Below are 72,089 nucleotides of genomic sequence, written 5' to 3'. Positions count from 1 at the left end.
TATGAAAACATCAATATGGTATTGTGTCATTTATCCTGCACCAATGTTTCAAATATTGCAAGAACGGGATCCAATATAAAGTAATGATTGACACAAAACTATATACAGAGGCAAAATCTTTCTTTGTAGATGCAAGTTGTTATGATGAGTTCACAACAGAAGATAACAAAAAAGAAAAAAAAAGAAACATAATGTCGAAAGGTGATAGGATACCAGTAATATAAAAGGAAGTATTGAAAATGAAATTGAACGAAAAGTGTAATGACTCGAAAAATTTCGTGAAAAGACCCGAGTACTACCTCAAATTCCTTAGAAGCTTTATGTGGGTTAATTAGCGGTAAACTCGATTGCTTGTGTAAATTTACATTAAAAATGGAGATAGGAGATCTAATAAAGAATGTCGTGTGTCATATAATCAATGTAGTAACAACGTATAATCTCCTCCTACGATGACCATGAAAACATCAATATGGTATTGTATCATTTACCCTGCACCAATGTTTCAAATATTGCAAGAACAGGCTCAAATATAATGTAATGATTGACACAAAACTATATACAAAGGCAAAATCATTCTTTGTGGATGCAAGTTATTATGATGAGTTCACAACAGAAGATAAGAAAGAAAAAACATACATATAATGTCGAAAGGTGATAGGATACCAGTAATCGAAAAGTATTGAAAATGAAATTGAACGAAAAGTGTAATGACTCGAAAAATTTCGTGTAAAGACCTGAGTACTACCTCAAATTCCTTAAAAGCTTTATGTGGGTTAATTAGCTCTAAACTCGATTGCTTATGAAAATTTACATTAAAAATATAGATAGGAGATCTAATAAAGAATGTCGTGTGTCATATAATCAATGTAGTAACAACGTATAATATCCTCCTATGATGACCATGAAAACATCAATATGGTATTGTTTCATTTACCCTGCACCATTGTTTCATATATTGCAAGAACGGGCTCCACTATAAAGTAATGATTGACACAAAACTATATACAGAGGCAAAATCTTTCTTTGTAGATGCAAGTTGTTATGATAAGTTCACAACAGAAGATAACAAAGAAGAAAAAAAAAGAAATATAATGTCGAAAGGTGATAGGATACCAGTAATCGAAAAGGAAGTATTGAAAATGAAATTGAACGAAAGGTGTAATGTCCAGAAAAATTTCGTGCAAGGACTTGAGTACTACCTCAAATTCCTTAGAAGCTTTATGTGGGTTAATTAGCGCTAAACTCGATTGCTTCTGTAAATTTACATTAAAAATGGAGATAGGTGATCTAATAAAGAATGTCGTGTGTCATATAATCAATGTTTTATCAACGTATAATCTCCTCCTACGATGACCATGAAAACATCAATATGGTATTGTGTCATTTACCCTGCACCAATGTTTCAAATATTACAAGAACGGGCTCTAATATAAAGTAATGATTGACACAAAACTATATACAGAGGCAAAATCTTTCTTTGTAGATGTAAGTTGTTATGATGAGTTCACTACCGAAGATAACAGAGAAGAAAAAAAAAAGAAACATAATGTCGAAAGGTGATAGGATACCAGTAATCGAAAAGGAAGTATTGAAAATGAAATTGAACGAAAAGTGTAATGACTCAAAAAATTTCGTGCAAAGACCCGAGTACTACCTCAAATTCCTTAGAAGCTTTATGTGGGTTAATTAGCGCTAAACTCGATTGCTTGTGTGAATTTACATTAAAAATGGAGATAGGAGATCAAATAAAGAATGTCGTGTGACATATAATCAATGTAGTAGCAACGTATAATCTCCTCCTACGATGACCATGAAAACATCAATATGGTATTGTGTCATTTACCTTGCACCAATGTTTCAAATATTGCAAGAACGGGCTCCAATATAAAGTAATGATTGACACAAAACTATATATAGAGGCAAAATCTTTCTTTCTAGATGCAAGTTATTATGATGAGTTCATAACAGAAGATAAGAAAGAAATATATATATATATATAATGTCGAAATGTGATAGGATACCAGTAATCGAAAAGGAAGTATTGAAAATGAAATTGAACGAAAAGTGTAATAACCCGAAAAATTTCGTACAAAGACCCGAGTACTACCTCAAATTCCTTAGAAGCTTTATGTGGGTTAATTAGCTCTAAACTCGATTGCTTGTGAAAATTTACATTAAAAATGGAGATAGGATATCTAATAAAGAATGTCGTGTGTCAAATAATCTATGTAGGTACAACGTATAATCTCCTCCTACGATGACCATGAAAACATCAATATGGTATTATGTCATTTACCCTACACCAATGTTTCAAATATTGCAGGAACGGGCTCCAATATAAAGTAATGATTGACACAAAACTATATATAAAGGCAAAATCTTTCTTTGTAGATGCAAGTTATTATGATGAGTTCACAACAGAAGATAAGAAAGAAAAAAATATATATAAAGTTGAAATGTGATAGGATACCAGTAATCGAAAAGGAAGTATTGAAAATGAAAATGTACGAAAAGTGTAATGACCCGAAAAATTTTGTGCAAAGACCCGAGTAATACCTCAAATTCCTTAGAAGCTTTATGTGGGTTAATTAGCTCTAAACTCGATTGCTTGTGAAAATTTACATTAAAAATGGAGATAGGAGATGTAATAAAGAATGTCGTGTGTCATATAATCAATGTAGTAACAACGTATAATCTCCTCCTACGATGACTATGAAAACATCAATATGGTATTGTGTCATTTACCCTACACCAATGTTTCAAATATTGCAAAAACGGGCTCCACTATAAAGTAATGGTTAACACAAAACTATATAGAGAGGCAAAATCTTTCTTTGTAGATGCAAGTTGTTATGATGAGTTCACAACAGAAGATAACAAAGAAGAAAAAAAAGAAACATAATGTCGAAAGGTGATAGGATACCAGTAATCGAAAAGGAAGTATTGAAAATGAAATTGAACGAAAAGTGTAATGACCCGAAAAATTTCGTCCAAAGACCCGAGTACTACCTCAAATTCCTTAGAAGCTTTATGTGGGTTAATTAGCGCTAAACTCGATTGCTTGTGAAAATTTACATTAAAAATGAAGATAGGAGATCTAATAAAGAATGTCGTGTGTCATATAATCAATGTATTAACAACGTATAATCTCCTCCTACGATGACCATAAAAACATCAATATGGTATTGTGTCATTTACCCTGCACCAATGTTTCAAATATTACAAGAACAGGATCTAATATGAAGTTATGATTGACACAAAACTATATACAGAGACAAAATCTTTCTTTGTAGATGCAAGTTGTTATGATGAGTTCACAACAGAAGATAACAAAGAAGAAAAAAGAAAGAAACATAATGTCGAAAGGTGTTGGATACTAGTAATCGAAAAGGAAGTATTGAAAATGAAATTGAACGAAAAGTGTAATGACTCGAAAAATTTCATGCAAAGACCCGAGTACTACCTTAAATTCCTTAGAAGCTTTATGTGGGTTAATTAGCGCTAAACTCGATTGCTTGTGAAAATTTACATTAAAAATGGAGATAGGAGATCTAATAAAGAATGTCGTGTGTCATTTAATCAATGTAATAACAACGTATAATCTCCTCCTACGATGACTATGAAAACATCAATATGGTATTGTGTCATTTACCCTACACCAATGTTTCAAATATTGCAAGAACGGGCTCCAATATAAAGTAATGATTGACACAAAATTATATACAGAGGCAAAATCTTTCTTTGTAGATACAAGTTGTTATGATGAGTTCACAACAGAAGATAACAAAGAAGAAAAAAAAAGAAACATAATGTCGAAAGGTGATAGGATACCAATAATCGAAAAGGAAGTATTGAAAATGAAATTGAACGAAAAGTGTAATGACTCGAAAAATTTCGTGCAAAGACCCGAGTACTACCTCAAATTCCTTAGAAGCTTTATGTGGGTTAATTAGCGCTAAACTCGATTGCTTGCGTAAATTTACATTAAAAATGGAGATAGGAGATCTAATAAAGAATGTCGTGTGTCATATAATCAATGTAGTAACAACATATAATCTCCTCCTACGATGACCATGAAAACATCAATATGGTATTGTATCATTTACCCTGCACCAATGTTTCAAATATTGCAAGAACGGGCTCCAATATAAAGTAATGATTGACACAAAACTATATAGAGAGGTAAAATCTTTCTTTGTAGATGCAAGTTATTATGATGAGTTCACAACAGAAGATAAGAAAGAAAAAACATACATATAATGTCGAAATGTGATAGGATACCAGTAATCGAAAAGGATGTATTGAAAATGAAATTGAACGAAAAGTGTAATGACCTGAAAAATTTCGTGCAAAGACCCGAGTACTACCTCAAATTCCTTAGAAGCTTTATGTGGGTTAATTAGCTCTAAACTTGATTGCTTGTGAAAATTTACATTAAAAATAGAGATAGGAGATCTAATAAAGAATGTCGTGTGTTATATAATCTATGTAGTAACAACGTATAGTCTCCTCCTACGATGACCATGAAAACTTCAATATGGTATTATGTCATTTACCGTGCACCAATGTTTCAAATATTGCAAGAACGGGCTCCAATATAAAGTAATGATTGACACAAAACTATATACAGAGGCAAAATCTTTCTTTGTAGATGCAAGTTGTTATGATGAGTTCACAACAGAAGATAACAAAGAAGAAAAAAAAAAGAAACATAATGTCGAAAGGTGATAGGATACCAGTAATCGAAAATGAAGTATTGAAAATGAAATTGAACGAAAAGTATAATGACCCGAAAAATTTCGTGAAAAGACCCAAGTACTACCTCAAATTCCTTAGAAGCTTTATATAGGTTAATTAGCACTAAACTCGATTGCTTGTGAAAATTTACATTAAAAATGGAGATAAGAGATCTAATAAAGAATGTCGCGTGTCATATAATCAATGTAATAACAATGTATAATCTCCTCCTATGATGACCATGCAAACATCAATATGGTATTGTGTCATTTACCCTGCACCAATGTTTCAAATATTGCAAGAACGGGCTCCAATATAAAGTAATGATTGACACAAAACTATATATAGAGGCAAAATCTTTCTTTGTAGATGGAAGTTGTTATGATGAGTTCACAATAGAAGATAACAAAGAAGAAAAATAAAAAGAAACATAATGTCGAAAGGTGATAGGATACCAGTAATCGAAAAGGAAGTATTGAAAATGAAATTGAACGAAAAGTGTAATAACCCGAAAAATTTCGTGCAAAAACTCGAGTACTACCTCAAATTTCTTAGAAGCTTTATGTGGGTTAATTAGCGCTAAACTCGATTGCTTGTGAAAATTTACATTAAAAATGGAAATAGGAGATCTAATAAAGAATGTCGTGTGTCTTATAATCAATATAGTAACAACGTATAATCTCCTCCTACGATGACCATGAAAACATCAATATGGTATTGTGTCATTTACCCTGCACCAATGTTTCAAATATTGCAAGAACGGGCTCCAATATAAAGTAATGATTGACACAAAACTATATACAGAGGCAAAATCTTTCTTTGTAGATGCAAGTTGTTATGATGAGTTCACAACAGAAGATAACAAAGAAGAAAAAAAAAAGAAACATAATGTCGAAAGGTGATAGGATACCTGTAATCGAAAAGGAAGTATTGAAAATGAAATTGAACGAAAAGTGTAATGACCTAAAAAATTTCGTGCAAAGACCCGAGTACTACCTCAAATTCCTTAGAAACTTTATGTGGATTAATTAGCGCTAATCACAATTACTTGTGAAAATTTACATTAGAAATGGAGATAGGAGATCTAATAAAGAATGTCATGTGTCATATAATCAATGTAGTAACAACATATAATCTCCTCCTTCGATGCCCATGAAAACATCAATATGGTATTGTGTTATTTACCCTGTACCAATGTTTCAAATATTGCAAGAACGGGCTCCAATATAAAGTAATGATTGGCACAAAACTATATACAGAGGCAAAATCTTTCTTTGTAGATGCAAGTTGTTATGATGAGTTCACAACAGAAGATAACAAAGAAGAAAAAAAGAAACATAATGTCGAAAGGTGATAGGATACCAGTAACCGAAAAGGAAGTATTTAAAATGAAATTGAACGAAAAGTGTAATGACCCGAAAAATTTCGTCCAAAGACCTGAGTACTACCTCAAATTCCTTAGAAGCTTTATGTGGGTTAATTAGCACTAAACTCGATTGCTTGTGAAAATTTACATTAAAAATAGAGATAGGAGATCTAATAAAGATTGTCGTGTGTCATATAATAAATGTAGCAACAACATATAATCTCCTCCTACGATGATCATGAAAACATCAATATGGTATTGTGTCATTTACCCTGCACCAATGTTTCAAATATTGCAAGTACGGGCTCCAATATAAAGTAATGGTTGACCCAAAACTCTATACAGAGGCAAAATCTTTCTTTGTAGATGCAAGTTGTTATGATGAGTTCACAACAGAAGATAACAAAGAAGAAAAAAGAAAGAAACATAATGTCGAAAGGTGAAAGGATACCAGTAATTGAAAAGGAAGTATTGAAAATGAAATTGAATGAAAAGTGTAATGACCCGAAAAATTTCTTGCAAAGACCCGAGTACTACATCAAATTCCTTAGAAGCTTTATGTGGGTTAATTAGCGCTAAACTCGATTGCTTGTGAAATTAGCATCAATCACTTTAAATTTGATTTGCATGACTCAAAATCTGTAGAATCGTTAGCACTATGTTGCCCTGAAATCTAGGATTCAACGTTAAATCCAGTTGCTCTCGGGAGTACTTGGAAACTTTGTATCGGACCTGGACCACGCGTCGAAAGTCGGATAGCGATGATCTTAGACATTTATGATCACCTGGTTGGGCTTGACCATCACCTCAAAAATCAAGTCCAGATGATGTCCTGGGTCGATTTGCTTGAGTCCGGAGTAAAGAGTGTGAGAAAGCTGAGAAATTAAATATGATTTTTTGAAATCTGAGTCGTGTCGCTTGCGTGCCGATTCTAAGCTTTCTGACCATTGGATTTTAACCCAATTTCACCCTCGGATCAGGGAAGCTGGCCCGGGCATGTCGTAGTGCTTGTGGACCTGATCGAGTTTCGATGACTGTTGAATTGAGATTGGTCCGCCACGGCTAATCTGTAAATCCAATCGGTACGAAAACTCAGTCTGACCTAGATCCATGGTCAGTGAGCTTAAGTCCGACCGCACGTGGAAAAAGGACTACCAGAAGTGCTCCGTTGGATCGAAATAGACCCGATTTGGTTATAACCTAAGTATACCTTAGCCCTAGGGCTATTTTCATCAATGTTAGGCCTATATAAAGACCTTAAAACCCTCACTCTCTATTCCATACGAATTTTCTAACCCTAGCTAAGAAAGAGAGAGAAAGTGAGAGAGAAGTTGGTGAATCATCTTGAGATTCTTCCTTGTTACTCTGCATCCCTAAACCATCACTTCTGAATCATTATTCCAGTGATTCTAAGTTCATTTTTAGGTAAGTCAATCAAACCCTAACCTATTTTAGAGTTTAGAATAGTCTGTGTTGATGTAGCTTATTTCTATTCATGCCTTAGGTTATCTAGTCGTCGTTGACGAAGACTTATCGTCTGAATCAGATCTGTGTGTATTTTTCTGGTTTAAGGTGCGGGCTATATTCGTATAGGTTATGGTTTTCAAGGCTTTCAATGTCGGTTAATGGTTTATTATTGTTGTGGGTATAATTTCACATGCCAAATGCGATGTTTATATTGCGTTCCTGATATATATGAGATATATTGAGATTTGTGTATTCCTTGTGTATGTAGAAAGTATCGTATACGTCTAAAATATGAACATGTGTTTGCCATGATTAATTGTCGTGTATTTGTGCTAGTTGTATGTGTGTCAATTCCTTGGCGAAAGGAATTGTCCAAATGTGTGTTATCACCAACATATGTCATGTATGTTGGAATATGTAGTCTAAGTGTTTGTAGAAATGTCTGAATGATCTAATGTGTAATATATTATTCTGTTTACGGGCGTTGAGAAGAGATTCACAACTCTCTTATTGGTGTGTATGATTTCCTACATGCAATTTACATTCTTTGTTGTTTAACTTCAAGTACTACTTATGTGTAAATCCACGTTAAGTTGATATTCATCAAATGCTTCCATATTGTATGATTAGAATTGTTGTTCCATTATTATTTTAAATTGTTACTATGAATCTCTGTTACAAGTGAATGTGTTTGGGACTATGAAATAGTCCAGGAAATCGATAACAAACTATGAGTTCGTGGCCGAGGTTGTTTTTGCCACGTAGGACGTGTTTGACGAACCCGAGTCGTATTAGGGTTGTCGGCAATGGTTTGGCCACACGGAGTGTTTACGCACTCTATGTCGTTCAACTCAATGTGCGCTCGTGCTAGTCGAGTTTGTCAAGTAACCCGATTGTCCCGATGGATGTATACCATGTATGTACGCTATTGTTTGAATCTAGGGTACCAAACTTACCAATGCAATCCCGTTAACCATTGTACCTTGATCCACTAAGACTCATGAGCCAGGCATGGTGGTATGGGACACCGTGGTCGAGCTGTCGGCCTATGCTGGGGTGACGAGCCTCCCCGCAGTGACCAGTGAGTACACCAGACTTGTGAGCCGATTATGGTGGTATGGGACATTATATTCGCGCTGTCGGCCTACATTGATTGGTGATGAGCCCTTTGTAGTGACCTCGAACATACCTTAATACTGCATTAAGGCGACGAGTCTTAGGGTAGTAACTAAGGTATGATAGGCATGCAGTGATTGGTGACGAGCCCTTTGCAGCGACCTAGAACTATATGATCGTATGAGATTGTCTAGGACTGACGACCCTAGAATGGATTACTGTTTGGGAATTGATATGAGAAAGGTACCTTAGCTTCTCAATCGTGCTGTATGAAAAGGACTAATAACAACTTGGTAATCATGTTCATGCACCGCATTGCATGTGCGTTGGCGTCGTTGGCACTGCAGGAGGTTGTCATGCGTACCGTAAGATGAAGACGCTGAGGGAGTGCAGGTGAGGGCATGCATCATTTCTACATACATCCTTGCATTAACAAGAGTAATTAGGACGTGTCTGATTGTATTGCCTTATCACTACTGCTTGATTGATTTGATAACATGTTAACTTTTACTGTATAGTTCCACTGAGTTGATCACTCACTCCCACATTCTGGGACGGTGTTTCAACACCAACCAGACTTTGTCTTAGATTCAGATGATGACGCAACCCCTAAGGCAGAGCAGGAGTATGAGGATGATGAAGACGCGTTTTCTTTTATGCAGTTCTCAGGCGGGTTCATGTGAGCCGTGTCTTGATTTACGGAGATTCTGGGTTTTCTTTTGTAATGGATAATTTCATTTTGATACTTATATTTTGGTAGCACCACTTGTAATTATGACCTGGTAGAGTATACATATTACACGGACTTGCACATGTACACCTATATTTCTTTAAGTCTTCCGCTTGCGTCTTTCACTTATCCTTGGACTATGTTTACAGTTTGGCTTAATCTATTCCATTTTTTATGCACTCATACAGACGACATACATCCATTATTGAATATATTGCATAAGTGATGTTTTGGAACTCGGGAGCTGAGTTATGCTTGACCCCCGAATTTCAAGGCATTACAAAAAGAGAGATAAAAAGAAGAAACTTTATTTTGTGCCGAAACATCTAAAGCAACCTGGACAAACCCCTCTAACATTGTTGTCACCGAAATAGGTGGAAACATTACAGTCAAATTTTATGGTACCAATACTGCGAGTTGAGAGAAGTAAACCATTCCCCACTATGCCAAAAAGACTCTATGTATAACCTAACTCAAGCAATTTAGAGCCAATTAAATTTTACACTTTGTCAAAGGAAGAAACAGAAGAAAGGATGAATAAAATAATGACTTATGATAGACTCTCATCAGAAGATCTAAAAAAATACAATGCAATTAAGAGAAAAATTATGCAAAATATGAGGTTCAACTAGGATGAACAGACAGTGCTAGGTAATGGTAGAGGCATTCAAGTCCTAATTGGTAAAAATGAAAGAAAATGGGAAAAGTTTTGTAGACTAGGGGCATCTCCCATAATGAAAGAACATGAAATGAGCAATCATGTCCTTCAACGAGATTACACTAGATATGATTAGAAACCTATTATGGTTATCCACAGAACCAGGGGCAGTTCTAATTCCAAAAGAGGCGGACTATATATCATAATAGAGATTTTCTATAAAGGGGCCTATTGGATTACAAATCAAAACAGGCAACGCGTCAAAATACCTGTCGATGCTTGATTTATCAAAAATATCATCCTTGAAAGATGAGTAAATTTTGATTGTGGAAGATTATCAAGAGAATTTATCCCAATCAAATGAGGGTAGGACCCATGATTGCAAGAAGCTTCTCTATAAAGTACATGTATTTTCCATATATTGCTCCAAATAAAAAACAAATTCACTAACATATTATTACTCTCGATGCTTCACAAGGGCCTTTTGAGTCAATAATTGACGACAAAATGACAATCGAAGAATCTGTGATAATAACGACGATATGAATATTAACAGTTAGCAGACGACTTACAAACTGCCAAATAATTACCACCTCATTTTCATTACAAAGCATCATTGATTATCGATAATATCATTGGTTATTGTCATTACACCAATTATCATTGATTATGGAACATCATTACAAAGCATTGTTGATCACTAAGACATCATCGATTACAGAATATTATTATAAATCATCACTAATATTGCCACCAAACTGATATTATTGCCTCGATAAGTCAACATTATCATTGAACTATATTATTGTTAACTACTGAACTAATATTATCGTCGACTATCGCCAAAATAATATTATCATTGACTACCACCAAATTGACATCATTGTTGATTATCACCATATTAATATTAACACTGCATTGATGATATCGCCCATCGACTACTGCCAGGCTGATATCATCGTCAGTTATCGCCATGTTGATATTATCACTGCATTAATGATATCACGAATTATTGGTCATCGTTGACTGCATTGAATTGATTATATTATTAATTTATCATGCAAGGTAGCGGTGAGGCCCATGAAGGCCGACCACGCATGAGCCCTATGTTATCAACGATGGCGATTTATCATTTACGATAACGGTGAGTGCTCATGTAGGCCAACCACACATAAGCCCTATGTTATCAGCGATGGCGATTAATCATTTAAGGGAGCAGTGAACGCCCACGAAGGCCAACCACGCATAAGCCTTATGTTATTAGTGATGAGGATTTATCATTTATAGGCGATTTATCATTTATGGCAGCGGTGAGTTGCCACGAAGGTTAAGCACGCGTAAACCCTATATTATTAGTGATGGCAATTTATCATTTACGACAGCGATGAGAGCCAATGGCTAAAAGCCCAAGCAGCCAAATGCCCATGAAGGTTAACCATGCATTAAACCTACTATGTCACCAATTCTTCATATATTATGTGGGTAGCAATGAAAAGTCAGTAGCCCTAAAAAGCCCTCGAAGGCAATCACATGCTTAGACCCATACGGGCAATGAAGAAAGCCATTGGTTAAAAGCCCAAACGACTAAAAGTCTAAGAAGGCCAACCACGCATGAGACATGTGTCGCCTATATCGCTCTTTGAGAGCGTCATGGGGATGGGTCAGAGAAAACGCCCTCTTATGATTGAGTCTGGGTTATGCAAGCGAAGGAAAAGCGGGCCGCAGTGTGAGCTCTTTGGTTCATCCTTAGATAGGTCAACCATGAGTAAGACTCCCAAGGTTCCTGACTTGATTTAAGTATAAACTCATGGGGAAGGGTCGACCTCTAAATGGGCTCCCCCCCTCATCGATAAACTGATGACCTTAGATTTGGTACCTAAATAAATAGCCTTGTGAACCTCGCGAACTTTAGATACTTACTAAGGCCAACCCTACACGTAAATCCTATCGAGTTCACCGCCTCGGTAGCTTCACTAGGCTCCTCTAATGAACCGCAGTCTGTGGACTCCCCAGGCTGCAGTGGTTCAGTGAAATCTTGAGAGTTATAGATGTCATTTGTATAGGTCTTACTTAATCCAACTACTTAAGATCTTAAAAAATTGTGTTTGCTCTAGCTACTCAAGAGCCTAAACTGTGTTTGCTCCAACTACTTAAGATCTTAAAATGTGTGGGGTGCCTTAGGTACTAACTGAACTCCAAAATAGCTCTGCCCATCGAAAATAAGTATCATGTAGGGAATACTAGCAAAAGAATATGCTGCTACTGCATTATATTTCCAAGTTGTGCATCATACTAAAATGTGCAATCAAAGCCCTGAATTGATGCATGAAAAGTTTGACATACATATACATATACGTTCATCATATTATGTTTTTTCAAATTATAAGAGTATGCAAATGAAATATGAATATCTGCTATCACAAGACATTTATTGTAACATCCCGTACTTTTCAGTACTCGAGTATTACCAAAAGTACTTAACTTTTTGAGTCGTTCACTTACACTATATACATTGGGAGTAATCTTTATCCATGAATCAAACTAACTGATTGTCTAATTATGAAATCAAAGCTAGATTTCCACCTAGATAAGATTTAGGACACTTAGGATCTAAGGGAATCGATTTCAGGACAATTTTATAGTGGGACTACAAGATCTGGTCATCAAATTATCAATTGATCAAGAGGTTTGAGATTGGTTGTTAGAATTAAACCTCACATCATTCGATAAAGGGTCTAACCATTAAAATAGCAATTAGATTCATATAGACACTTTAAAGAACTCCTAGACTATATAGGATTAATTCTGAAATAATCTAGTCATTTAAACTCGTGATTATTCATTTAATTAGCTTATAGGATGCTGCAAATCTGCTCTAAATTAGACTACGAACCCTGATGACAGTTGACTATCAAATCCAATGAAATCTAGTCGTTAGATCGATAAGAATCTACAATTTGAAGGCCAAAATTCAAACGTATGGCCCACCTAAGCTATGGATCTACCTCAGAATTGGACAGATGTCCTATTAGTAGAAAACCTATTTTGAAATAATCTAATCATAAGTTACATAAACTGAGTAGCAATCTAAGGGTCTACTCATGCATTTACATCAAGGCGAATCTGACTATAGATCAACGAGTCTAACAGTACACTCACACCTCGAAATCCTGAAGAAAATTTGATCATTGATTTTGACATTATTATGCATCGACAGGTTAAAACACTCTAATCCAATAATGGACTCGGAGATGATTTCAAGAAAACTTAAAATATACTATAAGAGGACTTCTAGCACCCTTAATGTACCAATTAGAACCAATCCAACTATCGAATCGACGATAATTGCTAATTCACGACCGACATTGCAGTTAATATTGTCCACCAAAGCAAGGATTTGCCTCATCATCAATCCCCTGGCTTATCACAGTCTTACAAAAGGATCTAATGGACCGGATTCATCAAAGCCATCACAAGGGCCCCACACTAGTGGCACGTGTGCATCGAGGACACGTACACTCACAAGCACGAAAATTTCCAGCTCGGTCAAACTGGTTTTGACCCAAGCTCTTCCGAAAAAGAGAAAGAATCCTCTCTTTCTTCCCGCGGGTCTGCGATTTAAACGAGTAACTACCGTTTGGTTTCAAGCATGGCCTACCATCTGGCTATCGTGCTATCCAACCCGTCCATCACGTTCACAGCAAGACATGACCAAAATCCCATGAGTCCCACGTGTCTTTGACCGCATGTTTACGCACAAGCTCGAGCTCAAGAAGAGTTGTGCATGCAAATACTTTCGAAAACGGAAACCGTTTTGCTTTCGTCTTAGCTGGCATTCGCACGCACCCTCCCCTTGCATCCTAGCCTTACACCTCAGCAAATCTCAGCCATACGCCCAAGCCAGCTCTAGGGCTTCCTTTGCAATGAGAGAGCCGCCGCAAGTGACTCCGAACCACCAAGTTTAGAGGAATGCCTGGATGATCGGTGGGTCCCACCGTGTTCTAGAATAAAATCCATACCATCCATACGAATTGGATTGAAGGAATAGCCATTGAACTATAACCCACCATTATCAACCTCATCATCTTCTCCATTAATCTGAAAAAACCATCTTTCTTAAGTGGACTCCACTGACTAATCAGATGTGTTCATTTTGAGGGCCACAATGTTAGAAGTTTCGTTGCATCTTCGGATTACATCCATGCAAACAGATCTGAGGTCCACCATCTCGATTATGGATCGGTTAAAGGAAAAAGATACCATAACTAATCATCTGATTAGTTGCTTTTGAGAACTATAAAAGATCTCTTTCTATTTTGGATACCCAACGCTATAAAATATCCGGCCCTAAAAATTGGGAGAGAGAGAGAGAGAGAGCATGGAGCAGCTCTGAATTGTGTCACACCCACCCGTTCGAGTTGTGGCTAAGTCGTAGCAGAGCCAAACTCTATCTGGATGTAGGACGGATGAACAGAAGAAGAAAAGAAGGAGAGAAGAAGCAGGAAAAGAAGAAAAGGAAGAGAGAAAGGAATAGGGGCGTGGGGGATGACTTACTGGCCATGGCCATCGTGTCGCACTGAGACTCGACCCGAGTCTTTTGAGTTTGTATTGCATCTGGGTTGAGTCCAGATACTCCTAGACTTTCAAGAAGCAAAGAAAAGGAGAAGAGAATGGGAGAGGATAGAAGAGATAATAAAGAAAAAGGAAGAAAAGGGAGAAGCCGCCACCACCATACGATCTGCACCACCCTGATCTCGAATCTGTCTCAATCAAAAGGTTGCTATACAATGCAACAGAGAGTGGAGGAAGAGACGAAGGTATAAGGAGAGGGGTAAGAGAGAAGACAACATGAGGAATGGTGCAATGCCATGCCGCACCGAGTCATTGCCAGGCCATGGATTCGAAGTGGGGCAAGTCCGGTCCGCGTTTACTGAGCCTAGCTCGGTCCTGGTCATATCAGAGAAGGAAGAAGAAGAAAGAAGAAGAAGAGAAATGTGACAGAGAGAGAGTAAGAAAGAAATCGGCGCTGCTACGCCGAGTTGACTCGAACTAAGTTGACTCAATTAGGTGGAGTTCAGTGCCTTGCTGGCTCTAGTTTAATTACTGGAAAAGAAGAAGAAAAGAAAGGAAAAGAATGAATGATGAAAGATCAAACAAGAGGGAGTGGGGGTGTTGTCGAGTCTTTGGCAAGTTGACTTAGCCGAGTCCATTGAGTTCAAGCTCATAGCTGATCCTAGTTCAAACGAATCAGCCCATCCTTGTAGTTAAGGTCCATAACATTCGAGTTAGTGCCAAGTCACAACTACACTTAAGTTCGGGTTAGAATTGAGTCAAGCTCTTAAGGCGACCAAGTCAAATCATTGTGGGTAAGTTAACTAAATGAGTCTTTATTTACTACTTTTGAAATGGACTTAGATCTTATTCTAATTATTTTTCCATGGCATCCTATTTCATATCGAGTCATGGCCAAGCAAAAATTGGGTCGTGTTGCACTGATCAAATCAAGTGAACTTAAGTCGAAATAGATTGGGTGGTGAGGACTCGTATTTACTTCCCAGCTACTCGAGTGGTCAATCCGGACTTCTAAGATGTCGATCTTAAAGCGCTAACATCCAATCCTACCAACACTGAGGGATAATCCAACCCTAAGGTGAGGATTACCCTTCAAGCTTTTCTACGTCATGATAGCTAGCTTAGTTCATTGGGTTTGTTGATTACTTAATATGGTACAATGTGAAAATAATTATGAATGTTAGTTCCATTTGAGTAATCCCTTATAAATGCGACATGTTTAGATTTAAATTCAAGTAATTTAACATGCTATAAATCACTATTACCCTTACTCTGATGCGTATTTTACATGTGTGAGTGCTAATGACATTGTACGTGCCTCGTTCTACCACTTATGCTTATTTAATAGTGTTTTAGGAAATCCTCGAACTAGTGGCCATCTGTGTAATGGATTAAATAAATTTACTTTGTGAACTTACCACCTTGTGGATTATTCATACCTATATAGCTTTTGAGGAATGATCCCTTTTTACCACACCATTAGGTGGAATATTTTGGCCCTTGCGGCTTTTATGGAACAATTACCCCACGTGGCCTTAATGGATTATTTTATATAACTTTGCAGTGGTAAGTTTCACTTGTTGGACTGCGATAGGTCACTAGTTGAAGAGGTTACCATTAAAACATTATATTTGATAGTCTCATGAGCTAGGGATGGTGGAATGGGACACTATGCTCGAGTTGTCGGCCTATGCTGGGTGACAAAACCCCCCATAGTGACCTTTGAGCTTTTTTAAATGATTGTTCTAAATTGAAATAATAATGTGTAAGTGCTATAGTTTATATCCCTGTCTGTTGTCAAATTTGTGGTGACAAAATCACTGTTATTTATATCTTGCATAAGTGAAGCTCTCTCAAGGATCAACATTCATGAACAAGCTAAGCTCACAACAAGCAAAGCTCACAAGTACAAGGATCAATCCTGAATGCAAGAACTGCTCACAAGACAAGAACTCAAGCTGCAAGACTTCAAGAAGAGTACAAGGCAGTTTGTAAAGAACTCAAGACAATTTCAAGATTGAACTACATCAAGACTTCAAGGCTCATACTTCAAGGTCACTAGTTCCTAATGTTTCAATGTCCTTACTTCATGGTTGAGGTTTGACTAACCTTAGGTTGACCTTAGAAGTAGGTCATTTTGGATACATAAATCGAATGTTTATTTACATGAGTTTGTTCTGTTCTTCGACTAGTCCTAGGCCATCTTAGACTAGTCCTAGAGTTGCTTCGACCAGTCTAAGAAATTCCTCGATCAGTCGTGAGTTTGTTACAAATTTCGAATAAAATCTGTTAGGCTTCGACTAGTCCAGGAATCTGTTTGACCAGTCGAAGGAACAGTGTCGACTGCATCTTCGACCAGTCGAAAAACTTCGACTCGAAATCCAGCGATGTTTGTCAGGTTCTTCGACCAGTCGAAGGAAACCTACGACCAGTCGAAGGTGACCTACGACCAGTCGAAGGAGACCTTTGACCAGTCATAGAACGGTCAAAGCTTATCCCACCGGATCTTTCAAATATCTATTATTGCTTCGACTAGTCGAAGAGCTCCCTAGACCAGTCGAAGACGCGATCTGCTCACCTATAAATAATGCACGAATCTCAGAAGAAATTATCAAATTAAGTAATCCATTCAAGCCAATCTTCGTCGAACTTCTGAGAGATAATTCTGTGCTCCATCTAAGCTAAGTGTGCTTATTTAATATTCTCTTTCCTTAGCTTTATTTAATTGATTTTGTTTCTGCTATTCCAATCTATTTTGATAAGAGGAATTATTATTCCCTTTCTTTGGAATCAAAATCAATTAAGGCAAGCCCTATTTGGTTTAATTTAAAATCTATTAGAATTAGAACCATTGTAATTGAGTACTGGACATTGAACTTGGACATTCAATCATCTACTCTGATTTGGTTTTACCGGGCTGCTACAACGAAGGAGATAATCAGGTATTTTACATTTAATTGTAAATTTCTTTCTGTTTTTGGTTTCTTTCAAGATTTGCCAGAAAAATCTTGTTGTATTGGTTATCTGAGGAGAGCCAGGAAAACTCAGAAGTGGAGTTTTTTAATTGTGTAAGCCCACAGACAAAGACACAATTGTAAAGGTTTTGGGTGAACCTGGGAAAACCTATTTTGTTAGTGAACGCTAATATCCCCTGTGTGAGGATATTAGGAGTGGAGTAGCATTTTATGTGGCTGTTGTTTAACAGTTGGTGAACACACAGGCGAACCACTATAATCCCTTATGTTGTGATTGAATGATTTATACTTCTGATCTCTAATTATTCTTTTATGGGATGTATGTATGGTGGTGAATGTTGTAATCATTTAATTCAAGCATTGTGAGAATTTTGTAATAGTTTAGAATTTATTTTCTGTTGTTCCTTTATCAGCTTGATATTCAATTTCCTTTAAAAGTTGTTCCAGCAAGGTTGCCCTGCCATTTTTATGGTGTATGGCTGTCCCTAGAACAATACATTTGTGATTACAATTTATTTCAATTCAGTTTGTATTTATTTCTGTATTCCTCTTCGGTTTGAGATTTGATACAAAGATCTTTCTAGAAATAAGGTTGTCCTACCATAAACTCTGGTTTTTGGTGTAAGGTTGTCCTTAGAACAACATTTGTATCAACCTCTTAAGATCTGAATTTTGAGGTTATTTTACTTACTTGGATTGTGATTTATTTTGGCTATCATATTCTTTTTAATTCCGCTGTTATAAGTTTTATTTGGCATTGTCCTATTCACCCCCTCCCCCTCCCCCCGCCCCCCTCCCCCCCCCTTTCTAGGACATATAGCTAGGCCTTTTCATAATGGTTGGGCTAATCATACATTTTCATGGCACGCAGACTTTACCGGGCGGTCGATATAAGACACAGGGTTTTTTTGGACCGCTATGGGCAATTTTATTGCATAGTCTTTTCCAAGTGACTAGCTCTACTTGGGCGTACCTTTGAGTACTTTTCCAGGTGGCTAGTTCTTCTTGGGCAATTTTTATTTCGTACATTCATACCATATGGGCGTCCTTATTGTATGGACTTTTTCGGGTGCCTAGTCCTCCTTGAGCGTACATTTGAGTACTTTTTCGGTTGGCTAGTTCTCCTTGGGCGACCTCGTTGCATAATTTTTTCTGGGTGGCTAGTTCTCCTTAGGTGTACCTTTGAGTACTTTTTCAGGTGGCTAGTTCTCCTTAGACGACTTTTTACTAGCTGGATGTGAATCCCCAAGTCTGTGAGTGTGTGCATCCATCCATGCATTTAAACAAGGTTATTTTGTGTAATTTATTTGATGAATGCGTATCTGATGAACCTTATCTGATTTCCATGATAATCATTATATAATATTTATTATACACTGTCTCTGATAACTATGCTTAATTATTTTAATTATACGATAGATCTTGGGGGTTATACCTCACTAGGATAGCCAGACGCTATCAAACCGTAATTGATGTGCAGGAAATACAGAGGATGCGCATGTTGGTGTTCATGTGGAATAGGAGGAGCCAGACTACCTTGCGACTCATGATCTCTATCCCCGATTACATTTGTATTGAATTTATAATGTTATGCATTGTAAAAACTCAAGACATTGATTTGTATAAGTCTTTGCGTAACCACTTGAAATCTTTGTTATATATATTTGAACTCCCTCTCATGCTTGATTTAATTATATTTCGCTAGTTTACTAACTCTATATATATATAAAATGTATGTGAAATTTGGGATATTTTAAAGGTTAACACTCAGGTTTTTGGAAAACGAGTAGTGTACTCAGGTTCCAGAAACCGGGGTGTTACATTTATTCTTAGAAATTACTCTGAAAATGATGTGGAAATATCATATATGAGAAAATAACGATACATATCAATTATGAAAACATTATAATTCCTCTGAAACACCTAAGGCGGTCATGTATTTCTACAAATCTTTCTTGAATTGCACTTGGGAAGCTGTAGTATCTAATTCAGCATCAACAATAAATCTGGCCTGGTCTAGGGTACCAGCCAACTCCTGCTCCAAGGAAACTATCACAGCTTCCTCTCTTAAAAGCTCTAACTTCTCAAGATCAGCAATACGAGCATTGTCTTCCATATCATTATTGATCTTTATCATCTTCAATTCTTCCTCCTGCCTTTGGATTCCAAGATTAGCTAGCTATCTACTCCTTTAGCCTGGCTATAAACCAGACCATGCAGAAACTGCTATATGTGGCTAGCGCTACAGTCATAAATGGCTAACCACTAAGTTTAAATGGCTAGTATGCAGCTACTTTTAATTCCAACATACAAAACGGTCAAAAACTGTCAAATAATGACTAGTTTCTTACCAACAGTTAGAAATGGTCAATTGTAGTTATGACCTTAGATAAAAATGTTCAACTACCCTAGCCTATATAAACTAAGTTTGGTTGGTTCATTTCATTATCACAAACCACTCAACTCACTCTCTCATATGAACTAGTAAAGCTCTAAGTGTTCTCTGATCAAGCCAGCAATATTCAATACAAACCTAAGCCAACAAGCCCACAAGAACTAGATTAGTGTAAACAATTTCATTTTCTATCTTTCTTCCTGACTTGAGAATTTTCCATTAAGTTTTCATTTGTCGGCAAATTGTGTTTACATACTTCCATTAGTGATTTCTTTGTGCTTGTTGGATGCAGAACCACACAGTCTCGTCGTATCTTAAAAGCTATTTGCCTATAACCTGTCACTAGTATCAATTACTTTGAGAATGAACGAATAATACTTTAAAGATAATGTGATCATATATGCTTCAGCATGTCCTTAATATTTTTGTGGTTTCTTTCCTTCTTTTTTATGGTAATTATAAATCTTTAATTTGAGATTATCAAATTCTCAGCAACGACGGGTAGCACCAAATCTGCATCGGCTCGCTCAGGCTCGGCGCTGCAAGAGAGAACACATCTCGCGCTGAGATGAGCAACAGCCACGTGCCTCTTTTAACCGTGTCACGTACGTTCGCTCGAAGGAGAGTTAGGTATCCGTCAGGGTAAGAAAAAAAAAAAAAAAAACCCACGTCTCGTGTACTTGCATAACTGACGTTAGCATATACGTTACTTCAAGTCAACGTATCCTTGCATACCTCTGATTGGGCAGATGAGCACAACCACATACTCGGTTTCTGTGGTAAGCCCTCTGGCACCGAGATTCTTTTTGGTTGGCGCTAGAAACGCTCTGTGGGCCTCATCGTGTGGTATTTTATCCATGCCATCCATCTATTTTTATGGATAATTTTAGCCCATGAGCAGAAAAAATTAACAGATCCAGTTTTAAAGTGGACTACGCCCTGAGAAAAAGTGATGATTTAACTCCCACCATTAAAACAATAAGTGGGTAACAAAAGTTTTTTTTTTTTTTCTTTTTTACTTCATCTAAGACCACATGTCCTAAGTTGGATGGAAAACAAACATTATATTGAGCCCTGCGGAAGTTTTAATGTTAGGTGTTTAATCATCACTGTTTCTTATAGTGTGGTCCACCTGAGATCTAGTTCTGAGCTTGTGTTCTAAAATGATCTAAGAAAATGGATGGAGCGCAGGCATAAAATGCATATATATTATGCTGGGCCTACATAGATTTTCACACACCCACCGGTGCAAACCTGTGAACGAGTCAGTACGGAAGCCGGGTCTACTCACACCTAGCACGCATTCATGGAGAGAGCAGCGTCAACCACACGAAAGTGGATTGCGTCATCTCCGGAAAATAATCGGTCCGGTGCTCTGCGGGGGACCACCATGATGTGTAGATGTTATCCACGCCGTCCTTCCATTTTGCCAAATTATTTTAGGTTACGAACCCATAAATGAAGCAGATCCTAGGCTAAGTTGTCCATACAGGGGAGATTGAATACCCATCATTAAAAACTTCACGAGAGCCGCAGAATCTTTGGATTAAGTGCTCACCGGTTAAAAACTTCTCAGAACATTATCTTTATTTTCTTTACTTTTCCTTCTCCGTCAGTGCTGTCTCTTCCTATCTCTCTGTTATCCTTGTGATAGATAAGTCTCGATCTTCGGTACTTCTCCTGATGGAAGAATACAACAAAGTCCCTTCAGTCCGTTGAGGGTAGAAGTGGCTGATTAGACGTGACATTCCCAGTGGCCCTAGCTTCTATATCATAGAATTCAACAAAGTCCCTTCAGTCGGTTGAGCGTAGAAGTGGCTGATTAGACGCGACATTCCCAGTGGCCCTGCTTCTAAATCATACAACCGCTTGAAATTCAAATTTTAAACCGAACAAACTTGAAGTACTGTAAGATCATGACCCTAATCATCAAAAGAAAATCCCAGCTATTGAAAGATTTGATAAAAAAAGATAATTTAGAATTTACCATGTGTCGCGCGCAGAAAAACAGAGAGAAGAAGAGAACCATGTTGCGGAGGGAAAATAAAGAAATTCAATTAGGTTGTACTGAGTGAACTTTGTTGGCTCCATCCTGAGTGTATGTGGTTTATCCACGCCGTCCATCCGTTTTTACAATTGATTGGAGCGGTGAAGCCCAAAATTGAAGTATATCCGGATCTCAAGTGGACCGTACCACAGGAAACGGTGGGAATAATGATGTTCGACGTTGAAACCTTTTAGCTCCTACAGTGATGTTTATTTGTCATCCAACCTATTCAAAAGATCACACACATGTATTAAAAGAAATCATAAATATCAGCTTCATCCAAAACTTCTGTAGCCCCCAAAAAATTTTCAACAATAGACATTCAATTTATACTGTTTCTTATGATGTGGTCCACTTGAGATTTGTACATAATTCATTTTTAGTCTCATTCTCTTAAAATGTTTGGTAATATGGATGGACGGATCGGATAAAATACATATACGCTATACTGAGTTGCTCAGTACCCAATCTGCTTTTTGTAAATCAAAGCAAAACGAGGATGCCTCCGTGGTCGAGTATAAACGCGGCCCGTAAACAGCGTTTCATTTTTAAACGGAGGAGCATTAAATGCTTTCAATCGAGCCCAACTTTTGCGCCAATGAAACGCGACCACATCACTTCAGTAGCAACATCGCTACTGAAGTGTTCAGTAGCAAATCCACGACCGTTGAAAAAATATAAAAACGCGAAAAACACGGAGAAAGAAAGAAAGGGGGGCGGTGAGAACGTGGTAAGAGAAAGTTAAAAAAACGAAAAAAAAAAAAGATTTCCCAATCTGCCTTTATAATCTGACCACAAATTCCTTTCTACTGTATATTCGAACCGTAGATTTTATTCAAAGAGAAGGTTAAAAAGGTAAATAAAAAGATCAGGTTTCAATTCCAACCAGCTGGACCTTAAGTTGTGGTCCATCCGGATAAAACCTTCCATTCATCATATTGATGAGAAATCCAACCCTTCCAATAGATTGGACCGTCTGTGAGGATAATATTCTGGGAAAAAAGATCCATGCATTCATTTTTGGACCACATTATGGAAAACAATTTCTATCCATTGATAAATGACAAAATACAAATATGGTCCACTAGATGAGATGATGTGGCGGATTTTTTTTACAGCCTGATTCTCATGGTACGAAAAAAATATTAGACAATTATACAAATGAAAGGTTGGATATTAGAAACGCATGGACAGTTATTTTGGTTCGACCCGTTGGACTTAGGACCACCATGTTTAAGTTGTGGTATCATCCACCTTAGATGTGTGACATGCATGTAAGTGAATCTGAACCGTCAAAATTGCGAGCCCCATCGTGGATGAACCACTTCACGGATTTACTCTAATCAAACGATCTTCACCGATTGATTCTTCTTCCAGAACTTGGACCGCTCTATTCGTAGGGAAGACTCGATGACCAGCAATTTTCAAGGTCATGATTCTTCATCCATATCTGTGTGATCATATAAACAGGTTGGATAACCAAAAAAAAAAGCCATCATTGTAGGCCCAAGAAAAATTTCAATGGTGGAAATCATTATTCCCAATGTTTCCTGGTCCAATTGAGTTCTTAATATGCTTCAGTTTTGGGATCAACACTTGAAATGAGCTGAAAAAACGGATGGACGGCGTGGATAAACAACATACATTCATTGTGGGCCCAACAGAGTTTACTCAGTACGATAAAAGCCTCGCGAGTAACTCAGCACGCAATCCGATTTCATGGTACACCAGCCAATCCGCTTCCAATTTTAGGGATAAATCGCTAAAATTATCTTTAAAAATGAAAAATGGATGGACGATGTGCATAAAACACATACATCATTGTTGGCCACAGAGCACCGACCACTAGCCAGCGCTAGTTGCAGCGTCACTAGCGGAAGCCGATTGCGTCCTGACCAACGACCTACCTCATTTTTGGTATACTGCCGTAAAATTATCTGAGAAAGTAGATGAACAGCGTGGATAAAACCCTTACATCACGGTGGGCCCCACGTCATATCACTAGCCAAACCGCGTCCGGCTTCACAATTTCCGTATAAATAGTCGGAGTCAGTGTGGAAGTCTTCATCTCAAACAACTTTGCTTCACAAGAAGAAGATAATTGTCTGTGAGAGAGAGAGAGAGAGAGATAGAGAATGGATGCCAGGCTTCACGAAGCAGCTCTAATGGGCGATGTTGATTCCTTGTCCACATTGCTTGAAGGAAATGCTAACATTCTCGATGGGGCAGCTGATTTTGCGGAGACCCCTTTGCACATAGCAGCTCTATTTGATCACGTCGAGTTTGCAAAGATTATCTTAAGAAGAAAGCCGGAACTCACGCGTGTATTAGACTCTGAACGATCTTCGTCTTTGCATTTGGCGTCAGCAAAAGGGCATGTAGAAATGGTAAAAGAACTATTGGCGCTCGACGCCGATATGTGCCTTGTTCGTGATAAACATGGAAGGATTCCTCTCCATATAGCAGCACTCAACGGTCATGAGGAGGTCGTGAAGGTGTTAGTTGATAAAAAGAGAGCAGCTACTCGGGTCTTAACGAGTCAAAGGGAGCAGATTTTGCACCTTTGTGTGAATCATAACCGCCTTAACTCCGTGAAGTGGCTCTTAGATTGTGTACAGGATGGTAAAGATAATGAGTTTGTGAAAATGAAGGATGATGAACACAACACTATCCTCCATCTTGCCGTTGCTAAGAAGCATATCAAAGTCAGTATCCTCTTTTCTCCTCCTCTTTATCTTATTCTTCTTCAAATTGGCAACGACATCTATATTGCATTATTTTTCACCATCTATCTTCATTAGAAGTAACCAGGAACTGAAAGTATCCATCTTACTTTCACTATTTGAATCACTTAGTTTAGAAGGTGAGAACTCGTGTACCTTGAATTTCTTTTCTTGTTTACATTATTGCATCATATTAAAAAATTTTACTTCACTCTTGGATCTTCCTAGCGTAGTTTTAAAGGGAAGAATGGGATTGTTGCAATGGTGGAGATAGACCGGAGACTTGGAATCTTGTATACAAGAGTCAGATTCCTAACCCCCGAGTAAAAATATTTCTTACCGGCGTGCCCCAAATGAAAGCTTGATAGCTCAGTTTTCTTCATGAGAAACCAGACTCTTTATTAAAAGAAATTCTCTCATAACTGCAATTTCTACACTAAGCAAGCCCCATTGGGAGCAACAACTAACACTATTGTTCTGATGCAGGATGAATGCTTTATGATGAGATTTACTAACAAAGATCAAAGTTTACATTTTCGCAAAATAAAGCAAGTATAAAATTCAATCATTCTTCCACAAAATTAGAAAATTTCAGATTTAATATTTCATGTTCCAAGCAAAAGTCATCATCCCACACTACATAACAGATATAAAATCATGAAAGAAAAGACCATGTGAGATGTAGGAACCTTGTTCAAGCGTAGGAAAAAGAACCCCAACATACAAATAAATTCCAGATTTAAGGTTTTAGGTTGAAAATTAGAAACTTAAGGTTTATAAATTGGTAAAAATTATATTAGGCTTTAGATTTGGGATGGGTTACGGTTTCATAAAAGAGGTTTTTGTGAGGAAACAAAAGGGGAAAAAAATAGCAGAAGGGCTACCACGTGTGCACCCTCGCACGTGCGTGCACACACCCGTGCATATGGCCTTAGGAAAGGACGTATGGATGGATTCTCTTAGGTTGTTTAGGTTGAAGGAAGAAGATGATCGAATACTTCTAAGGTTTCTTTTTTTTTCTTTTTCTTTTTTTTCTTTTTTTTTGAATGAAAAGAAAGAAGAAGAATGAAACTTAGAAGCTTACCTTTGGACAAGAAGAAAAGATAAGAAGAGATGATCCCCCTCGGGCTTCATACCCTCTCTGATCCATGGAGATCTTCAAGAATATATTTACCTGCAAATCACATGCATAAGAAATGAAAGAGAGAATTCTCTCTTGTATTTTCTTAAAAAACATGGGCTGGCGCTAGACGTCCCCCCCATTATTTATATTTTTAGATGCTGAAATTTATAAAAATATCCATTATCTGATGAAATAAAGTATATACTAAAAAAAAAGAATTCTAGAGTACCAAATCCAAATCCAAACTACTAATCAAGTCCAAAAAAATATATGAAACATAAATGCCTACTACTAGGTACCCATGTGCTCTAAATTTTAAGAAGATCAACGGTCCAATGGCCCACAGATGATGATTTGGTGATCAGATGGGCCAACGGGCACGATCCAATGGTCCAATGCTCCTATGATCGCAACTCACATGCATATTCCCAGTGTGAGATCTTCCATATGCATGTACTATACATGTGGGGTCTTTAAAATGGCCTGCTGATGGTCCCCATGTACGGATCATCCATTCACAATGAAACTAAGGCCCTCCGCCTCTGGTAGACCCTATATGATGATCCGATGTCTTCATCAATCGTCTCGGGCTAAGAAAGATTCACCTCTAGCGAAGAAGAACTACGAAACCGCTTGAGAAGATCAAGGTCTAATCTGTAAAACTCCTCCTCTATGATCCACGTGCAGTCTGAAGTTGGTCTGTTCTTCCATTTGATAAGAAAAATTTGAAATCTCCCTTGTCTTGTGGAAACCATGTGGTGATCTAACACATCCTCAATCTTCTCTTTTCTCAGGTAATGATGGTATAGATGGTGAAGGATGGGATAAGTGGCTAGGCAAAGGTTAATGACTCAGGGACAAATCTAGTACAGTACTAGGATTTGTAGCAGGCCTAGTGGGTGCATTACTAGGTTCATAACAAGAAATCAGATAATCTATATTGATTGTGGAACTAATGCCCATGTTAGATGAAAGATCCACCACATACACATTAGGGCCCATTCTTTGCAAGATTTTATAGGGACTGTACTACGAGCATGTAACATTTTAACAGATCCTTGGGAAAACTGCTTTAGTTGTATACTAACCATAATGTAGTCACTTATTTAAAATTACTTGAACCTTTGGTGAGAAACAACATGACTTTTATATTGTTCATTAATCCTTCTTTAGATCTCAGCATGTAAATCATGGATATGATATACAAATGCAATTGCTGATTCAAATGGCCTATATGTCATGAACATGAGGATAAGAGTTATAGGCTACCCTTTTCCTTTGGCATCTCTATGACTGGATTGTGCACTAGTGAAGGCCTTAGTTTTACTACTAATGCATGGCTTAGCTCTAGAAGGAGTGAGCCTAACATTCACATGAACCCGCTTCACGAACTAGGGTTTAACATACTGCTCCAGTTCCTGCAATATCTGATAGGCATGCTTTAAGGTACTTACATTGTGAAGAATGAGCTCACGCTGGAGCTCGGATCAGAGGCCAGTTCTAAATCGAGATAACGTCACCATGGGGTCCTCTTAGACGTTACATTGCATCATATACTTGTCAAACTTGGCAATGTATTCTGTCACTGGCATAATTCCCTACCTAAGGGATTGTCATCGATCCAACATCTTCTAGTAGTAGGAAAGTGGGAGGTACTTCTACTTCAGGACCTCCTTCATCTCAGCCTAGAATGCAATGGGCTCTTTTTCACGTCTTTCCATGGTATGATCAACGTTAGTCCAGAACAGCTTCGCTAACCCATTAATTTTATCTTAAAGAATTTGACTTGAAATTGTTCAGGCATATCATACCACTTGAAGAAGTGGTCCATGTCTGTTAAGCAATCGAGAAAAATATTAGGGTCTAAGCAACCATCAAAACTAGGAGCGTCAACATTAACACTCTTCATCACACTATCCTTAGGATAATAATGATCTTAGAACTCTCAGCAGGGTAGCTAGGCAGCCCCCCCCCCCCCCCTTGGCCTAATCCCTGACGCTGGTACTTCACATGCCCCCTAACAGGCTCTTCCTTATCATACCCAACTTCAACTTATTCGTCATCTTGAGAATGACGATCGTCCCTAATATTGGAGTTAGCCTTACGGGATGCTTCCCACTGAGTTATGCATTGGGTACTAGCGATTACTGGGTCACAGTGGTCTGCTGGTTGTTTTCAATATTTCTGAGGTGGCGGTTGATATTTTCAATAGCCTTGACAAGTTGTTCCATGTTCATCATGGGAGAAAGACCAAATCAACGACCTGTGCGAGTGTGCATACACTAAGAACCCTACTATACACAACCCTAATGACTACTAGACAAAGACGAGGGTTATGAGATGATAAAAGATAACTTCTATACCTAGGCATTACAATATGATGCACCTATACTTTATGTATGATGACTCTACATATTTCAACCCTTTAGACAGCCCTAAGAAGCTCCAAATTTTGCTAAACTGAAAACCCAACAACTAGGTGCCTTAAAAATCACCAAATCTAGAAATTCCAACAATATAGAACTTTTAGGATAGCAAAACAGAAGATTCAACAAGAAGTTATATGCAACATATATGCTCTACAATATGTTAAGAATTTCATCAAACACCTATCTTACGCTAGACCGAAGCTCTGATACCAAAATTGATGCATGATGAATGCATTATGATGAGATTTACTAGTAAATATCAAAGTTGAAATTCTTATAAAATAAATCAGGTATAAAAATCAATCATTCTTCCACAAATCAGAAAATTTCCTACTTAATTATTTAGGTTCCAATGAAAAGTCATCATCCCACACTACATAATAAATATAAAATCATGAAGGAAAAGGCCATATGAGATGTGGGAATCTTGTTCAAGCATAGGAAAAAGAATCCCAACATACAAATAGATTCCAGATTTCAAGTTTTGGAACCCAATTCGGGCTTAGGTTCAAAAGTAGAAACTCACAGTTTATAAATTAAGAAAAATTAGATTAGGCTTTGGATTTGGGATGGGTTAGGGTTTCATAAAAGTGGTTTTTTTGAGGAAACAAAGAGTAAAGAAGAGAATAGCACACCAGTTGCCACATGTGCACCCTCACATATGTGTGCGTGTGCGTGTACGTGCGTACGTCCCTAGAAGAGGTTGTATTGATGGATTCTCTTGGGTTGTTCAGGATGAAGGAATTAGAGGATCAAAGAAAATGAGGGTTTCTAAGGGTTTTTCCCTTTTTGGATGAAGACAGAAGAAGAATGAAAACTAAAAAAATAAATCTTGCCCCTTGAAATAAAGTGAACACTAAAATTTAAGAATTGTAAACTATCAAACTTAATCCAAACCACTAATCACATCCAAAAAAATATGAAAATATAAACGCCTACTACTAGATACCCATGTGGTCCAAAATCTAAGAAGATCAATAGTTTAATGGCCCACAGATGATGATGTGGTGATCAAATGGGCCGACAGGCACGATCCAATGGTTCAAAACTCTTATGATCACAGCAGACATACATCTTCCCGTTATGGGGTCTTACCAATGCACATATTATACATGTGAAGTCTTCAAAATGGCCCACTGGTGGGCCCCATATATGGATCATACATCCGCAATGAAATTGGGGTCATCCTCCTCCTCTGGTAGACCATATATGATATTCTGATGTCCTTATTATGTTCATAATCCAATGTTGGACTGAAAGAACAAAACAAACTAACCTAAGCCTAAAAGCTAAGCAAAACTTAAGCAAGAAGGTGACATAAAGTACTTTCCGAAGAACATGGCCATTGTCAAACATTGTAGTGATTTCTACTTCTTGCACATGCTTGACGTTATCTGTGGTCACCCCCAACCTATTTCCATCATACGGCTAAAGGTGTATAAACTATTGTTTGCCACAAGTCTTGTAATTTGAAGACCTTGAAGTAATGATCCAATCGTTCACTTCATTGGCTTACTCTATGATAACACCTTTTCATGTGCAATGAACAAATGTCATGTTGATTGATTAAAAGATTTTTTGTGAGATCCCCAGTTTTATCTGGTGTGTGATGCATGTGATCTATATATTGTCTGTTATGCATACATGGTTGCTGAAATGCGATGTTTGTTTTACATCTATTATATGCATATAATCCTTGAATGCTAGTTCTCCCAATTGCTTCCACTTCAATCAATATCAACTATTATGTTATCCTTTGAGAATGACTGACAAAAAAGGGGACAACAAATCAAACACCCCGAAAGAAAAAATTGTGTGTGTATCTGCTTGTGAATGTGAATGGTGATGCATGTGTTAGGGGGAGCAACTGCAACAAGGCAGGGGGAGTCTGCTGTTAGGGGGAGCAGCTACTAATTATGTGTGTATATTCACTAGATATTGTAAAATTGTGTAAAAGGCATGTACACACAATTTAAGGTAGTTGTTTAGAAGAGTTTTAGGGTGTTTTGGTATTTTTTTCACGTAATTGACAAAGGGGGAGATTGGAAGTGCCCAGGTTTGTCAATTAGCGTGATTGTTGAGTTAGCTAGACAGAGAAGCTCCATAGGAAGATCAATCAACTGTCTGCCTCAACTAGATGTGGGGCCGAACTCGCCACAGGTAAATCTTAGTCTCACATCCCATGTCCCAAAACACCAGGTAATTAAAACCCTTAAAATTGATTAGAATATCATAGGGTTTTTGGGTTAGAAAACTTTTTTCAAACTTCAGAAAAATCTCTAAGATTTCTACCTCTGTCGATTTATCGATAGACTGATCGATGTAATCGAATAGTGTTCTCGATGTCCTCAAAACTAACTCGATAATATCGAAATGAGGACATAAGATGTCCAGCAACCGCATATACCTCTAGAGGAAATTATCGATGTATCGATAGTCATATCGATATCATCGAAATTTGAATCTCGACTCTATCGAAATTGACTCGATAAAATCGACATCATAAATGTTGTGTCCAAATTTCTATTGAGGCAAATCATGAAATCTTCGATATATCAAAGTACCCCTCGATATCATTGGAATTCAAATCTCAATGATATCGGAAGCCCTTTGATGATATCGGATTGGACACTCTGTTATCCAGTAATATTTTCAAGTTGTTTTATCTTGGATCGAGGGTCAATCTATAGAATCGATATTCAAATATCGATGATATCAAGGCTGAGTTGATTGCATCGAGAATGGACATAAACTGTCCAATAAGCTTACTGGAAAATCCTTTGGATTTATCGATCCATCGGCATGGCTATCGATATCATCGACATTCAAATTCCAATGATATCAGGTGTGTCTCGATCATATTTTTGACCTGAAATATTTCAAAGGCAAGTCTCTCTCATTTTCAAATGTCAAGGAATTGATCCTCGTGTCGATAAAATCGGAGTTCAAAATCCGATGACATCGATGCAGGTTTCGATTCCCTCGACCAGCTAGCAAAATGTTTCAAAAGTGTTTGACATTTGAGTTTGTGTCATTAAGCAGGCAGTCGATGCGAACGAGAGTATACGCTCGATGATATCGACCCTGATCGATGATATCGAACTCTGTCATAAATGTGACCATTTTATATCCATTGAACCTTTTGCCTATTTATAGAGAGCTTGCCCTTAGTTACTAGTAGAGAAAGAAGATAGTACTTTTGAGTGTTTAACCTTAGATCATATACCCAAAGCCTTTTCTCTCATAGAAGTTCATTCTCCAATCCACCCTCATCATTGACAATCAATAGAGTGGATTGGGGAATGAACTTCTGCATTCAAGGATCCTCTAACTACCACCTTAATGGTAAATCATTAAGCTAGAATGCCTTGAATGCATAAATGATTAGAATCGCTCTATCTCCCTTGTAAGAAAACATTAGAGAGTAGGATTCCACCATTACCTTAACCCAACCCGTCGCCATGTATTGATACATCTTATGAGTTACAGTTCAAGGAAGCAGAAGATTCTTCATCAACAAAGGAGGAGATTTTCGACAACGCGCAGAATGGGGCTCATCCACTTATTTATAAGTTATTAGAGTCCAGAGGACCTTTGTGATCATTACTTCTATAGGATTGGGTATAAGGTGTTTCTCACCCCTTGCAAGCCCTCTTAGGATGCCTCCGGTGAGAGTGTACGTGGTGGGTGTTTTGTGTTGACCCTTGCTCTGTGGAGAGCATAAACTATTAGGTCCTTGACCAAGGTGGTCTAAAAGTGGGTGCTTTGTGTTGACCCTTGCTCATGGGAGCATAAACTTGTGATGTTCCTTGAGTGGATCCTTGACCAGTGTGCCTAAAATTGGGTGCTATATGTTAACCCTTGCTCGTGGGAGTATAAACTGTTTCATGAGGATACGCTATGTCAGCATAAGTGTAGGTTGTACTGGTTAGAGATGAACCTAATTTAAAACCTCTGGTTTGAGGTGAACCTATTGTGAAACCTCCTTAGTGAAATCCGGTATACTTAAGGGTTGAGTGCGTCTGCCGGGAGTGGAGTAGACAAGTAGTCGAACCACTATAAAAATGATTGTGTTTATGATTGCTATTGTTTTTAATTCTTTATGTGATTATATGCTTTCATATTTGATTATCTGAGATCACGTTTCACACACAGTCACATCCATCATAAAGTCCGATTCGCATCTTGTTTATCTTTCAAAGTAGTTTTATGATTGGATCTTGTATTTGGCTTGAAAGCCATTAGAGTTACTCTAAAGGAATCCTGATACATGCTTACTTACTCAAGATAAGATTGATAGTATTTTAAATAACTATAAAATATTTAAAAAGTCCTATTCACCCCCCCCCCCCCCCCCCCCCCCCCTCTAGGACATATTGGCATATTCCTACTTCAACTAAAGCAGTCATTACCGCAATTTTAGGATCGACTAATATTTGACTATTAAGGTCTTCACCGCCTAGAGAGTGATCTTGACTGAAGTTGGAATCATGTCCAAAAGTATCTCAGAAAGTGTGATAGATCGGAATAATCGCCTAGTAATCCATACTGCTCGAAAGTTGGCAATAGTTCAAAATGGTACCTTAATAGTGAATGCTCCAGACACATGACTGGTGATCAAAATTATTTTTGTGAGTATTCAGACTTTAATGAAGGATCAGTCACATTTGGAGATGGTAGCTCTGCCAGAATTATTGGACAAGGAACGATAGCTGTACCAGGCCTTCCAAAAATCAAACATGTTCTTTGTGTAGAAAGACTGAAACATAATCTCCTTAGTATCTCCCAAATCTGTGACATGGAACATCTGGTCACTTTCTCCAAGGATGCGTGTAGGATCTTAGATCATACAGGAAAATCTCTCATAAAAGGTTTATGTACTAGTGATAACTGTTACGTTATTGAAAGTACAAATGAGAGTGTGTTATCCACAAAGTGTAATATAGCTGTAAGAAATGAATCCAAATTATGACACCAAAGGTTGGGACATGTTCACTACCGAAATTTAGCTAAGCTTAGTTCAAAAAATTTGGTTAGAGGACTTCCCAACATTAGAAAAGAAGAAAAAGTTGTCTGTGGAGAATGTCTAAAAGGAAAGCAGATAAAAGTAGGTCACAAAAAGACAATCACTATAGCAACAATAAAACTTTTGGATCTGCTGCATATGGACCTGGTTGTGTCACGCCCCAAACTCAAAAATTGGGCTCACAAAATTCTCGATCGCCGAATCCGGTGCCGACAGCCTCCGTAGAACCCCATTCTCGGCTCCCAGCGCCCATTCGCCAGGTTCCGATCTTGAGACGCTACGAGGAGGATTTTCAATACCAGTTTGATTCGTAATAAGCATAACCAAATGCATAACCCACAAATAATAACCAAAAACTCCATCACATTTTCACTTTGATCAAAAACTTTACAAGTACAATGAGCATAAAGGGAAATACAATGATAATAAATAAAAATCTCCAAGATAATCTGCAAAGCGCTCCTGCCTCAGCGCTACTCCGCTCCAATGTCACCTGCACGCAACGGTCGTGCATAAGCTTATGGAAAGCTTAAAGGGTGGTGTAAGTGTATGCATAAGGTAGTAATATAAGTATGCAGTATCAGAGTAATGCGGAACATGCTGATGAATCCATGAATGCCATTAGCCGTACAAGGCCATGCGGTGCAAGACATGAATGATGTCGACCATACCAAGGCTATGCGGTGCGAAATGCAACTCAAGCATGCGAATCCTCATCTAAGTCCATATATCAATACAGCTCAACTCTGGAATATCACCGGGGTCTAGTATACTCCAAGTCCGATTGTCATCCCATCGCCCGCAATAAGGTGAGTGAAAAAGACATCACTATCCGCCTGCCAATTACTGGCTCGGCTCGTTGATAGCGGACCCATTCCTCAAGCTGGTCAAACTCAGCCTAACATTGTCCCCTCCTCTCAGGCAAGTAAGGCCGCACCCCCTTCCAACCGACCATGACACAGTGGAAAGTGCGACCGTCTGGTAATCGGCACTCGGCGCTCATGCACCCACTCGGTCTAGACGTTGGAGCAACCTCTTGGTACCATAAGGGTTTAAAGACTTTCACCCAGGGATATCTATAACACCCCATGTAGAATAAGATTTTCGGTATCCAATCCTGCCAACCATGATACGTCTGTGAAGGCTACGGCCCTAATGTCGCTAGGGCGTACAGTACCCATATCACACAACGTAAATGCATGAATCACACTATCCAGTCATACAGCAATCCTGGGCGTATCGTGCACTCATGTAGGGCAACACCGCCTATCCAAGAGTCCCTAAATAATTTGCCCAAAGGCATATGCGATGATCAGTCACTTCTCATATCAATCATACATATGATGCGTATGATCATGAATCATGGAACTATACTAAACATGTTATATGGTGGTGGATGTTGTTCATAACGAAGATGGACCTAGATGGCCTACAAGTACGGGCCTAAAAATGGGCCCTAGGGAGAGTCATAATGCGGACGTTTAACCAACATTATTCTTACAATGTGGATGTCAAACCAACATTGTTCCCAAGGCACGACTGTCATAAACATCATTACACAAACCATGGTAGAGTTATACATAATAATGGACTTGTGTACATCTAATTGGGCTTCGACCCATGGGCCTTAGTTACATCAAATGGGCCTCATAACATGGGCTTCATATATATCAAGGCGGCCTCAACGGATGGGCCATAACTATATCAAGATGGGCCTAATCATATGGGCCGAGTCGGATGAGCCGAATCAAGTGGGCCTCAGGCATATCAAATCGAGCCCACCCTCATATATTTTTGAGATCCAACCTATTCTCAAGCTAACACAGAGATATATGAAATGAAAACAAATATCAACTTAATTGGAAACCAATGTTACCCTTAGAAGTTGAGAGGTGGGTGCCACGGTCCACTATTTAAATGGTGGGGTCCACTTGAACTTTAGATCTAATTCACCCATTCTACCATGCCATACAACGATCTCATAAATGGTTGGACGGCATGGATACAACACATGCATCATGGTGGGCCCTGCCGTTCAAATAGTGGACGGTATCGATAGAGCACATACATCGTTGGGGCCCATGCCAAGGGGATAAACACATACATCTAGTGTGGGTCCCACAGTCAGATCACACATGCGTCATGGTGGGACCCACAGGGCTCTGGACGTTAAGAGAGTGAGGTAAAGAGAGATAGAGAGAGAGAGATAGAGAGATAGAGAGCAACACGTGGCTGTTGAAATGAGCAGCATAGCTACCCTTTTTTTTATATACTTTTTCTTTTCCTTTCTCTGGTCAGAGATAAAAAAAAAGAGGTGGGTCCCACATAGGGCCCACCACAGTAGCTATACATATTAGATATAATATATATATGTTATATAATATAATATATAATATAAAACATATATATTATATGCATGACATCCATGCCATACAAGGCCTGGACGGTCACGTAAACCAGGGAGGGCCCCACACGTGGGGGTGGGTCCCACCATCCAAAGGTGGTTGACACCACACGTGCATGGTGGTGTGGCCCACTCCAAATGAATGAACGGTGTGGATGGATCCCACGGCCCACCGTCAGTCCACACTTCCCGCACTAGGGAAATCAACCCCAGGACCTCAGCGTTGTAACGAGGTATCTCCACTCAGACTACCACGTGAGCTATGGGGTTGGGTGGGTCCCAGCATTGAAACGAGGTATCTTTTGCTCAGCTCACCACTGGAGCTACCCCAGGTTGAAACGAGGTATCTTTCACTCGGTCTGCCAGTGAGCTATGGATGTGGGTGTGTCCCACCGTTGAAACGATGTATCCCCACCTAGTCTGCTAGTGAGCTATGGATTTGGGCATGGAAGTGGGCCCCACACGGACATGGTCCACTGTCCAGAACGGTGGACGGTTTGGATAAAGCACATACATCATGATGTAGCCCATTTGGAAGGGTGGAGGACAGGGGTAGTTCCCATGGACTCCATCATTAGCTGACCCTCTGTCAGTACACCCACTGCAGTTCACACTCCACTGTCACAAATGTCCAGCGTCCCTGGACGCTGGACGGTGTGGATATAACACAAGTCTCATGGTGGGTCCCACGTGGACGTGGCTCACCTGTTTTTGGATCAAGCTGTTAAGTGTTTTTCATCATCCAGGCCCACTGGATGGCCTGGATAAAATAGATGGACGGCGCCGGTTAAAAGGGGCATGATCAAGGTGGGTCACACCGTCTTGGATGGGTGGATAGGGTGGATGACATCATGCATCAAGGTGGGCCACAAGCCATCAAATACAAGAGAGAGAGAGAGAGACATCGACAATATCGGAGGGGCCCCGCCACTATGGGCCCTTCTTGAATATAAGTATACATCAAGGTGGGTCCCACATATGTGGACCGTTAAATCAAAAAAAGAGATAAAAGACAAACATCCACGATCACCCACCGGCTTCTTCTTGCACCCTAGGCTTCCTTAGATCCTTAGCTTTGATTCCAACGGAGGAGATGAGGTTTGGATGGTTGAGATGGGAGATGAAAGGGTAGGAAAGGTGGGCCACACTTGTAGCTTGGAAGAGATGGGGAGAGGCTTGGACGTGAGGCTCTTGGTTGCTTGGAAATGAGTTTGAAAAAGTGAGAGAATGAGGGTTGTAAAGAGAGAGAGATGGGTGATGGATGTGTTGATGTGGTGAGTGATGGGTGTAAGAGCCCTTTTTTGACTTTTAAGGTAATTTGTGTAAGAAAAGTATGGCTTGTGTAAGAAACTTTTAACTTTGGGGGTTGCTTGGGGAAGGGTAAGAGTGATGTGTACTTGACATGTACTTGACATGATGGGATGAATTGATTGATTGATTGAGGTGACATCTCGTAGAGATTCTCTCGTAATTCACATGCGCAGCATTTTCCTCGCACCAAACGCTAGCCCACATCTCCTGGCCAGAGTATCGGATCAGCGTGCGAGTTGCGGCATAGGAACCGCGGCAACGGCGCGGTCGCTAGGGTACAAGTCTCGGGTTGAGTCGACTCGAGTTGACGGCCTGTGAATCAGGGTCGGGCGTAAATACCGGTTAAGAGTTGAAGGTTGCCGGAATTCGACCGAGAAGATCGCGGGAATTTACGGATCGATACAGTCTAGGATACGGGTCTTACAGGTTGGCCCGACCAAAGTGGAAAGCCACGGCAAGAAAAGATACTTTCTGGTTATAGTAGATGACTACACTAGATTTACTTGGGTCGCATTTCTTCAACAGAAATCGGATGCCTTTGAGGAATTTGTGATTTTGGCAAAGTGACTTCAAAATGAAAAAGGATATTGCATCAATCGCATCAGAAGTGATCATGATAGGGAATTTGAAAATGAGCGATTTGAAAAATATTGCGATGAGAAAGGAATTTGTCATGAATTCTCAGCCCCAAAAACCCCACAGCAAAATGGAGTCGTTGAGAGGAAAAATCGAGTATTGCAGGAAATGGGGTCAGTTATGCTGAATGGGAAAAATATGGCGAAAAGTTTCTGGGCGGAAGCTGTCAATATTGCCTGCAACATCATAAATAGAGTATATCTTATAGTGGGTTTGAACAAAACTCCATACGAACTATGGTATGGGAAACAACTTAGTGTGAAATATTTTCAGATTTTTGGAAGTGCATGTTATATATTGAGAGAGAGATATCACATAGGAAAATTTGAGTCTAAAAGTGATGAAGGTATTTTTTTGGGGTATGCCTTGAATAGTCCTGCTTATAGAGTGTACAATCTAAGAACCCTCACTATTCAAGAATCAGTCAATGTGGTAATCGATGACCAACCTCATGAAGAAGATACACCAGTGAATGAATTAGAAGATGATGTAGATTCATGCATACTAGATAAATCAGATAACAAATCTCCATCATCCAATGAACCACAACCATTATCTAACATACCCATCATTAAGGATCACCCTCGAGAGCAAACTATTAGACATCTTAATGACAGTGTGAGAACTCGACGGTAGATATAAAATATTTATAGTCATTTTTGCTTTACCTCAAAAATTGAACCCAAGAATATTGTAGAAACTCTTCAAGATGAACACTGGATAAATGCTATGCAAGAAGAACTTCGACAATTTCATAGAAATGAGGTATGGCAATTGGTTTGCAGACCACTCGATACAAATGTCATTGGAATCAAGTGGGTCTTCAAGAATAAATCTGATGAATCTGGGAATGTGATTAGGAACAATTATGGCTCAAGGGTATTCACAAATAGAAGGCATTGACTTTGATGAAACATTTGCTCCTGTAGCTCGTCTTGAGTCTACTAGAATACTTATATCTGTTGCATGTGCGTTGAAATTTAAATTATTCCAAATGGATGTAAAAAGTGCATTCCTTAATGGGGATCTTGCTGAAGAAGTCTATGTAAAACAACCCAAGGAATTTTCATATCCTAAATATCCCCATCATGTTTATCGTCTGAACAAAGCTCTCTATGGTCTCAAACAAGCACCATGTGCTTGGTATGAACGATTGATGAATTTTCTTTTGGATCATAAATTTTACAGAGGAAGTGTAGATAAAACATCGTTCACTAAAACGACAAAGAAGTCATTACTCATTGAACAGATTTATGTGGATGATATAGTCTTTGGTTCGAGATGTGAAGACACTGCATATAAATTTACCGATCTCATGAAATCAGAATTTGAAATGAGTATGGTTGGCAAATTAAACTTCTTCCTAGGGCTACAAGTGAAACAGTTAAATGATGGAATCTTCATATGTCAAACCAAGTATGCCAACGACCTTGTGAAAAGATTTAGGCTCGAATCTGGTCGTACTTATCATACGCCCATGAGTACTACACTAAAACTCTCCAAAGATGTAAATGGCAAGAGTGTGGATCAACATCTCTATCGGAGTATAATAGGAAGCCTACTATATCTCACAGCCAATCGTCCTGATATATCTTTTAGTGTGGGATTATGTGCTCGGTATCAGGCAAATCCTAAGGAATCCCACTTAACAGCTGTAAAAAGAATCATCAAATACATAGCAGAAACGACTACCTTTGTTCTATGGTATCCATTTGAAACATCCACCACCATTACGGGATACTCTGACGCTGATGGGGCTCACTTGTCTTGCTGACTCAATATTCACGCTAATTGACAAGCCAGGACACTTTCACGTTCAACTAGTCAAAGCCCTCCTTCGACTAGTCGAGGGTCACACAGATGGTGTGCGGTTTATGCGCGGACTGTGAAATTTGAGAGGGTTTCTAAGGATGTGCATAAGTGGAGTTTCCTAAACTATAAATAGGAGTCCCTTGGGTCATTCTCATGTATGCTAAGGTTTCCTAAAGGTATTCCAAGAGTTTCTAAAAGGGTTATACAGTTATCAAAGGGTATAGCACAAGCTTGTTTGAATCGGGTAAGTCTTTTCTCTTTGTAATTTCTATTTTCATAGTGAAGATCTGTCGCTTTGTGCTATGGTTTTTTCCCGAAAGGGTTTTCCATGTTAAATCTTTGTGTTCTCTTATGATTGGTTGGTGCTCTTAGATTGCTACCCTAGATCCGAATTTATGTGATTTCACAGCACAAATCCCAACAATTGCATCGTATTAAAGTTTTAAACTTCACTCTTGGATCCTCCTAACTCAGTTTTAAAGGGAAGAATGGGATTGTTGCAATGGTGCAGATAGACCGGAGACCATGAATCTTGTATAAAAGATGAGATTCCTAACCCCCCCCAGTAAAAATATTTCTTAGCGACATCTCCCAAATGAAAGCTTGATAACATTGTTTTCTTCATGAGAAACTATACTCTTTATTAACAAAAAATAAAATAAAATAAAATAAAAATCTCTCACAACTGCAATTCCTACACTAAGCAAGCCCCTCCTATAGTGGGAGCAACAACTAACACTATTATTTTGATGCAGGATGAATACTTTATGATGAGATTTACTAGCAAAGATCAAAGTTCAGATTTTTCCAAAATAAATAAAGTATAAAACCAATCATTCTTCCACAAAATCAGAAATTTTCAGATTTAATAATTCAGGTTCCAAGCAAAAGTCATAATCCCACACTAAATAATATATATAAAATCATGAAAGAAAAGCCATATGAGATGTAGGAATCTTGTTCGAGCATAGGAAAAAGAATTCCCAACATATAAACAGATTCCATATATTTCAGGTTTTGGAACCCAATTCTTACTTAGGTTCAAAATTAGAAACTCGCTGTTTATAAATTGAGAAAAATTAGATTAGGCTTTGGATTTAAGATGGGTTAGGGTTTCATAAAAGAGGTTTTGTGAGGAAACAAAAGGGAAAAAATAATAGCAAAAGGGCTACCACGTGTGCACCCTCACATGTGTGTATGCGTGCACATGCGTACGGCTTTAGGAAAGGTCGCAAGGATGGGTTCTCTTGAGTTGTTTAGGTTGAAAGAAGAAGATGATCACAGAAAATGAATATTTCTAGGGTTCCTTTTACCTTCTTCTTTTCTTTTTTGTTTTGAATGGAAAGAATGAAACTTGGAGGCTTACCTTGGAGAAGAAGAAAAGATAAGAAGAGAAGATCACCCTCTAGCTTCGCACCCTTTTTAATCCCTAGAGATCTTCAAGAATATATTTACCTAAAAATCACATACAGAAGAAATGAAAGAGAGAGTTCTCTCTTGTATTTTCTTAAAAAACATGGGCTCGAGCTAGACGTCCCCCTAATATTTATATTTTTAGTTGCTAAAATTTACAAAAATACCCATTATCTCTTGAAATAAAGTATATACTCAAAAATAAGAATTCTAAACTACCAACTCATAATCCAAACTACTAATCAAGTCCAAAAAAATGAAAACATAAATGCCTACTATTAGGTACCCATGTGATCCAAATTTGAAGAAGATCAACAGTTCAATGGCCCATAGATGATGATCTGGTGATCAAATGGGCCAACGGGCACGATCCAATGATCCGATACTCCTATAATCATAGCTCACATACATATTCCTAGTGTGGGATCTTCCATATGCATGTACTACGCATGCGGGGTCTTTAAAATGGCCCGCTGGTGGGGCCCATGTACAGATCATCCATCCACAATGAAACTGGGGCCCTCCTCAAGTAGAGCCTATATGATGATCTGATGTCCTCATCAATCCTCTTCGACTAAGAAAGATTCACCTCTAGCAAAGAAGAACTACAAAACTGCTTAAGAAGATCGGGGTCTACTCTATGGAACTCCTCTATGATCCACGTGCAGTCTAAAGTTGATTTATTCTTCCATTTGATAAGAAATTTTTGAAATCTCCCTTGTCTTGTTGAAACCACGTGGTGATCCAACACATCCTCAATCTTCTCTCTTTTCTTAGGTAATGATGGTAAAGAAGGTAAAGGATGGGATAAGTGACTGGGCAAAGGTCAAGGACTCACGGACAAATCTAGTACACTAGGGTTTATAGGAGGCCTAACGGGTGCAATAATAGATTCATCACAAGAAATCAAATCATCTATATTGATTGTGGAACTAATGCCCATGCTAGATGAAATATCTACCACATACACATTAGGGCCCATTCTTTGCAAGATTTTATAGGGACCTACACTACAAACATGTAAATTTTTAACGGATCCCTGGGAAAAGTGCTCTAGTCGTATACGAACCATAATGTAGTCACCTATTTAAAATACTTGAACCTTTTGTGAGAATCAACATGACTTTTATATTGTTCAATAATCCTTCTTGTGATCTCAGCATGAATTTTATGTTGTACAAATGTAATTGCTGACTCAAATGGCCTAAATGGCATGAACATGAAGATAAGATTGAGTTATAGGCTACCCTTCTCCTTTGGCATCTCTGTGACTGGATTGTGTACTAGTGAAGGCCTTGGTTTCACTACTAATGCATGGTTTAGCTCTAGAAGGAGTGAGTCTAACATTCGCATGAGCTCGCTTCATGAACTGGGGTTTAACATACTGCTCCAGTTCTTGCAATATCTGATAAGCATGTTCTAAGGTGCTTACATTGTGAAGAATAAGCTCACGCTAAAGCTTGGATCAGAAGCCCGTTCTAAATCAAGATAAGGTCACAACGGGGTCCTCCTATACGTTACATCGCATCCTATACTCGTCAAACTTGGCAATGCATTCTTTCACGGGCATTGTTCCCTATTTAAGAGATTACCATCGATCCAATATCTTCTAGTAGTAGGAAAGTGGGGGGTACTTCTCCTTCAGGACCTCCTTCATCTTAGTTTGGAATGCAATGGGCTCTTTTCCACGTCTTTCCATGGTACACTTAACGTTAGTCCTGAACAGCTCTCTAACCCACTAATTTCATCTTATAGAATTTGACTCGACATTGTTCAAATATATCATATCACTTAAAGAAGTGGTCCATGTCTGTTAACCAATCCAGAAAAACATTAGGGTCTAAGCGACCATTAAAATCAGGGGCATCAACCTTAACACTCTTCATCACACTATCCTTAGGATTATAGTGATCTTAGAACTCTCGGCGGGATGGTTGGGCAGGAACCCCTCCCCACGACATATTCCTTGACATTGGTACCTCACATGCCCCCTAACAGGCTCTTCCTTATCATACCCAACTTCAACTTATTCATCATCTTGAGAATGACGATCGTCCCTAATGTTGGGGTTAGCCATATGGGATGCTTCCATTGAGTTATGTGGGCAGTAGCGATTATCTAAGTTGCAGTGGCCCACTGGTTGTTCTCAATATTTTTGAGGTGGCGGTTGATATTTTCAATAGCATCGACAAGCTATTCCATGTTCATCATGGGAAAAAGACCAAAGCCACGACCTGTGCCTAATGACTACTAGACAAAGACGAGGGTTATGAGATGACAAAAGATAACTTCTATACCTAGGCACTACAATATGATGCACCTATACTTTCTGTATGATGACTCTAAGTATTTTAACCTTATGGACATCCCTAGGATGCTCCAAATTTGGCTGAAACTAAAAATCTAGTAACTACATGCCTTAAAAATCACTAAATCTGCAAATTCCAACACTATAGAACTTGTAGAATACCTAAACAGAAAATTCAGTAAGAAAATCAAAGAATTGAGCAAGTTATATGCAACATATATGCTCTACAATATGTTAAGAATTTCATCAAACACCTATCCTACACTAGACCTATGCTTTGATACCAAAATTGATGCAGGATGAATGCTTTATGATGAGATTTACTAGAAAATATTAAAGTTCGGATATTTACAAAATAAATTAGGTATAAAAATCAAGTATTCTTATACAAAATCAGAAAATTTTATATTTAACTATTTAGATTCCAACGAAAAGTCATCATCCCACAATATATAATCGATATAAAATTATGAAAGAAAAGGCCCTACGAGATGTAAGAATCTCATTATATCATAGGAAAAAGAATTCCAACATACCAATAAAATTTAAATTTCAGGTTTATTAACCTAATTAGTGCTAAGGTTCAAAATTAGAAACTTAGAGTTCAAAAATTGGATAAACTTATATTAGGCTTAGGATTTGAGATGGTTTAGAGATTCATGAAAGGGGTGTTTTTGTGAGGAAGTAAAGAGTAAAAAAAATAATAGCAAAAGGATCACCACGTGTGCACCCTCACACATGCGTGCGCGTGTGCGCACATGTGTACAACGCTGGGAGAGGTTGTATTGATGGATTCGCTTGGGTTGTTCAGGATGAAGGAAGAAGAGGATTGAAGAAAATGAAGGTTTCTATGGTTTTTTCCTTTTTTAGATGAAGACAAAGAAGAAGAATGAAAACTAAAAATAAAATACCTCTTGCCCCTTGAAATAAAGTGAAAACTAAAAAATAAGAATTGTAAACTATCAAATCTTAATCTAAACCACTACTCAAGTCCAAAAAAAAAATGAAAATATAAATGCCTACTACTAGATACCCATATGGTCCAACATCTAAGAAGATCAATGGTTTAATGGCCAATAGATGATGATCTGGTGATTAGATGGGCTAACGGGCATGATCCAACCATCCAAAACTATTATGATCGCAGCACACATACATCTTCCCATTATGGGGTCTTACAAATGCACATATTATACATGTGAGGTCTTCAAAATTGCCCGTTGGTGGGCCCCATGTACGAATCATCCATCCACAATGAAATTGGAGCCATCCTCCTCCTCAGGTAGACCATGTATGATAGTTTGATGTCCTTATTATGTTCATGATCCAATGTTGGACTGAAAGAATAAAGCAAACTAGCCTAATCCTAAAAGCTAAGCAAAAGTTAAGCAAGAAGGCGACAGAAAGTACTTCCCAAAGAACACGGCCATTGCCAGACATTGTAGTGATTTCTACTTCTTGCACATGCTTGACGTTATCTGCAGTCACCACCAACCTGTTTCCACATACGGCTGAAGGTGTATAAACTATTGTTTGTCACAAGTCCGTAATGTGAAGACCTCGAAGCAATGATCCAATCATTCCCTTCATTGGCTTACTCTATGATATATAACACCTTTTAATGTGCAATGAACCAATGTCATGTTTGATTTATCAGAAGATTTTCTGTCATCACGATGAGGCATGAGGTCCAATTAACATAATCTAATGACGGAATTGTTGAAAACAGATGTCTTCAATCTGTTTTCACGCTGCTCAACTCAAAGTCCAGCGGCGATGTTTTTTGGATATTCAGCGCTGCTCGACCAGTCGAGAGGTTGGCTTGACCGGTCGAGGGTCCCCTTGATGAGTCGAAGCCCTCTTTCGACTAGTTGAGGGTTACGCAAAATCTGCACAGACTACGTAAATTTCAAGCGGTTTTCAGACTTTTTCAAAGGAGATGCGTAAGTGGAGTTTCCTAAACTATAAATAGGGATCCCTATGGCTATTCTAAAGTATTCTACGGCTTTCTAAAGGTTTTCCAAGGGTTCCTAAAAGGGTTTTAGGGTTTCTAAAGAGTGTAGCAAGGGTGAGATTTGAGGTTGTTCGAATCAGATAAGTCCTTTCTCTTTGTAATTTCTATTTTCATTGTGGAATTCTGTCGTTTTGTGCCGTGGCTTTTTCCCCCAAGGGTTTTTCACGTTAAATCTTTGTGTTCTTTTGTGATTGCTTGATGCCATTAAATTGTTATCTTATATCTATATATGTGTGATTCCGTAACACAAATCCTAACAAGTGGTATCAGAGCAATCGTTGGGGCACATATCTGAATATGAGGGATTAGCATCAATGGGAAGCACTAAGTATGAGACTGAGAAGTACTCAGGGAAAAATAATTTTGAGTTATAGAAGATCAAGATGATCAGTTCCTTAATCAAGCAAGGTGAAGATGGTACTCTTAAGGAGCGAAAGTCAAGTCTACTATGACTGATGATGAATGAAATACTCTTGATAAGAAGGTCGTATCATCGATCCGTTTATGTCTCATAGATGAGGTTCTCTACAACGTCATGAGGGAGAAAACTATGGCTAAGTTATGGGTGAAGTTAGAGGATGTCTATGTGAAAAAATCCTCTGAAAATCGCCTACACTTGAAGCGGCAGTGGTATAACTTCAAGATGGCAGAGGGTGGAGATCTGAAGGCTCACATCAGCAACTTTAATAAACTGGTTTGCAAATTGCTGGATATGGAGGAAGTGATGAAAGATGATGAACAAGCGTGTATGTTGCTAAATTCTCTTCCAGCATCGTATAAGTCATTTAAGGACTCAATGTGCTCAACAAATAAAATCTTGAGTGTCGACACCATTATCTCAGTCCTTCAAGGGAAGGCTATGAGAAAGCTTAACGATGACATGAGGATATCTTCTGATGCACTGTTTACAAGGGGTAGGAATTCTGAACAAGGTACAGGTTCTTCAGGTTCTAGATCCAAATCCAAGGGCAAGGGCAAAGGAAAGGTAAAGTGTTGGAACTATTGGATGGAAGGACATGTGAAAATCCTAAATTAAAGAGAGAAGAATCTGAGGTTCCATACAGGGAGGCCAATGCTACGATGTCAGATGATTGATTAGATGTGATGGTGATGTTTTATTTGTGTCTACGATCAGACACTTTTATAATGATTGTAAGGACGAGTGGATGCTAGACACAAGGGCATCCTTTCGCGTGACTCCTCATCGGAGTTGGTTCACCAGCTATAGGGAGTGTAATGGTGGACAAGTTGATCGTGAACGCTTCAACAGGTGGAGCTACAATAGTTGTAATGGATTCCACCTCTGCACATGTGTGGTATGTTGGGCATGGCCACATGAGCCGGTAGGGCAGGAAGGATGTGACACACGGACAGAGATACATAATAGGTGGAGCAGGCACCTGTGAGAAGAATCACATGACATAATCACAAGATATCGGTGAAGTATATGGATGACTCCAATATCGCAAGGAATCCATCTACTATTCAAGTGGCTCTTGGTGAGCCAGGTGCTGAGAAGTGGAAGGTGATTATAGACGATATGATGGATTTGTTGTACCAGATAGACACATAGGAGCTGGTGGAGCTTTCAGTGGGCTAAGAAGTGGTTGGATGCAGGTGGATCTTCATGTGGATTCAACATAGATAGAAAGCTAGGTTGGTAGCGAAAGGTTATGCGCAGAGAGAAGGGATCAGCTTCTCAGAGATATTCGCGCCATCGGTATAGCAGGTGTCTATTAGATCCGTGATTGACACTAGTTGGCCAATGCGATCTTGAGCTAGAAAGGATGGATATGCAGTCTACACTTCTGCAAGGGAAATTGGAAGAGAAAATCTACATGAAGCAACTGGAGCGGTTCGAAGTTAAAGGGGCTGAAAAAAAGTTTGCAAGAGGTCGTGGTACGACCTATCGACTAGGCAGTGGTTTGATTCCTTCATGGTGAGTCAGGTATTGTATATTGATGACATGTAGATCGCCTATTATGACATGACTGAAATCAATATATTGAAGACTCGGTTAAGTGAGACATTAAGGATGAAGGATCGAGGGGCTGCAAATATGGTTCTCGGCATTAAGACTAAAAGAGGAGTAGACTTTGGTTATCTCATGTAAAATATATTAGGTAGATATTGATGAAGGATGTGATGGACCAAGCAAAGCCGGAGAGCGTTCCCTACGCATCTCTCCTTAAGTTTTCCTCAGGACATGTCCCAAAACAGATGAGAAAAAACAGGATATATCTCATGAGCCTTATTCGAATGCGGTTGGCAGTGCATGCCATGGTCTACATTAGACTAGTTATTTCACAAGCAATCAGTGTTGTAAGCAAATAACCTGGCAAGCAACATTGGATGGTGGTGAGATGGTAAGAAGACTACATCTTTACTTTTGAGAAGACAGGAGCAAAGGTGGTTGGGCATGCAGATTCAGATCCGACAGACATGCTCACCAAGATCATTCCTTAAGAAAAGTTCAAGTTCTATGCAACTTATCTGGGCTTAGCGATGGCATAAAAGAAGGACGAAGAGTGCACGAGAAGCTATGATGTGATACATAGATAAGAGATGAGGTCAAGAAGCTACATAGTTGAATATTAAAGGCATGGTGGAGATTGTTGAAAATGGATGTCTTTAATCTATTTTCGCGCTGCTCGACCGGTCAAGGGGTCTGCTCGACTGGTCGAGGACCCCTTTGACCGGTCGAGGCTCACTTGACTCGAAGTCCAGCAGTGATGTTTTTTTAGTATTCCGCGCTGCTCGACCAGTCGAGAGGCTGGCTCGACTGGTCGAGGGTCCCCTTGACGAGTTGAAGCCCTCCTTCGACTAGTCGAGGGTTACGCAGAATTTGCGCGGACTATGCAAATTTGAGGCGGTTTCCGAACTTTTCCAAAGGAGGTGCGTAAGTGGAGTTTCTTAAACTATAAATAGGGGTCCCTAGGGCTTTTCTAAAGTATTCTAAGGCTTTCTAAACGTGTTCCTAAAAGGGTATTAGGGTTTCTAAAGGGTGTAGCATGGGTGAGATTCGAGATCGTTCGAATCGGGCAAGTCCTTTCTCTTTATAGTTTCTATTTTCATAGTGGAATTTTGTCACTTTGTGCCGTGGCTTTTTCTCACAAGGGTTTTTCACATTAAATCTTTGTGTTCTCTTGTGATTGCTTGGTGCCATTGAATTGTTATCCTAGATCTAGATCTATGTGATTCCGTAGCACAAATCCTAATAGGAATTTCTATGGTAAGATATAGTATCAAGATTTCTCTTCAATATCTGATTAATCAAACTTTTCATATCTAGTTTTGGCCCAATCAAACCATTCCTGGTCAACTCATATAGTTGATCTTCAATATCAACTCTATTAAATTGTTGTTCTTCAATATCCAACCAATTGCATCACATATCTCTAATATTGGCCAAATTATAAGGTTCACCTCAAATAGTGGCCCAATCAACCATTGATATTCAATATTTGTTTAATCATATAACACATCTTCAATTAGGGCCAATCATACCATTTATCTTCAATTACTGCCACACTAGATGATTTATCTTCGATGTTGACCCAACCAAACTGTCTATTTGTAATATGATATGAAGTAGACCATTTATCTCCAACATCAATTCAATCGAACCATTCATCTTCAATATAGTCCCAATGAAAGCATTAATCCCCAGCTATACTGTTATTCTTTGATATTAATTCAATTAGTCACTAATCTTCAATTTGGCATAATCAAAATGGTCATCTTTAATATCATTCTAATTGGATCATTCGGCTTGGACATTGATTCGATTATATTGTTGATCACCTAGTGGAACCGTTGATCTTCAGTATCGACCCAATCGTACCATTCTTCTACAATTTTGATCTAATCAGATTGTTCATTTTTTATATTAATTCAATGAGACCATTAATCTTTAATATTAGCACAACTGGACCATTGCACTTCAATATCAACCAATTGGACCATTAATTTCCAATTTTGACCAAATCATGCTATTCATCTTTTCCATTAGTCTAATTAAATTGTTCATCTTTTAAAAAAGGGAAATTGATCGTACTCACCCCGAAGTTTGGGCAAATTACCTAGAAAGCTACTTCATTTCATATATTCTAAGAGTGGCCTTCTGACAAGCTTTCGAAAATTACTTAGACCAAAATGCTCTTGTCCTTGTTTCAGTAGTTGTACAGTTTTCTAGGGAAGAAGAAGTTACGTCGTATTTAATGTCAAGAAAGTGATGTGTACGAAACCATTTTTTGCACGCAGGCAAGGACCAAGCTCGTGGGGTCCACGTTGATGTATGTATATAATCCATGTCGCCTATCCTTTTTGTCATGTCATTTTAATAGCTAGGGCCCAGATATCAGCCTGATCCAGAGCTTGTGTGGGTCACATAATAGAAAATAATAGGGACAATGGAACCCATTGTTGAAACTTTCCAGGCTCACTCACTGTGATGTTTGTTAGAAGAGGACATGTAACAACTGTGACCCATATAACATGACAACCAGGACCCATATGGGCCCACGTAGTGTGTGTATAATCCATGTTGCCCATCCTTTTGCCATGTCATTTTAGGGCTACGACTCATATAACATGACAACCACGACCCATTTCACATTCGAACCACGATCCATTTAACATGACAACCATGATCCATATTACATGACAACCATGATACATCTTACATTACAACCACAACCCATATTACATGATAACCACGACTCATGACAACCACAACCATAATTAAAATACAATATGAAGAATACTTCTCTTCAAAGGGCACCGAGCGAGCTAAAAAGCTCTATTGAGAATGTATTGTTTTAGCCTAACCAAAAACTCTGTTGAGAAGGTCAGGCTTAAACAATACATTCTCAACAGAGCTTTTCAGCTTGCTGGGTGCCCTTTGAAGAGAACTGTTCTTCATATTGTATTTTAATTATGGTCGTGGTTGTCATGTCATATGGGTCATGGTTGTTACGTTATATGGGTCGTGGTTGTTATGGGTCGTAGTTATCATGTTATATGGGGCGTGGTGAACATACAACAACCGCAACTCATATATCATGACCCATATTACATGATAACTATGACCCATGACAACCACGACCATATAACATGACAACCACGACTCATATGACATGATAACCATGACCCATATAACATGACAACCATGAACATAATTAAAATACAATATGAAGAACAGTTCTATTCAAAGGGCACCAAGCGAGCTGAAAAGCTCTATTGAAAATGTCTTATTTTATCCTAACCAAAAAATCTATTGAAAATGTCTTATTTTAGCCTGACCAAAAACTCTATTGAGAAGGTAGCGCTTAAGCAAGATATTCTCAAAAGAGCTTTTCAGCTCACTGGGTACCCTTCGAAGAGAATTGTTCTTCACATTGTATTTTAATTATGGTCACGGTTGTCATGTTATATGGGTCGTGGTGAACATGCAACAACTACGACCCATATAACATGATAACCACGACCCATATTACATGATAACCATGACCCATGACAACCATGACCCATATAACGTAACAAACACGACCCATATTACATGATAACCACGACCCACATAACATGACAACCACGACTATAATTAAAATACAATATGAAGAAAATTTTTCTTCAAAGGGCACCCAGAGAGCTGAAAAGCTCTCTTGAGAAGGTCTTATTTTAACCTGACTAAAAACTCTGTTGAGAAGGTGAGGCTTAAACATGACTTTCTCAAAAGAGTTTTTTAGCTCACTAGGTGCCCTTTGAAGAGAACTATTTTTCATATTGTATTTTTATTATGGTCGTGGTTGTCATGTTATATGAATCGTGGTTATTACTTTATATAGGTTGTGGTTGTCATGGGTCGTACTTATCATGTTATATGGGTCCTTGTGAACATACAACAACCGCGAATCATATAACATGACAACCACGACCCATGACAACTATAAGCTAGAAGAGGAATTAAAGCCACAATCTTACTTCTCTGGTCAAAATACCATTGGTGAATTTATTGGTGCCGTGAGAGTAGAGTTTGAGAGATTTGCAAAAAGAACACAGAATTAAGCGGAATATAATATGGGATGGAGACGTTTATCTTGAATATCACCGACGAAAACTATAAGACATGACATGAAGAACAGTTCTCTTCAATGGAGACCCGACGAGCTAAAAAACCTCTGCTGAGAAGGTCCATATAACATGGGTCATTGATCTTCCATAGGCACCCAACAGTCTTTAGAATTTTCTATGGAGGCCGTTGATCTTCAGAAAGATCGTCAACATCCCTGAGGAAAGCGAAGAGATCACCTAAAAAGGAAGAACGCGAGAAGGACTTCTAGTTAGGAATGGCTTCTGAAAGTAATTGATACTCAAGTACCACTTTTATAAGCTATTCAACCGATGGCTAATGTGGGGGTGGTGATTCCAAAGGGTCGCTTTAATTCCGAAGGGATTACGGGTAGTTAGGGTTGCACACGAACTAGGCTAGCCCAATTAACTCGCTCGACTCGGCCCGAAAAAGCTCGACTCGGCTCGACCCAGAACTGAGTTCGGGTCAAGACGGACCATTTTCTTCGGCCCAAACTCGCCTGATTGTTGACCGGGCCGGGTTCGGGCTGGACATGTTGGCCCGGTGACCAGACCAGGCCGGGTTCGGGCTGGTTTGGCTAGTGACCGGGCCGGGCCGAGTTGAGCCTAGTTCGACTCGGTTCGGCCTGATGTACACCCCTACGGGTAGGTAGCGACATTGAGGTGATTCAGAAGGGTCGCTTTGATTTCGAAGGGATTACAGGTAGGTAACGACATTAAGGTGATTCTGAAGTATCGCTTTGATTCTGAAGAGATTACGGGTAGGTAACGACATTAATGCGATTTCCTAAAATTAAATGTGGCGTTGATTCCGAATGATCGCGCTGATTCCAAAGGGAAGGGTCGTGGATATGACGAACGTTGGATCGTGGTTTTTCATGTTCAATAGGTCGTGGTTTTCAATAGACTAGCAACCACGACCCGTTTAACATGAAAACCACAACCCATGTCAACCAGCCTCCTTCTAAAATGAGAACCACGACCCATGTAACATGATAACTACGACCCATTTAACAAGACAACCATAACCCATCTATGATCACAACCATGACCCATATAACATGACAACTACGACCTATATAACATAACAACCATGACCCATGAAAACTACAACCCATTACAACCACGACCCATATTACATAACAACCACCACTCATGAAAATCACGACCCATATAACATGACAACCAGGACTCATTTAACATGACAACCATGACCCATTTAACATGATAATCATGACCCATTGAACATTACAAGCATGACCTATATAACATGACAACAACCATAACCCATGTAACATGACAACCACGACCCTCACCTCATGGCAACAACGACAAATATAGTCAGCATTTCCTGCTCCTGCAATCTATCAATAGTCATATCATATTTGAAAAACGCCAGGTTATCTTGATCCACTAGGATATCTCTGATTCTCATGTTATATGGGTCGTGGTGGTGTGGGTTGTGGTTCTCATGTTATATGGGTCCTGGTTCTCATGTTATATGAGTCGTGGTTGTAATGGGTCGTAGTTTTCATGGGTCATGGTTGTCATGTTATATAGGTCGTGGTTGTCATATATGGGTCGTGGTTGACCACGACCCATATAATAGGATAACTACGATCTATGACAACCACAATCCATTTAACATGACAACCACAACCCATTTAACATGACAACCACGACCCTTACCGCATTACAACCACCTAATGTGACCTATGCTACGATACAAATATCGTTTGCATGAATATGGCGTGACTTACACCAACTTGGGTCGTGGTTGTTACATTATATGGGTCACGTTCTTCCTTCGGAATGTTCCATGGGTCAAGGTTGCTATGTTATAAGGGTCGTGATTCTCATGTTAAATGGGTCGTGGTTCTCATGTTAAACATGTTCCCATTTGTTTGTTAGAGATTGATGGTCCGTATATTATGATATACAGACCATTGTTTGGGTCGTGGTTGTCACGTTATATGGGTCGTGGTTGTCATGTTACATGGGTTGTATTTGTCATGGATCATAGTTATCATGTTACATGGGTCGTGGTCGTGGTTCTGGTTGCCCCACCTTATATTTAGATCGTTTCATATACGTTATGGTTGGGCCACCTTATTTGAGTCCGGCCTTGCACGAGTGGGTCACTGGGTGCCCATTGAAGAGAAGCAGATAAAAGGAAGTGACAACTACGACCCATATAATATTACAACCATGACCCTTGTGAGATGGATGGTCTATTGTCTGGGTTCGTGGGTCGTGATTGTCATGTTATATGGGTCGTGGTTGATATGTTGCATGGATCGTGGCATCCATGTGTTCACATTATCTTCTACCAAACCATTGACACCATAGCTTAATGAGGTGATCTATTCCGTCCACCTTGTCGGCCTACTCGACATGGGCCCAAAAAAGTCCTGACTTGGGTAGTGTCCACTTCTAACAAACATCACAGTGAGTGAGCCCGGAAAGTTTCAACAGTGGGTTCCATTGTCCCCATTATTTTCTATTATGTGGCCCACACGAGCTTTGGATCAGGCTGATATCTGGGCCCTAGTCGTTAAAATGACACGGCAAAAAGGATGGGCGACATGGATTATACACATACATCAATGTGGGCCCCATGAGCTTGGTCCTTACCCACGCGCAAAAAAAGTTTCAGTACACACCACTTTCTTGGCATTAAATACAACGTAATTTCTTCTTCCCTAGAAAATCGTACAACTAAAACAAGGAGAAGGGCATTTTGGTCCAAGTAATTTTCGAAGACTTATCAAAAGGTCACTCTTAGCATATATGGAATGACGTAGCTTTCTAGGTAATTGACCTAAACTTTGAGGTGAGTACCGTCAATTTCTCTTTTTTTAAAAAAAAGTTTGAATAAGACAATTTGGCTTTGACAACAGTCTAATCATTGTATAATATTTAAGATTGGCCCAACGAGACCATTCATCCATAATTTCAATCCGACATCAGTCTAATCATTCTATAAATCTTCAATATTGGCCCAATGAGATCATCCATCCATAATTTCAGTCTAATCATATTACTGATCTTGGATGTCAATACGATTTGGTCCCAATCACTCTTAAAAGTCATTAGAGTTAACTACAGGTTGGTCAACTCGGAGGAATGGGAGGGGGGATAAGGGAAGCCGTCAGAACTAATTGTCCAGTGGTGCGTATTAAAATTAAGGGTACATATTGATTACATAGCGTCCGGTCATTGATTGGACTATATACCTCTACAATAACCGGAGTCCTTTGGATGCTGTTTGCACACACACACATGCAAAGGCAGTTCATTCACTTGCGTCCATATGTACCAGCAGCATGGCACGTAGTTATTAGATCCGATCCATCCTTCAGGGTTCCAGCTATGTAGATGTTATGTCTCAAGAATTAGATCGGTCCAGCAATCAAGGTGGCTACAATTGATGAAAAACATGTATTGTGGAACAAAATCTGGTTAAAATCTTCTACGCCGTAAACAACTAAATGCATAAGATTGGTCCGGTAATCAAGGTGCTTGTGAGTTGTGACATTGGATTATCGACAGCTTCCTCTGATTTCCACGGCCCATCTCTAAACGACGTACTAAAACCCACGGTAACCAGTAGGCCCACATTAGATGACCCATGCGATGAATATCTTGATTACTAAGTTGGATGATTCGAACCTTTCAATCAGCTGCCGGCAATGAACAGTTAAAAATATGCTAACTGTCCCCAGTTGGCAAAAAATTGGATGGCTAGAATCTTTCCAGTTTCTAGTTTTAGGGCATGATAGATCCATGGTGGGAGCCATCAAAATCAATGGATTGGATCTTCCTCCTTCAGAGTTCTTACTGTGAATCTAACAATTGCGATAAATGCTGCACTTTTGATTTTTTTTCAAAGAAAGAACACCCAGATCCATAACTCAATTGGCAGACTGAGTGGTGATACCTCGTTTCAACACTTGAGGTCTTAGTATCGATCACCAGCGGGGGTGGCTAACATGGAGTGTGTGTAACATGGGTGTGTACTAACAAGCTAACCCAAAAAAAAAAAGATTTTTTTAAAGAATGATATGTTACTCTGGAAGCAACGCAAGATATACTGCTCCCAGTCGCTCCTCTCACTTAGTCCCATCGAACTATCTGAACGGTCTATTAATACCAGAGCCTATTTTATAAGCTACTAGGAAAAAATAACACAGATCGCATGATCCAATCCATCTATGATTAGTCCTTACTTTTGTAGCCACCCTTTTTACGGAGAGCCATGGGATGGTTGATTTCTTGTAAAAGGTGACTCTTTTATCTGTAAGGAATATATGACGAGATGTTAAAAATAAATTATGAAAATGATTTGTACCGTCTCAAATAAAGACTAATGATTATACAGTTATGATTTTATATATATATAGAATCAGTTCGCCCGGAAGTCCTACCAACTTTTTTGAGAACTCATCATACGTGATGAGTCTTGAAAATCTGAACGGTCCACGTGAAGCAGAACCTCATGAAACCTCCCAGTACTAGTTTTTACTTTGAACCAGAACTTTGGTGGGCCATGAAAAATGAAAACAGTTTCTTCCCTTGATTTGCATTTCTATTTGCTATTGCGCACCAGAATCTTAGATCTGGGTGAAAATGAGTGCATTGAGGTTTCATGGGATTCCGCATCTTATAGACTGTTCGGATTAGACGCCCATGACATGTATACAAAAGTGCACACATGCATAGGTGCGTGTGTGTGTGTGTGTATAGTATCCCGAAGAATCTATGTTGAACTTACTTTAAAGTCTATATCATGCGTGATTGTCAGTGTTCCAATGCAATCTCTGAGGGCACTAGGACATTTCTTTTTTCATTTTTTAGTCTCAATCCAATCTCCGAGAGCACTGGGAAATTTTATTATTATTATTATTATTATTTATTTATTTTTATTTTTATTTTCTTTTAAGGAAGAAATAACCACAATGATTGTGCAGCTCACAGAGTTTTTGGTCCGAAAGACTGTGATGAAGGAAGAGGTGAATGCCTTGAATGCACACGGTTTCACAGCCTTGGATGTTTTACTGCAAAACCGTAGAAAATCGAAGGATACGAAACTTGAAGGGATCCTCCGAGCTGCTGGAGCTAAAAAAGCTGGAGCCATGCATCCCACGAGAGACAATTGGACAATTAAACCATTGGCTTCTAGAAATGAGAAGTGGAAGAAGCACGGTGACTGGTTGAACGAGATAAGGAGTAGTCTAATGGTGGTGGCAGTATTGATCGCTACGGTAACATTTCAAGCTGGATTCACCCCTCCCGGTGGGCTTATGCAAGCGGAAAAGTCGGATGCGCCTCTGTCGGGGTATCCTACAAGCCCTGCTCCAGCCGGCCCTATTTACACAGGAGGGCAGTCGATCATGGCTCTTAACTATCCACGTGGATACAAATTGTTCTTAATTTTCAATTCGATAGCATTCCTATCATCTTCAGGCATAATCTTATTGCTAGTAAGTGGTTTCCATCTAAAGCGACGGATTTTAATGTGGACCTTGATGATCATCACATGGTTGGCTGTGTCTTCCTTGATCTATACTTATTGGCTAGCCTATATAGTTGTCTCCGATTGTGTAACCCGGACTGATGATTGGATGGCTATACTTGGCTTGTCAATCCTTGTATGGTTGGGGTTGAATGGTCTACTCTTTGCGGCACATTTCTTCCGTTTCATTAGATGGTTGGCCAGGAAACCTATATATATATGTATCTATAGAATGAAGTCACTTTTAATGGATTCGTCCAACGTTAATGCTGGGAATGTTGATGTTGAATCTCGCATTGAACACAACTAATATTTGTGCCTATGCGGATATGTCTATCTGTATTCATGCTTGTTGCTTTTCTTTGCAGTAACTTTACAGCTTTAGTATTACATGTACCGTGGAGTTTGTGATCAAGTACCCTTTTCAATTAAAGCTATGCTTCCAAGTGCTGCAGAATATCTTAGACAGTACCAAAAGCCTTCCGGTTATCTCAATGTTCGATTGTAACTGGTGATTAGGTAATACATCTGTATGAACAGCTTATCCTATCTATCATGTATTAATGTTTACATCTTGAATTAATGTACTGTTGAGGCAGCAGATGCCTTAAATGTGTTTGTCCTAGATTATTGTTGTTTTTCTCTTAATAAATGTTGATTGTCTGGAAACTGTGCATGGAGGAACGTTTCGACATCCATACCCCCAAGGAATATGGAGTACCACTACAAAAAACTGGCCTTTACTGGGGGTCAAAACCGCCGGCAAAGCCTTTGCCCGTGGTCAGGTAACAGCCAGTAAAGCCTGCGTCGGTAAAGGCTTTACCGACGGTCAACTTCCTTTACCGGTGATTGTGCTGGCCGCCACTTCATGTGGGATTTACTGGCAGTTGTGCTGGCTGCCGCTTCATGTGGGATTTACTGGCGGTTGTGCTGGCCGCCACTTCATGTGGGATTTACTAGCAATTTATACGCCTTTCTAGCGGTACGTTGTGGTATTCGAATTTTATAATGCCAGTTTTATAATGCCTACAGATGGAGGGACCTTATCATTGACTATTTTGTCAAGGCCCACCTGATTTCACATTCCTCTTAGGAAGTAGATAGTGCCTAGTGATTGTTTTCCTATAATTAAAAAAAAAAAAAAAATGCCTATGTGGCCCTTTCACATGCAACCCAACACTCCTCCAACCTTCATGTGCATTTATTGGAACCATATGGTACACAACCTTCATCCAGGGACATTACAGGCCTTTTGGATTTCCCAAAGTTTGGCCCTTTGTTTGGTATTCCAGACCATTTGTCTGTTGCATCCAGCCATGGATGTGCCCCCAAAAATCTCCTTGACAGTTTTCATCTTACCCATTCATTTGATGCCACTGAGTAAAAGGTTAGCATTAGGCATGCCACCTTATGCGCTGATGTGGCGCACGAATTTGAAAGCCAAAAAAAAATGGCTGTTGCATTGGTAGGATGGGTTAGGGCTTACAAAGCAACTTATAAGCAAGTAGATGGAGGCTTATTTGTTTGATTTTGCAGCCAATTCCCTTCTCTACTCTACTAGAGCTGCTGCCAATAATATTTACAATAATAAATTGAATAGTTTAAAAAATAAATAAAATCCATTGATCTAGCTCCCATTCATCCATGCCTAAAATCTGCAAAACAAAATAACAAAAAGAAATTAATTGGTATCAGAGTTAGAGACTGGAATTCAACTCAATATTGCATCAAAATACATATTAAAGCTACAAGTTCAGTACAAATGAGTCAGATGAACATACACATTAAGAAGTTTATAGCTTTTTTGGGATGGCAGTGTATCGGACAAGCTGTTGTTTCCAAGAAACCTGAAAATCGCGTTGATGAAATACATGCATCAAAGAGAATTATGCAAAGAAAATTAGATTCAAGAAAGGCAGTTTGATTCTTACAAGTAAACAAGTGAACCCACCATGCCATGGCTTTGTAGGTGGATATGCTATTGACTAGAAAGCCTGCAAATCACCTTGCATGAAGATGTATGACAAAGCAAGTGACTTTCCTCAAAAACATTTATTGGCAAGCAGAAGAAAACCAGAAAGTTTGCTCTATATGGCTAATAACTAATTGTACATATGGCAAAAGGGGGAAAAAAAAAAAACCATCATTGCATACAAAGTACAAAGAAGTCTGTTCTACATACCATGTTAATCAATCTTGTGATAAAGGAAAATGTCCTAATTTAAGTGTTTTTTGTATGTACAATTCATTGGAAAACATTATTATCTGTCACAAGTATTTAAATATTTGAGTGTGAATGAGTATTGTTCAAGGAATGAAAGAATCTTAGCATCTACGTGTATCATGATATACTACTCGAAAGAACTAATAGATAGCCATCAAAAGGTAGGCTAGTCCTATACTTGAAGATTTATTTACTTAAACCAAGTAGTAACCACCTGTGTGAATGTTGGTTGGGATCACTTGAGAGATCATTGGATATGCCCAGATTTTGCTGGAACAAATTATCGTTGCTGCTTTTGTTTTGAAACGAGGGACCATGTTGCTGACTAGACAAGGCAGCAAGTTCAGTTGATATCCTGCATCTAGTCAGCAGCAAGTTCAGTTGATATCCTGCATTTATTAGATGCACTTGTTTAAATCACTGCATTTAGATTGAAGAGGAAACCAGTGACAAAATCATATATCAGACAATGTCAAGGAAAGGAAAACCACCATCAAACACTTGCAATGCTCTTGTAAAGTGCATCTCCATGTATATAAAGATTATATATCTAATGCTTGTAAGGATATTTTGTAGCCAGAAAGTTTTCCCTTTCATAAGCATCCTCTTTAAAGGTCACCTTGAATGACATAAGCTTATAAAATAAAATGACTATACTCCAACAAAACTAAAAGGAAGGCAACACGCAGATAAATCATTTAAGAGATTCTGGCATAATAAAGAATGAATGAATTATCGTGCTCAAGTGTGATGTTCAAGTGGCTGAGTACAAGGGAGCTGCCAAACCTACCTCATAATGGGCCAACGATTCAAAGGCGGAGGCCTGCGCCTTTATCCATGTGGTTCCAGAACCAGTGTACCTAGGTGTTCCAATTTCCCATAAAATCTGCATAACAGTCTTAAGAGCTTCAGAATATGCATAAATGAAATGCTTATAGTGATTCTATCATCAAGATAAATGTCGACATCTGATAGCTAAGTGAACAAGAGTGCAAGTCTAACAAAAGCACTAACAGATGAAATTTAACAAATTACACATGAAGAAAAGCATCATCAAAAAGATATATGAGAAGGCAACATGTATAGACTCTTTGTCACCAAATTTGTTTCAATGTGTTGATGGTGACTATCAAGTTGTGTTGTAGAAGAGACCACATATCATTTATTCCTCAGCCCACTGGATTGATTTAGCATTCTTTCATTGGCCTGATTTAGCATTTATTCCTCACCAAGAAGATGTACTTTATGATTAAGGATATCGATTCTGGGAAATAGATGTAATGTTAATAAAGTTATTAAGAGATCATTCTTAGTAATTGTCTTTCAAAAGAAAATGATCCATTATAAAAGGGAAAGTTCCCTGTTTGTAAAGAACAAGGAAGATCCCTATTATGCCGAGTTCATACATGTGCCACACACACGCACACACAAAAATCCCAAATTTGGAAAATCCTAGTCACTGAATCTTCGGTCTTTCCTTTTATAGTTAACATCCCATGAATATAGCTAAAATTAAAGTAAATTGTACAAGGACAGCTGAAACTCCTTTTATAATTGTAAATGCTACAAGTGCAGTTCCTCTCTAGATGAAGAGTGACTAGACTAAGAGTAGAATAAACATGGAGAAACAGTTTGTTTTAAGCCTCTACTCTAAACTATTCCTTTCACTTTAATTGAGCATAATACATCCAAACACAAATACACTAATCACAAATCAAACATTACTTAACTCTTTGTTATATTTAAGTATTGAAGATTGATAGGAAAAGATACAGACATCCTCATGCAACAATTTGAAAATATCATCCAAATATCTCACACCATTCATAAATGAACTTTCATTGGCAACCATTCACTATATCAAGTTCAATTGCCTCACATGTGCCAAGAAGCTTCTTCTATAAAAGAAAGACTTGCAAACCAAATCCCTACTTAAAACTTAAAAATTAAGGTGCTACTATTTATACTAAAACAACTCATGAGCATGTTCCTACAAGCCGGGCTGGTGGTAATCAAGACTAACTCTTGATTATACTGACTGCTATATTCCCTAATGAACTCGAAGCCTGAACAAAGAACATGTAGCCCCTGGCTTAAGCATTTGGTTATAAGAACTGAAAACACCAGTTACCTAAAATGAACTGTAAAGGGTCATTTGGGAGCATGTATTTGGTGGTAGTTGGTGTGAATCAGTAAGGTTAGTACATTTGGAAGAGTGTATTTGGTCCCAATTCACACCAAATACACTAAAAGCCTCTTGTTTCATAATGGTCGTATTACCTTCACAGCTGATTGACAATTCTCAAAGAAATCAATGATGGAGAACATGGTTTCAAGCATAAGTTCTAAAGTGCAAGTCACCCAGAGATCGAAACCAGTATCGGTCACCTGACTCATTCCAACTCAGTCAGAATTGTTCAGACTCAGTCTGGTTTTGGAATGTGACTTGCCAATGACACATTTCATTCTCCACCAACATCAAGTTGACTCAGTATCAATCAATATTCAGAACCATGATACAAAAGAGAGAGAGAGAGAGAGAGAGAGAGAGAGAAGAAGAAGAAGAAGAAGAAGAAGTTGGGATCACTAGAGAGACGAGTGAGTTTCCAAAAGAAAGAAAGAAAGAAAGACAGAAAGACACCTTGTATTTGTTTTCCCAAAAGCAAAATCTGGTCCAACCAGCATATGGCCTCCGATATTTGAAACCGACGAATGGGTTATAAAACTTCTGCAAAGTTTCTCAAAGCTGTAGATTTGTTTTGCAAATTGTGCTTAGCATTATCTAACTGCACAAGCAACCAATCAAAATGTCTCAATATAACAAATGATCATCCCCACTGGACATGTCCAGTGAAGTTGGTCATCTGACTCATGAAAATTTGTCCATTTAGGACATTTTTGGATACATGGAATTCAAGGGAAAGAAAGAAAAAGTTATAATAATCATTCCACAAGGCAAAAGAAAGAAAAGTTAATAATAATCCAATGATTATTTTGAGATTATTGAAAAATGAATTCTATTTTAAGGATCTTATTAGGATAACAAGTGAAAATCTTATATTTATTAGATAATCTTAAAAAAATCCCAACTATAAAAAATGTTAACAATTGTTTTGTTGAATTGATGGTTCTTTGCCATCCAAATAACACAAAAACTCACATCATGGCCAGCCACAGGTTGAGAACTCTGTTTTTGGTTGGCGGCCCAAGCATGGAAAAATGAAATCCTCCATTCATGGATTATACCCTAATGACTTGAGCAATATTAAACCCAACTTCCAAGTATAAAGAAGAAAGGAAAATGAAATCCAAACTCTTCTTCTTCATTCTGTTAAAGAGAAAATTCAATTTCATTCAATATTAGAAGTATTTGGATAGAACAAATGCAAGTATTTACCCTCAGCCCAAAACTTAATCAATCTAGACATTTCACTCCTACTTAGTTCTAAGTCTCATCCATACATGGCCCACCTCATCACTAGATGTAGAAATTGGATTTCCCCCACCCAATATTAGACGTATCTCAATACCAAAAAGAAAATTAAAAGTCAAAAGCACTCTTTCTGCCTAATCAACCATGAAGGAAACTTCAGAAATTATAATTCTCAGCCATAGATCAACAAACATAATGGCAGTTGAGTTGTACACGATGAGAATTTGTTTTTGTTCTATTGGAAGAGAAACATTCTATTTTTCTAATGAATAGAAATCTCATCAATTTCAAGAAAGGAAGAGAAACCCAAATAAAAAAACAAGAAAATTATATTGATCCATCTACAGAAGAAAACATTTTAAAATAGACCAGAATGTCCAAAATGAACCAAAGCACAACTGAACAGGGAACGGTATATTTTGGTACATGTATACTTGCTAATTTCCTTACCTGTGCAAATATTTTCACCCAGCAAAAAACAGGATAGAATTGGAAACTATTTGAGGAAAATTTTTTATTGAACTTAAGTAGGCACAAAAAATGCTTAAAATCCAAGAAAATCATGCAAGAAAGAGGCTAACCTGACAACATCGATTTCTCTGTCTCCTTTGCTTCAAATTAATTTGCAGTTTCCGTGCAGCATTTGCATCATCCTCTTCTTTGACCTGCCAAGACAGATATTATGAACTGAAGAAATCACAAAGAACACACACAGAACTCTTGATGGGACTTGTTAATAAAAATTTTAAGATAAAAGTAATTGCCAGATATTCTAGTGGAATGCACCAACATCTCTATTTTGGGGAAAGCACTGAAAATGCATAGAACTAAAAAAAGAATTTTTCAATAAACTTTTGGTGATTTTGTGAAGTATCAGTGATATACTTGAACAAGATTTCAAACAACCTTTTTTTTTTTTATGAAAGATACTTCAAAAACAACCTTCGTTTATTAAATAAAATACAAATCTTGCATATCACCAAACATAGCTTTTTTTAGCAAGTTAAAAAAACAGCAGATTGGACCCAATATATTAGGTTTCGAGAGAGCTCAGATCCATCATATTTATGTACACAGATTTAGGCTGCATTTGGGGTTGTCTTGCATGGTTGGGCACAAATTGTTCAGGCAATGAACCATAAAACCACACAGCATCACTAATCAAAGAAAACCAAGCGTTCCTTCTCAAAGATACATCACTAATTTCCCCAAGACAAATGCACATCCCAGAAGTTCTCGTACAGAGGTTGCTTCGTCGCTTGATTGAAAGAGAGCTCTCATTCTCCCAAGCGGGGAGAGAGAGAGAGAGAGAGAGAGAGAGAGAGAGAGAGAGAGAGAGTCGTGGAGTTGCAAAGAGGGAAGATAGAGTCGGCGTCGTGGAGTTGCAGAGAGGGAAGATAGAGTCGGCGTCGTGGAGTTGCAGAGAGGGAAGATAGAGTCGGCGTCGTGGAGTTGCAGAGAGAGAGAGAGAGAGTCGGGGGCAGGTAGAAGGAGAGAGTCGGGGGCTGGGAACGAAATGAGGGTGTAGGGTTTACACACACACACACACACACACACACACACACACACACACACAGATATTGGTCGGCACCCTGTTTTACATAATGGCGGTGAAAGATGCACACAAGGCGAATGCTCATGTTTCATGTTTCCATTTTCACGCAAGGTGCCGGTCAAGAAACTGAGAGTCATATGTCATGTTTCCATTCTCGTGAGTATTTGAGTATAATAGCTTGAGTTCTAATGCAAAAGTGAATTGAATCTCGAACATTCAATTAAATGAAGGCAAAATGATAAATGTTAATGGTTTGGAGTTGCCTTTGAATTGCCATTTCATTTCTTTTAAGTGCAACTTGAAAGTAAGGTAATTACAATTTGGAGCCCACACACCTCGATATGAATGCTAAGGAAACTACAATATGGTTATTCCTGCTTTATTTGACTCCTAATTTCAATTCAGTTAGTCCATCTAAAATCATAAGCTCCAATATCATAATAGTTTGTAAGAGTCACAATATGATAAACAAAATACACCATATTGAATCAATATTACAATACATAAATATCTCTTTCTTCCCCTGAGTCTCATAACCTGTTAAGATCTTTTCTCAATTGGTACAAATTGTAGATTAATGCATGGCCTTTGAAGGGTAGAATTGGATTAGTGAAGTTGAAGAAATGAACTATAAATCTAAAATGCATTCAATGAAGAATATTATCAATAGAGCTTTGCTAATAACTTCTGAACTTGGTTGTACATGAGAAAAAAAAAAAAAAAAAAGAAAAAAGAAGCTAATTGGATCCTCTTTTAAGGAATATGCATATTACCTACAACAAAACCTTAATGTAGATCAGCCCGAGTTTGGCCCATTTAAGTCATTGGGTCTAAAAGCAAATAGGGCTTTTGATTTCAGGCCCAAGCTTGCACATTAACAGTATACAAGGGCCTATAATCCTCCGCTTGAGCATCAGTATAACATTTTGCAAAACATGAGAATGGCCATGTGATTGGTGCCCATGGATTGACTTACATTTCTCATTTATTTTTGGAAAGCATTACACGCTGCACATCTGGTGTAAATTTAGGCATATGCAATTACAAACAAAAGAGAAGTGCAATTAGAAAAACCTCTGGCTGCAATTTTACACAATCAGCAAAATCAGCATCTGCAACCAACTCCTCTGCATTCCGAGGTTTAGTCTTACAGCAACTCGAACTCTTCCAAGAACTGTCCCAAGCATCCAAAGAAAATAAAAGAAAATTCAGAATTGATCATAATTAAATATAAAAAAAAATCCAGACTACAAAACAGATAAAACAAAAACTATAATATTGGAATCATAGTTTAAAAACCAGAAAAGTCAAACTAGAGTTGAGTCAAAGAGTAGGTTAAGTTCTATTGAGTCTTGAAGACCATGAATTTTTTGAGTAATCAAACTATGATGGACCAGTACTCCCAATATTCAGATGCTAATGAGACATACCCTTTTTCCAGGCTGGTCAACCAATTAGCCTTCTAAGGAACATAGAGAAAAGATACAAACAACAATCTTTTCTTTTCCTTTTTTTCTTCTTTTTATCAAGAATCCTGACAATATGATGAGATATAACAAGAGATTTTTATTAAGAGAATCAAGGAGGAAATAATTCCAAAACAAAGCCTCATGGATACCACCTTCTTTAACAGTAACATCTGCAGCAGATCCATTTCAGTTTATGGTTTTTAATGGTGAAAACAATATACAAATTTTATGGCATGGGCCAAAAGATGAACCATATACAAATTTCAGGTGGACCACAACATACAAAACAGTGGTGGAAGACCATTATAAACTTTTTTTTTTGTGGGTCACAATAGTTTTGGATCTAATCTTATCAAAACAGGTTGGATACTAGCAGATGGCAAGTCAAAAATGATAGTGTTGGAAATATGTAAATACCCATGAAAAAGCTGGACAAAAGGAAAGCGTAACATGGCCATAAAGATATCTGCACAAAGAAAGCTGCAAATTGATTAATTTAAAAATAGAAAAAGATATTTGCATACTGTTTACTACTCCAAACAAACAATATCAACTCACTTAAGGCCCTGTTTGGTAGACACCTAAAAAATGAGTTGATCTCATTTTGGTTAACAGAAACTATGCATTAATCTTGATCTCTAATAGATAATGAGTTCATGTTAAAAGTGATTATGTAATACAGATAACAATCTCTAATGCATAATTATTGTTAACTAAAATAAGATGAACACATTTTTGCATCTACCAAACAGGTACTAAATGTGTCAAATAAAATTGCAGATTCAACTAAACAGAAAATGTGAAGTAGAATTGCTTAGTCTATTTGTTCCTAATATGAAGAAGCATGAGAATTAACCTCTTTTAAGATTGAGATTATCGGCATTGTTAAGCCAGCATTTTTTACATTATTAGAAAGCCATAGCATAGATCTAAGCAAAAATTGTAATATTGTAGCTTGAAAATAGCTTTTTTCCTTCCAAGTTAAAAGTGAATTAAAATAACAAAATAACAAAATAACAAAAAAACCAAAAAACAAAAAGAAAAGAAAACAGAATAAAGGAAAAGAAAAAAAAAAATAGCAGTGAATGTAACAATCAATCACATTAAGGCAATATGCACATCCAAAAATGGAACGTAAAACGCAATATGTAGGATCCCATTGCTTTATGTAAGGAATTTGAGAAGCTCTTGCTAAATTTTAGTACTGCTGTGAAGTGAGCAGATAGCAGCTTTTCATGATTGGTGACAAACGCATTGAGATCAAAAACCTTATAGGGCTATTTAGCATAAGTTTTAAAAAGCAAAACAAATAAATAACAAGCAGTAGCAGTGATATAGTGAGACCTATCACAAAATCGAAAAACATTTTAGGATATTCCTCAAGCATTGATGGTGCTCAAAAATCAAATGCCTTAGGCTAAATGGAGGAAAATTCTTCATGGTGCACTTTTTTAAAATTTTTTCTTTTTTCTTATGAGGAATGAAAATTTATTAAAGAAACTAAAAGGATAGAAAAACAAAAAAGTGGATATTGAAACACCTACACAATGTCCACAAAAGACAAAGCAACATCAATTTGTCCATTTAACCTATGCAAATTTGGTCCACAATAATAATAAATGCCCATCAATCCATCAATCAGATTTTGTAGTTACTATCTATCTAGTGGCCTATAATTTGTACATTTGACCTATGCATTAAGTGAGACCCACCATGAAATGTTCCAAAAATCAAGTTTTAAAAATGAAAGAATGAGAACTGAGGCACGTTTGGAGACACTTTTGGGCCCCTCTCCCTATTCAATTCAATGCCGGAGAAGTACTATTTTACAAATTGAGCAATTTCATGTTTGCCTTTAAAATGGCACATTCATTGTCTGCAAGGGAACTTCTATCTTTTGAATGTTTTTAGAGTTTGTGTATTGAACTTGACAATATTGAAGATTTTTCTTAGTTCATTGAGACACTTGTGGTAGAAAAAATCTCAAAACAGAAGGCATGGCCTGAACTTCATTTATTTTCCAATATCCAGCACATGGCAACGATACTAACAAATACTTCCTATCAATCAACGACTAAATGCACAGAAGGATTAGATAATAATTTGATTGAGTACACAAGAAAATGATATCCAATTACCAAATCTATATATTCATCTGTAGAAAACAAAATTCATATAAAAAACAAAACAACACTGTACTTTGGCATGCTTTAAGAACTGTTTGGGTATACCCCAATATCACAACTGCATCTGCTTTTTAGTGGTCCACCGAGCACCTGGGACTGTGCACAAACAGGAACTGCATTTCACAGGCTCCCATTATCTGTCCCAAACTGATGGCCAAACTGTTTCCACTCAGGGCAACTGGAAACTATCCAACAATATACCTGGAAACAAAAGCATCCTGCTCATCCAGATTCAAGTCACTCAAGTATAACATACTATTAAGAGTCATCAAGAAGCCATAGCTTCAAAAAGTGCATGCCAACCCTAAAAAGGGTTTCGACAATGCAAATCCCTAAAAAGGGATTCGACAATGCATATTCCTAATCAGGTATTCCAAATTATAGAAAGCAACAGCAAGAAGGGAAAAGCCTTACATCATACCTGAGAATCCGAGATTCACGATCAACGGAAGGTGGATCTGCAGCAGAGGGCCGAGGAGATAGAGAGAGAGAGAGAGAGGACTAGGGTTTTGAGAGAGAGAGAGAGAGAGTGATGGGGACATCACGCGCACACGCGCACTCACGCCGCCCCCCCTACTCACGTACGCCAGAAGGAGGACCCCGCCGTCGATCTGGATCGATGACGACGTCCAGGGAGAGCCTCCTACCTAGAAGACGAAGTTTTGATTCAAAAGAGTGGGCCCATTAGTCAAGAAAAGCCCATCATGTGATCTCATGATCGTGGCCCACTAGTCAGATTGATTTTATATTTTAGATTTTGCTTATTAATGTTATTTAGAACATCATGGATGCTTTAGATTTCTTTGATTAGTTTTTATTTTGGTTTACTTCATCGCCAAGTAATAGGTTGCGCACATGGCCCGAGTTTTGAGGTATAGGGTTTTCTTATAAATAGGCACCCCTTGTAGCTTTTTTTTAATGGATTGAAGATTAATAAAAATTCTGCGTTTTCTTACTCTCCGAGTTGTGAAGCCGAGTTGGGTGCGAAGCCCTCCCTTCATCGAAGGGTAAACTACCGTGGTGCAAAGCCACATCTATCCCGATTCACCCCCATCCATCGCCATCTCTACTACCCATCTTCTACCTTCCTTCTTCTCATCTCAACCCATCATCTACACTTCGAATCAATCATCTATTGCAGCAATTCTCCTCCCTACAGCAGAATTTCAGAATCTGGCCCTACAGGAGAGCTGAAACTTCGGCGGAGCATCACGCACAAACCATACATCGGATCTAGCTAAGATTTGGGGGTTTTGGAGTCCATCCCTGGCCGACCAGGGCCAAGGTGGCTTTTTTCTGAATAGTGGGCTCCACACAAAAGGCGGCCGAGATCACACGCATGTGTGTCTGGGCCATTGTTGTTGTCCACGCGTGCAGTACTTCTCTGGTTCGTCTCTCTCCTCTCTTTTACTCCGCTTTCACCCAAAATCCCTAAACCTAACCCTAAATTACTCAAATCTCCAATCTTATGCCCCTTTTCTTACTCTAGGGTTCCTTGATTTGAAATTGGTGAATCCATTGGATTAGGGACTGATTACTATGCATGTGTAAATTATTATTTCTTATCTTTGAGTATCATTTGGTTCATAATTTTTATTGATCCAACCCTATCATGTGTAGGCCTGGACCCGCATAGATTCCCCTTAATTGAATGTTTAGACTTTCATGTGGGATATGGAATTTGTGTAACTGTTTTTGAACTAACGTGATCTTAAGCCTGAAATCTCGCATATCATATTTAATTTTCATGTCTTGCATCAGAAAGAGAGAGATAAGGGTAGAGAGAGTGAGAGGGAGAGCGTACGAGAGGAAGAGGGAAAGTGTGCAATAGGGAGAGGGAGAGGGAGAGGGAGAGGAAGAGGGAAAGTGTGCAAGAGGGAGAGGGAGAGGGAGAGGGAGAGGGAGGAAGAGCGAGCGGATAGGGAGAGCTTGAGGGAGTGGAGAGGGGGCACAGATGGGTTAGGGTTTTTTTTTTTTTCTTTTTATAGGGACCCTTTGCCGGCGGCCATTAAAACTGGCCGCTGGCAAAGGGTAGCCCCATCTGTTGGCTAAGGTCTTTTTTCTTATAGTGGAAGTCGTTGTTAGTGCACTCACCGTGCACACCATGTTTGTCAATCACATGACTATTTGTGTCAAGTAGTCAAATGAGTCCTTAACAAATGAAGACCAACGATGCAACTGAAGCAGAAGCCCAAGCTACAAGTTCAGAATACAAAGAAGCTACTACGATCTGGATCATGCCTCTAGATGATCCTAACCCAAATAGGAAAACCCACTTAGATCATCTATTCAAGCCATTCTAAGTCTATATTTTCTACCATTATAATGTTGCCTTTAAAAGGTTCAAAGTTGTTGAATGAATTGCTGAACAAAAATTCAAACAGGAAAATCTATTCCAATTCGGTTGGTAAAGGTGCCACCGAATGGCACCTTCGCTACCACAAAAGTGCCACTCAGTACCACCGAAAACACCTTCGGTATTACCGAGAGTGCTCAAAACAGTCCAGCAGCCTTCAAAGCTAATTCGATACCACCGACTGCTACCGAAGAACAAAGTTCAGTAGTACCGAAAGTGACAAATACCGTCCAGCAACTTAAGGATCTAATTCGGTACTACTGAGTAATATTTCGGTACTACCGAATGTTCACTCGGTAGCATCGAAAACTAACCGTTATAGATCCGTTGGGGCCTTTTCTTTATAAATATAGGACCCAGAACTTTATGGAAATTGCGGATTTAGGCAGTTTAGAGTCTCTAGTGTATCCCAAGCTTGTCCCACTCATTTTAAACTCTATCCACATGAGATTCATGCTTTCTTCATTGTGACTCCTCACTTCAATGAGCATTCAAAGCTCCTATTGATGAAGAACATGATCTCGAGCCTCCTCTAAAGTACAGACACCAAGCCTATTGGCAAATCCATAGTCTCGGTGTTACTCTAGAGCATCCATTGGTTGAATCCCTTTAAAAAATTCATTCATAACCTTTGATAAGAGATTCAACCCACTCCCATTACCTTGGTAACCTTAATAGGAACATCATATGAAAGGTTCTTGATTATGAAGCTGAAACAACAGGTAAACTACAGCATAGGGATCAGAGCAGCATCGGGGAGCTGATTCAAGCACGAAAGAGCGAAGATCAAGCAACCCAACACAAGCTACAAAAGAAGACTCAATCTGACAAGTAAGTGTCATTATTAAGAGTCCACAAGTTAGTCTCTATCCTGGTATAGGATTGAGGCTAAGAGTGTTATCCTCAAACTCAATTAGGTTCCTAGTGTGAGACCTTGGCCTGTGTGCCTAAACATAGGTGCCTTGTGTGGGACCTTGGCCGGTGGGCCTAAACGTAAGTACCTTGTGTGGGACCTTGGCAAGTATGCCTAAACGGAGGTGCCTAGTGTGGGACCTTGGCCATGGGGCCTAAACGTAGGTTCTTAGTGTAGGACCTTTGCTCGAGTAAAAAGCATAAATTGTGAGTCCTTTGTCTAGGGCTGCAAAGGTTAATGGTAAACCTGGTTTAAAACCATTCATAGTGAAATTTGGCACACTCTTGGAGAGAGTGCAGTTGTCAAGAGTGGAGTAGGCACGTAGTGGAACCACTATAAATGCCTGTGTTTGGAATCGATATTTGCGCATCTATTTTATTATGCTTATGTGTTTGAATGCTTAAGTATATAAGCATGATTAGATGAATGCCAAGGATTGATAGGTACAATATTCTATACACACATGTTCACTATCCTATAGGTTAGTCACTTAACTTGCTTACCTCAAGTAGCCTATGTGATTAGATCCTTTATTGGCTTGGAAGCCTTTAGAGCTATGTTGCATTGCTTAGTTTAAAGTGCTAAGTAATTTTTGTTAGGCAATTAGGATTTTTAAAGTGGGAAAATAATTGAAAAGTCCTATTCACACTCCCAACCACCCCCAACCACCCCCACCCCCCAGGGACTCCTGGACTATTCTATACTTCTACTCTAGCGGTCTAAACTGCAATTTCAATTGGTATCAGAGCGAGGTTCCTCTTGAAGGGTTTAACAACCTAGAGGGAGATCTTGACAAAAGTAGCATGGATAACGAGGAGTTAAAATGAACATCAAATCAATGAGGAAAAAGAAGAAGGAAAAAAGAGTATATACGATGCCTATAATCAACTCTACATACATAGCATCAGTATTCTCAGAAAACTTGGTATTTCAGAAAACAAAAATAAACAATTGCAAAAAGACCTAGATGAAACATTAAGAATAAATACACAAATGATAAATGATCTTCAACAAAATCATATTGAAAATGACAAGCTTGAAAGAACATCAACGTCTCTTAAGTCTGAAAATCAGAAACTAAATAAA

General features: G+C 38.5%; 1 protein-coding gene and 2 long non-coding RNA genes across 3 annotated transcripts; 1 reads left to right on the top strand and 2 right to left on the bottom strand.

The window, feature by feature from the left end:
* The first annotated feature begins 24,116 nt into the window (after positions 1-24,116).
* On the top strand, positions 24,117-57,501 carry LOC131255531 (ankyrin repeat-containing protein At5g02620-like). Its single transcript, XM_058256265.1, has 3 exons — positions 24,117-24,768; positions 56,323-56,835; positions 57,323-57,501. The coding sequence occupies exons 1-3, from the start codon at positions 24,199-24,201 to the stop codon at positions 57,380-57,382; spliced, it is 1,143 nt and encodes a 380-aa protein (XP_058112248.1). The 5' UTR covers positions 24,117-24,198; the 3' UTR covers positions 57,383-57,501.
* A 1,959-nt stretch (positions 57,502-59,460) lies between these two features.
* LOC131255528 (uncharacterized) lies at positions 59,461-63,787 on the bottom strand. Its single transcript, XR_009176133.1, has 3 exons — positions 63,106-63,787; positions 59,882-59,977; positions 59,461-59,480 (listed from the first exon to the last, which is right to left on the bottom strand). It is a non-coding gene; the product is annotated as an uncharacterized LOC131255528 (long non-coding RNA).
* Positions 61,711-63,094, bottom strand: LOC131255527 (uncharacterized). The gene is made up of 3 exons (XR_009176132.1): positions 62,563-63,094; positions 62,252-62,419; positions 61,711-61,877 (listed from the first exon to the last, which is right to left on the bottom strand). It is a non-coding gene; the product is annotated as an uncharacterized LOC131255527 (long non-coding RNA).
* Positions 63,788-72,089: the final 8,302 nt, after the last annotated feature.

This window comes from Magnolia sinica, chromosome 9 (assembly GCF_029962835.1).
Source record: "Magnolia sinica isolate HGM2019 chromosome 9, MsV1, whole genome shotgun sequence".
Taxonomy (NCBI): Eukaryota; Viridiplantae; Streptophyta; class Magnoliopsida; order Magnoliales; family Magnoliaceae; genus Magnolia; species Magnolia sinica.
Note: the sequence above shows the minus strand (reverse complement) of the source record. Positions and strands in the feature narration are given on the sequence as shown.

Bases quoted from the DNA above. Each gene is read 5' to 3' on its own strand.
- LOC131255531 (XM_058256265.1), top strand. From the start codon at position 24,199: ATGGATGCCAGGCTTCACGAAGCAGCTCTAATGGGCGATGTTGATTCC. The intron at 24,769-56,322 runs GTCAGTATCCTC...ATGATTGTGCAG, and splicing joins TTGCTAAGAAGCATATCAAA to CTCACAGAGTTTTTGGTCCG. The intron at 56,836-57,322 runs GTAAGTGGTTTC...CAAGTGCTGCAG, and splicing joins CAGGCATAATCTTATTGCTA to AATATCTTAGACAGTACCAA.